This window comes from Ptychodera flava, chromosome 19, assembly GCF_041260155.1.
Source record: "Ptychodera flava strain L36383 chromosome 19, AS_Pfla_20210202, whole genome shotgun sequence".
Taxonomy (NCBI): Eukaryota; Metazoa; Hemichordata; class Enteropneusta; family Ptychoderidae; genus Ptychodera; species Ptychodera flava.
Window position 1 is genome coordinate 6851976 of NC_091946.1, and position 72089 is coordinate 6924064.

At 37.1% G+C, this 72089-nt stretch overlaps 2 protein-coding genes and 2 long non-coding RNA genes across 4 annotated transcripts in view; all 4 read right to left on the bottom strand.

The window, feature by feature from the left end:
- LOC139118464 (uncharacterized) overlaps nucleotides 1–2013 on the bottom strand; it is a 15528-nt gene extending 13515 nt beyond the window's left edge. The window contains exon 1 of the mRNA XM_070681759.1: nucleotides 1847–2013. Coding sequence (XP_070537860.1) covers nucleotides 1847–1907 — 61 coding nt within the window. The 5' untranslated portion in view covers nucleotides 1908–2013. The remainder of the gene's footprint in view (nucleotides 1–1846) is intronic.
- Nucleotides 2014–24187: 22174 nt separating this feature from the next.
- LOC139118465 (glycerophosphoinositol inositolphosphodiesterase GDPD2-like) lies at nucleotides 24188–32277 on the bottom strand. Its single transcript, XM_070681760.1, has 10 exons — nucleotides 32180–32277; nucleotides 31757–31850; nucleotides 31018–31172; nucleotides 28768–28853; nucleotides 28221–28371; nucleotides 27674–27898; nucleotides 26706–26818; nucleotides 26217–26364; nucleotides 25634–25719; nucleotides 24188–25167 (listed from the first exon to the last, which is right to left on the bottom strand). The coding sequence occupies exons 1-10, from the start codon at nucleotides 32183–32185 to the stop codon at nucleotides 25107–25109; spliced, it is 1125 nt and encodes a 374-aa protein (XP_070537861.1). The 5' UTR covers nucleotides 32186–32277; the 3' UTR covers nucleotides 24188–25106.
- Nucleotides 32278–32968: 691 nt separating this feature from the next.
- LOC139118466 (uncharacterized) lies at nucleotides 32969–35983 on the bottom strand. The gene is made up of 4 exons (XR_011548734.1): nucleotides 35878–35983; nucleotides 34793–34886; nucleotides 34091–34150; nucleotides 32969–33027 (listed from the first exon to the last, which is right to left on the bottom strand). It is a non-coding gene; the product is annotated as an uncharacterized lncRNA (long non-coding RNA).
- LOC139118467 (uncharacterized) lies at nucleotides 35972–40091 on the bottom strand. The gene is made up of 3 exons (XR_011548735.1): nucleotides 39940–40091; nucleotides 36485–36617; nucleotides 35972–35982 (listed from the first exon to the last, which is right to left on the bottom strand). It is a non-coding gene; the product is annotated as an uncharacterized lncRNA (long non-coding RNA).
- Between the last annotated feature and the right edge of the window lie 31998 nt (nucleotides 40092–72089).

Sequence of the window (72089 nt, forward strand, 5' to 3'; positions counted from 1 at the left end):
TGCACTGTACATCTTTCAGCCTAGTGAAACATCTACCAATTAATTTACCTTTGGAAAATTCATTGGCCGATTTACTAGTAAGATGTTACGCGCCTTGAAATTGGAAGATTAAACATTTGCTCTAACTTCAGGAAACCTAAAAGAATTTTCTTTCGAAATTTAAGAATTTAAATCAGCTTCATAGCGCAAAATATTGTGAAACAAACCACGCAATATTTACCGATACTTGAAATTCAAAAATGGCTACAATCTTAGTGATGGGGATGGGGTGGGGGTAGTTTCGATTTCTAAATAAGTCCCCACAAGGGGTAAATCGTAAAAACTACTGTATAAGTTTTTGAGTCAGGATATCTGTCACCAAGCACACACCCGAGCTCCAATTGATGCTGTCACAGACAGTGTAACTTCACTGACAATATATTAACTGCCGCATACACAGGATCACTGCACATACTCATACTGCAGGGCGCATATGTCTTTTCCGAAAGATTCGGTCTTGCATGGCTGCGCTTTCATTTTCGACAATAGCCGTAAACAAAAGAATTACAACTTTTGTTTGGGGTATGAGCGCGAGTTTGAGCTCATACCCCTACATGTCCATTTCTCAGCGTACGATAGACAACCGTATCCTTGAAAAACACCCAAACTATTTTGCTGGAGGGTCAGCGAGTACGATGGGTTTATGCCGCACATTCATGTGACTGCGGAGTTCGCGTACCTTCAACAATGAGTAATTGAGACGTATCACAGCATAGGCGGCCAGACGCTATAAATATTATTTAGTTATTCTCACTGTTTTCTCTATCAGTTCTTCTCCTTTTCTTCATACTCTGACTGATCGGAGTAAATAAAATAAATAACTATAATAACCTAACCTAGCTTCTTGGCTCTTTATTCATTTTACACTCCATTACAAGGATGTTTATCTCTCATACACACATCTTGTAATTAATTAGTCAACACGACTAATTGTGCTAATCCCTACGGCGATGTTATCACTTGCAACCGTTTTGGTCCCCATCAAATGAAATAAATGACTATAAATAACCTAACCTAGCTTCTTGGCTCTTTATTCATTTTACACTCCATTACAAGGATGTTTATCTCTCATACACACATCTTGTAATTAATTAGTCAACACTACTAATTATGCTAATCCCTACTGCGATGTTATCACTTGCAACCGTTTTGGTCTCCATCCATGCATGTGGATAGAGTAATACACTGAACTCGATTTGAACGGCTTGTCGACAACTCTAAAAAAGAACGCAGTTTTGTCGAGCCAAAACATCAGCCTTTCACGTAAAGCACCTGATATCTTGTGATAATTTTGGAAATCATCACCAAGGTCTGTGTTGTTCGTAACCCCAACTGGCGAATATGCTGTCGCCGCAAGGTTTATTTTGACCAATGCTCATTAAAAGTACTCAAACTATACGTTAGCGTGTAAATCGTCAAGCAAGTTACCAGTGCGAAATGAAGAGCCGGGTGCTCTATATGACAAATTCAAGTGACATTATAAATGTAGTTCACGTAAATCGCGGAGCGTGATTGTGTTTTACGGTAAAACAGTGAATGAAAATCTGAAAATCCCAGTGACTGCGATGTCTCCCTTGTATGAAGTTTGTGATATGTCCTCAGACGTAGCGAGGTGACTATTGGCTGAGAACAGCGAAGAAGTTGGAAACTTTGCCATTCGCATTTTTTCGTAATAGAATTTGTCCTGACTACACTTTTACACACGGGGCGTGTTATTCAATTGAAAACCATGGCAACATGGCACACCAAATCCGGCACCAAATCAATCATGACAGGTTTACTGTTACGATTGCACCGTTTCACTCACCCTGACTTATGACCACCGCAACAGCGAGTAAAGCTCGGAGGCATATCCACGACGTCTCCATTTCGATGCAGCGCAACTACAACAAGTTGTCGTCTGTACCCGGGCGTCTGTAGCAAGGAATTAAATGTCGGTAATGCCAAGTAAGGCGTGGCTTAATATTCATATTAGTTTACTACTTTCGCTTTTGCATTGTATACGTCACACAAGAATGCCACCGTGGTTGACCCTTCACTGGGTTGGAGAGGGAAACGCGACATCGCAAATTTATACTATATCGAATATATCATCTATCATACCATACAAGTATATTGATGACGTAAATACAGCGATCTGATTGGTCGAGATGTGTAAAGAATTGTGGTGGCACGTGTGGAACCATTCCAACTTTTCCCCACACAGAAACTGGGCAGTTTGGATTATTCATACCTATCTTAATCCTACTGTTCGTAATGTTTATGTCGTAAACACATCTATCGCACACTTTTAACACCTTTTCCGGGTTCTTGAACCCGGTAGGTCAAAATTGGCTGTTCTGGCCTTTTTGATCACCCCTCTTAAAATGCTTGGATAGTTGACTTGGAAAACAATTAAAATTAAAAGTTTCATTAGCAATTAAGCCAAACACCGGAAAAAACAGAAAACATGGCTCATTAGGCGTTCTCAGTAGGTGAAAAAGTTAAGACCCTCGATGACTGTTACTGGTGGACAAAGGGTGCAGTGAATAGCCAAACACACAAAATCAAACACAAACACCAATAGCCAAACACACAAAATCAAACACAAACACAGAGAACGAAAAAATAGTGTAGGTGATGTGTGCAGCCGCTTTCCCTTTATTACATTCCTAATCTTCATTGGAACTGAACACGAACTCCACGAATTCATTACACTAATCAACAAAATGCATCCCACTTTCAAATTTTCATATGAAAGTTCCTCACACGAAATAACATATCTTGACCTAGTCATTTACAAAGGTCAACGATACAACAAGGAAAACATACTAGACACCAGAACACACACAAAACCAACAGATACATTCCAGTTCCTACATAGAAAATCATGTCATCCAAAATCAGCCTTCATGGGCCTAATCAAAGGCGAAACATTAAGGTACATGAGGACATGTAACAATGAAGAAGACTTCAACAACAAAGTCAAAACATTTAATGAAAAGCTATTACTGCGAGAATATCCACAACAAGAAATATCAAACATCAATGCGGAAACAATTACGCTACACGAAGAACACATTTAAATCACAAACAAACGCACAACAACAACACAAATAAATTGATATTTGCTACCAAATATAGTCCACACATCAAAACAAAAGACATCAAACAATCACTCCTTTAGAACTGGCAAGAAATAGAAAAAGACCAAATACTAAATAATTTATTCACGATGAAACCGATCATCGCTTACAAAAGAAATCCAAACATTCATTGGCGACACACTCATAAATGCACAGTACACAATCTTAGAGAAACGACCGAACAAAATGCAACACAACAAACGGACCCAAACATAAGTATTCTAGCCTCCTTGCTAGACGAACAAAACACTGACAATAATTAAACCACGAACAGTGAAACATAAATCTAAGGAGAGCAATCTCCAAAGAAAAGCGATTGAGGAAGAAACCACACACTGGTTTCGAAACGTAATGTCATAACATAAAGGAAAGAAGCTGGAACTGACGACGAGTGCTGATGTACAACTGGAACTTATTTATTGAATACGAACCATAACTGGACCTCTCGGCCCAGCCGCTGATACATGAGTCTGTCTGAGTCCCAGTTCCTAGTTTCGGTCACTCCACTAGAGAGTGACCGTGGTCCAAAGTTCTAGTTTCGGTCAAAGTTCTAGTTTCTGAGTGAATGTCCTGTCTCGGTCACTCCACAGGAGAGTGACCGTGGTTATCGGTCCTCCAGTTCTCCTCTTTTCATCCTCTGAGTTAGTGTGTCTATTTATACAATATCTTGGCTATGTCGGATGCCGACGCCATAAAGAATATAATAAGAAAATGCTTTGATTTACCGACATTAGAAAGGATTACAAAAGTAGAAATTATCACTTGCCCGTGCGTGGCTTGCTACAATTCTTTTGTTTCAAACCCACGCTATGAATAAATCAAATGATAACAACGGCTCAATATTACGATTGGTTGAAACACAATAGAACATGGGGGTAGTAAGCAGAATACCTCCATAAGAAAAATAAGTTACTGGATAATTCTTTCAAATGTCTAAATGAGCGAGATCATGTCGTCGATACTGTGCTGGTATTTCGTGGCGCCAGCATTGTTAGAGTCCAAACAAAGAAACGTCAGCTTCAAGTTGATCACTCGCGTTTTCCTATCCCATGATGCATCAAAACGGAAGTTGCGACATTTTTCTTGTAAGCGCACCCTGAAGTCGTGATCGTGTAGTCTGGTTTCCTGACCATTTTCCCCGGTAGAGGGCGTGGGGAAATATAGGGTCAGGTACCGGCAAATGTAAACATGGACGCTATTGGGTTAAAATAAAACAAGCTGTGATTGGATGAAAGTAACACTTGTAACTTTTTTCATGTTTCTTGGGTTTCGCACTTTCAGACTCACTTGACACCAACTTCTTGTTTGTACCACAAAGCCGTGGAGGTAGAAAGAAAGACTTTTTACCTCCGTGATTTAGCCACTGTGATTTGGCACGCCTCGAGAACGTCGACATGATGCCTGGCATTTTCCATGAAATTCGGACACCATTCTATCCATCGAAATCAATCGTCGTTCACAGTTCCAACAAAGTTTGCTTTCAATTAGCTGTGATATCGCAGCAGTACTTGTGGCGTGTATCGAGCGTGCTCGGGTCATTGGGGTCACGCCACAGTCGGCGATGACCTCAATGACCCTAGCCCGTTCGATGCACGCCACACGTACTGCTGCGATATCACAGCCAGCCTTCAATCACCTCTATTTCCCCGTACTTCTGGATTAATCCTTTCAGTTTATTTTTCCCGTCTTGTGTGCCAATGTTTTTGGTTCGGATACCAGTGTTCGAACATAATTCTGATCCAGTCGAATTTTGACCGGCGTTTTCATGGTAGCAGCCATATTTGTTGTAGCTATGTTCTGTCAGGTGACTAACCTCCGCATCTTGAACAAAATTCTGTTCAAGATGGCTACCCGGTACCTGACCCCATATTTCCCCACGCCCTCTACCGGGGAAATGGGTCAGGAACAGGTAGGGAACCAGACTAGTGATCGTGCGGAAGCAAGGCCAGAAAGGGTAAGTTTCCACTCCAAAATAGTAAAAGGTATTAGATTTTTGAAGCATCTATATTATCGTCCTTTGAAATTAATTGTATGGTACCTTGAAATAGCTTAACTACGTGGAGAAACCTTTTTTTTTCTTTCGTGGCTGCTATACCAACAACTAGCTGTGACTACGCAGTGGTACTTTTGGCCATAGCCTATCGATCGATCTCACTCGGGTCAAGGGTCATCAAAACACAACTGTAGCGATAACCCTTGACCTGAGCTGCGTAATCACAGCTAACACATGTCTTTTAGTAAACACAATCGCATGTAAAACATCAGTTAAACATCGTAGAGTATACAATGTATTGTTTCAGCATATGAGAGTTTGGCTTTTTTATTTTAATCATTTGATGACAAGAAGCATCAAATATTTTGTAACAGTATTGAAGAGAGGCACTGTATATGAAAGTCTCCCCTTTTCCTTAACCTAATCAGCCCCTTGTCTTTCATTTAAAGTTTCATCTCGCCATATTACCAATTGTTGCATTTTTTTCAGGATGTAAAAAGTTGGATCAAACTGAAAATCGAAGAGTTTTTATAGAAGCTGGTGGTACAGATAACGAAGAAGATGAGTGTAAGGTAGCTGTCTGGAAACAAGCTTGAGAACCTCAGTTCATCTCTAATGTAGATTTAAACTTCCAAGGGTCAGTAACTGAATTTTGATAAATTTCTGTATTTTTGTTCTGAAATAATCCAAGCTTTGGTAGCATGCTATGATCAACTAAATGTTGTCGGAGAATAAGCTTTCACAGACGTGTAGTCTCCCTTATTTAAATTAAAGCTGAAAGCGACAGACCATTCAGAGAAAATGTTCACTCTGAATTACTGATTTTCGGAAATTTCACTCTGAATTTTCTGTCACTTTCTGCTTCAATTTTTCATCATCCCCCTTGCATCTGATGAAGGAGACTTCACGTGTTTGAAAGCTTATGCCCTTGTAACATTTAGTGATATAACCTGCTACCGAACTTAAGATTATTTTGTATTGTAGGTCAACACGTCTCTTGTACCTAGCAACTGGTTTTTAGCTTTGCTGGCAGCTAAGTAGGTGGATGTGTAGCATTGTCCTCACATTTTTACATCCAAAGGTGTTTCTTCAAAACAGCCTGTACGAATCCTTTAATATTTGGATTACAGGTCCCAAGGGATTACCCTTTTCAGATATGTTCAAATTATTATGAAATATTCAAATTTATATTTTTGAGGCTAATTTGCTATTCTGTGGCAAAAATCTTCTTCTCTTTTACTGCCGTCTTCATATTTGATAAACATGTCCATAAAAATGACCTTAGTCAAATTTGTGCTAGTTGTAATGAAATATTCACATTTTTATATTTCATGGCAATTTTTGTCATTTTTTGGTCAAAAATCTTTAAAAAATCTATTTCAAAACTGCTAATCGAATAGCTTTGATATTTAGGACATAGATCTCTACTGACTCTCTTTTCAGATTGTTCAAATTATGCAGACATTTGCAACTTTGTATTTTTAGGACATTAAAGACATTTCAGACATTTTTAAGACATTAAGGATTACCAGAATGTGATATATTCAAGTTATGATGAAATATACATTTTTTTCATTTTAAGGGTGATTTTTACCATTTTTGGTAAAACAAATTGTATAAAAATTGATAGCAGGGTACACCAGAATTTGAAAGGTCTTTATGAGTATGTTTTAAATTTCTGAGAAGTATATTTTTGAAATGTCACCCATTTATTTCAGGGTTTATTTAAAGATATTACAAACAAACCTTTTTGTTTATGAAGGACTTTTTGGACAAGGAAATAGGTTTACCCTGCCAAGGACCACTTTCCCCACTTTCTGCATGTTGTGCCTTACTGTGACACTTTGACAACTTGACATGTTGTGTTTACTTTAGTGTGGACAACTATATACCATGTGCACTAGAGAAGCCTTGACTAACTTCTTTTTCTTCAAAATTTACAATTGTCTATACAAGAGGAAATGTCTTTAAGAAACCATCTTACAAAAATGGAGTATGCATTTCATACATATACGTCTTTTCAACACAATAAGTATGCCAAATTTTGAGCTTTTTCAGATGATTTTTGTACATTTTAAACAAGTATGAACATAAAACGTCATCCACAATATGATGATTTTTATTGCTTATGTTTTTGATAGGAAGGTGTTAACACTATTGGTTTTTCCTCTGACAAACTTTACATACAAAGTTGCAATGTTTATTTTCCCATTTCACAGTAAATTATTGTATTTTACTCTAGAAATATTTCGTGTATTTTTAGAATAAAATAATTTTACTGGATATCAATGGTCTGTAATGTTATTTCAAGGCTTGAACACCCCGTGAACGCCCCAAATTAAAGGTGTTCAACAAGCGCGCATCATGTGTTCTAGCCTTTAACACACTTATCGTTGAACGGCGTCCATGCGTTCAAAAAGTGTTACAGCCCTTTGAACGCGTAAAAGCGTTCAATTTTGAACACATTTCCCGTGCAACGTGTGTTCAGATAAGGAACACCATGGTGTTCAATATAATGTCTGATGAACACTTAGCGTTCAAAATCTGCACACGTATGTTCAAAAATTGAACGTTGGTTGAACACGTAGTGTTAAATTTCTGAACGTCCAGAGGCGTTCAAAAAGTGTTACAAAAAGGCGTTTAATTGGTGTTCTATCCTTTAACACTTAACTTTACAGTGTGATTATCGGTACTCCAGTTCTCCTTTTTTTCATCCTCTGAGTTAGTGTGTCTATTTATACATATCTTGGCTATGTCGGATGCCGACGCCATAAAGAATATAATAAGAAAATGCTTTGATTTACCGACATTAGAAAGGATTACAAAAGTAGAAATTATCACTTGCCCGTGCGCACAGTACTGTAGATTACCCATAATTCATGGCGATTTGTATCCTCAGAGATTACCCAGAGAAGTCTACCAGGTCTCCTATGTGTAGACAAATTCATAGACTAGTTGTAAAAATTCTGAAACCGTACTTTTAAGGACACCATTCTTCTCAATTCTCATTTTAAATGGTTTGGAAAATAATGCAAGATCAAGAGAGGAGATAGCATTTTTGTAAAATTTTCCACTGATTGTGTCTTCAGCCATACAGAATAATGTAATGGAAATTAGGGAGACTAGTCGCACCTGTTTTTTGAAACAAAAGGATATTGATTATTTCCAATGGAAATGACAAAAGAAATTTGCATTCAAAGTTTTCTCAGACAATGACCCTTCAGTTCGTCGTAACTTGCTGCCTAAAAAGGATGGCATTTGTAGTACCTACAGAACGTGACTTCCAAGGTTGTTTAATGGTTATTTGGAAACTTTCACTGAAATTTCTAACCGTACTTTTACTTGATATTATTTATCAATTATTCTGATGCTGCACATTATTGCTTGCATACAGAACTGAAAAAGTTATAAGAAAAGAAACCTTCAAGCATACAAATCGAAGAGAATTGTGGGTAATTTATTGTACTGTGGTGCGTGGCTTGCTACAATCTTTTGTTTCAAACCCACGCTATGAATAAATCAAAATGATAACAACGGCTCAATATTACGATTGGTTGAAACACAATAGAACATGGGGGTAGTAAGCAGAATACCTCCATAAGAAAAATAAGTTACTGGATAATTCTTTCAAATGTCTAAATGAGCGAGATCATGTCGTCGATAATGTGCTGGTATTTCGTGTTAGAGTCCAACAAAGAAACGTCAGCTTCAAGTTGATAATGCTGACGGCAAACCAAGAGATGGTCACAAGAAGACGCACATAGTCCGCCATCCGAATGCCTACACGCTCTTTAATATTATTCTTCGAGGCCAGACGAGCCCAATTATTACCCATCAAAGACGCGGAAGATTATTTTTAAGGTTAATAGCGATCATGCATTTATGATTATAAATCACACGTGTTTCAGACTTTCTTTTGAAGAAATGTACTTTCAATTCTCAACTCAGAGGGAAAGGACGTATTGTTTTGAAAATGAGGTCATTTTCTATTCGCAATTGGCCGATGTCATAATCTTCCAAATTGGCGCACAGAATAGTAATTTTTCACGCTCAAAATACATTAGCGTTCTGGGACGCGAGTGATCAAGCTGATGTTTCTTGGTTTGGACTCTAACAATGCTGGCGCCACGAAATACCAGCACAGTATCGACGATATGATCTCGCTCTTTTACACATTTAAAAGAATTACCAAGTAACTTATTTTCTCATGGAGGTATTCTGCGTACTACCCCCATGTTCTATTGTGTTTCAACCAATCGTAATATTGAGCCGTTGTTATCATTTTAATTTATTCATAGCGTGGGTTTGAAACAAAAGAATTGTAGCAAGCCACGCACGGGCAAGTGATAATTTCTACTTTTGTAATCTTTTCTAATGTCGGTAAATCAAAGCATTTTCTTATTATATTCTTTATGGCGTCGGCATCCGACATAGCCAAGATATTGTATAAATAGACACACTAACTCAGAGGATGAAAAGAGGAGAACTGGAGGACCGATAACCACGGTCACTCTCCTGTGGAGTGACCGAGACAGGACATTCACTTAGAAACGAAAGAGAACTCCAGGACCGACAACCACGATCACTCTCTTGTGGAGTGACCGAGACAGGACATTCACTCAGAAATTAGGGATGGTCAGTTTCTTCGGCCCTGGGGGGGGGGGCGGGGATTCATGGGGGGGGGCACCCTTTTTTTGACTTTGGTGATAGGGGGGGTCACCATGTTTTTGAAATGCCCAATAAGGGGGGGGTCAGTGTGGTTTTGAATTTCGACACAGGCTCATCATTGCCTAAAATGCATCGTGTCAGCCACAAATTTCATCAGGTTGCATTTTTCGGCGCGCCCTTCGGGCGCGTAACTTTAATAATCAGACATATTTTTCAGCACGCCCAACTTTAACATATCAGGCATACATATATCAGAGATATATGTATGTTCAATATTTTTCAGCGTGCTCTTCAAGCGCATTACTTTAATATATCAGACATTTTTCAGCACACCCTTCTTGTGCATGACTTTAATATACAAGACATATATATCAGAGATATCAGGATGTTTCATATTTTTCTCCGCGCCCTTCGGGCGCCATACTTTAATAAATCAGAGATATATGCCAGAGATATCTTGATGTTTGCTAAGTGAAAGTGTACCGTTATGAAATCTGCATTTCATATGAAAAGCATGACAAATTCCTGATACCTTTCTGTTCTCTCTATGAGAATTCAGTATGAGAAAGCAACATGCACAAATATCAATGTTACAAGAAAAGGTCATCTCAGACTCTGCACACATCAGATTTGGCTAAAATGCCTCTCTATTGTTCCTCAGGAGATTTAATTGGATGGCTGGCAAGTCTTAACACCCATCAAAGTTTTGATTTACTGCTTTTTCCTGTTTGATATTAATGATTGACATCCATTACTGTACAACAGTTCAGGACATCTGGTTAAGCATAGAAAGTGTGAAATACATTCACAGCTCATTCAAAATGTACTGTATTCAAACTTTTAGATTGACACTTTGAAATTCCTATCTTACAACTGACATGCCAACAATTTCATTGTCATGTAAAACACAGAATGACTTAAAATATAAATGTATGTAAAATATAACATATATATATATAATATTATATATATATATATATATATATATATATATATATATATATATATATATATATATATATATATATATATATATATATATATATATATAAGAAACTGTAGGAATTCAGGTGATCCCAGCGGGGCGTGGAGTGGGGTGAAGATAGAAGAAACTTGGGTTGAAACACACTACCACACCTGGTTGTTAGGTTCCAAACGTATTTATTATACCTCAAACACAACGTTTCGCTCTAAATTTAGAGCTTCTTCAGGTGTTTTCTACAATAAAAAGTACGAACATGAAAATTACAATGGTTGAATTGTGTAGGAAAACGAGCAATGTAGAGTTATAAGTCTTTAAAATCTGGAAATGTACATGAATGACAGGAGAGACTAAAAATTACAATGGTTGAATTGTATAGAAAAACGAGCAATGTGGAGTTACAAGTATCTGAAAATCTGTAAATGTACATAAATGACAGGAGAGAGACTAACCTCAAGGTTGTGAGTACGGTCAAAACTGTCTGGACCTACGAGGAGAGGTGGAAATTGGCGCGCTGAAGTCCAGGGGGGGGGTCCCTTTAAATACTCAAAAGCTGGTATGTGGGGCCGCTGTTAAAGGCTATGTAAATTTTGGGCGAATATTTAGGCCAGCAGGAGCCAGTGTGTCAAGTTTTTTGATCCATTGTGATTCTAAATGTTTGCGTAGTTTGTCATCCTGTTTATTGACTTGTGGAATGAATTGATGCAATTATTGCTGTTTATTACAATATATTATATATAATATATATATATATATATATATATATAATATATATATATATATATATATATATATATATATATATTATATATATTACAGTATTGTATTATTACATATTACAGTTGTCGCGTGCGGGGGGGGGGTCACCCTGTTTTCAAATTTGAATAGGGGGGGTCACCCTGTTTTCAAATTTGGAATAGGGGGGTCAGCCACTTTTTGACGTCGGCAAAAAAATAATCAACAGCCCCCTCACCCCCCCCCCGGCTGAAGAAACTGACCAGTCCCCTAGAACTTTGACCGAAACAAGAACTTTGGACCACGGTCACTCTCTAGTGGAGTGACCGAAACTAGGAACTGGGACTCAGACAGACTCATGTATCAGCGGCTGGGCCGAGAGGTCCAGTCATGGTTCCGTATTCAATAAATAAGTTCCAGTTGTACATCAGCACTCGTCGTCAGTTCCAGCTTCTTTCCTTTATGTTATGACAGTAGCGTCAAAGTATCACCCTGTCATTCGGCAGCCAGATTACGGCTACGTCTCGCCATGGCTTATATCTACACCAATAGCCAAACACACAAAATCAAACACAAACACAGAGAACGAAAAAATAGTGTAGGTGATGTGTGCAGCCACTTTCCCTTTATTACAATTCAGTTTAGGCTACCCTCGGCTTTTCCAGTAACCGCGAGTTACTGGTAGTGGTAGCCTGCGGTAACTTATGCACTCAAATACGATCACGGACGTACCACGCACGTACAAATACCACGATAGTAAGCTTACGATGTTGTGTGGGCCGCTGTGTGCATGTTTCATTCACAGCGTTACCGACGAACATATCACTGCACACGGGCACGAGCTTTAATAGGCGGCTTCAAATTGTCCCTTTCCAATGAACGTTAGTGTTGTATTTGTAGTGACATGTGTGGAACCAACTAATTTGTCATGCTTTGTAAAGAGTAAGTGACATGTGTGGAACCAACAAATTTGTCCGCATGCTTTGTAAAGAGTAATTTTAATTCATTGCTCTTGGGGGGGGGGGTGTGTCAACCTGATGTAATCGCAAATCCTCAGATTTCCATCTGATATAAGTATGTACGTAAACAAGAAAAGTAACTGATGAATTTTAATAGACGTGGTGGCTATGACCAATTTCAGCCAGATTGGTATTTTCACTCTTGAAAATTGTTTTTGTGGTTGTGTATATATTTGTTGTTATGTCGAGGGCCCTGGGGGAGATAAACTCTCTCTAGAGTTTACCAGGCTACCTCATTAAATAAAGCCAAATTAAAAAAAATATAAAATAAATAAATTGGTCACAGCCACCACGTCTGAGTCTGTGTGGGGAAAAGTTGTCATGCGCACGCGAGCTCTCGGGAAAAACAAAAATCCTTTTTTGACGTTCCATGCCAGAATTCCAACATACTCATGGTATACTGTTATGATATGATAGCGATACAACGCACCCAGCGACGGTATCATATACTCTCAATGATTGCATAGAATGCTATCAATAATACGTATCGGATACAATATAATTCTGTAGACAGTGCTATACACAATTAGCGTACACTGTGTTCAAGGATAGAACACCAATTAAATGCCATTTGTAACACTTTTTGAACGCGTCTAGACGTTCAGAAATTTAACACTACGTGTTCAACCAACGTTCAATTTGAACACACGTGCTACGTGTTCATCAGACATTATATTGAACACCATGGTTTTCCATATCTGAATACACGTTGCACATGAAATGTGTTCAAAAAATTGAACGCATTTACGCGTTCAAAGGGCTGTAATACGTTTTGAACGCACGGACGCCGTTCAACGATAAGTGTGTTAAAGGCTAGCACACATGATGCGCGCTTGTTGAACACCTTTAATTTTGGGCGTCAGTGTGTGTTCAAGCCTTGAAATAACATGACAGACCATTGATATCCAGTAAAATTATTTTATTCTAAAAATACACAAAGCACTTCTAGAGTAAAATACAATTACTGTAAAATGGGCAAATAAACATTGCCAATTTGTATGTAAACTTTGTCAGAGGAAAATACCAACGGTGTTAACACCTTTCTATCTAAAAACATAAGCAATAAAAATCCCCCTCAACACTGTAGATCGTTTTAAAAATATGAACAAAGTAATGAAAGCCCAAAATTTGGCTTACTTATTGTGTTGAAAACACGTATATGTATGGAATGCATACTTCATTGTTGTAAGATGGTTTCTTAAAGACATTTCCTCTTGTATAGACAATTGTAAATTTTGAAGAAAAAAAGTTAGTCAAGGCTTCTCTAGTGCACATGGTAAATAGTTGTCCACATTAAAGTAAATACAACATGTCAAGTTGTCAAAGTGTCACAGTAAGGTACAACATGCAGAAAGTGGGGAAAAATGGTCCTTGTTAGGGTAAAACCTATTTCCTTGTCCAACAAAGTCCTTCATGAAAAAAAGCTTTGTTTGTTTGTAATATCTTTAAATAAACAATGAAATAAATCGGTGACATTTCAAAAATCTACTTCTCAGAAATTAAAAACATATTCGTAAAGACCTTTCAAATTCTGGTGTACCTTGCTATTAATTTTTTATACAAATGTTTTTACCAAAAGTGATAAAAATAACCCTTAAAATAAAAAATGTAGATTTCATCATAATGTGAATATATCACATTCTGGTAATCCCTCATATCTTAAAAATGTCTGAAATGTCTTTAATGTTTTAAAAATACAAAGTTTCAAATTTCTGCATAATTTGAACAATCTGAAAAAGGCTATCAGTAGAGATCTATGTCTTAAATATAAAGCTGCTCAATTAGCAGTTTTGAAGAAGATTTTTAAAGAATTTTTGACCAAAAATGACGAAAATTGCCATGAAATATAAAAATTTGAATATTTCATCACAACTAGCACAAATTTTACTAGGGCTATTCTTAGGGACATGTTTACCAAATATTGAAGACGTCAGTAAAAGAGAAGAAGATTTTTGCCAAAAATAGCAAAATTAGCCTCAAAAATATAAATTTGCATAGTTCATCATAATTTGAACATATGTGATTAGGGTAATCCCTGGGGACCTGTAATCCAAATATTAAAGGATTTGTACAGGCTGTTTTAAAGAAAAACCTTGGGATGTACAAATTTGAGGACAATGCTACACATCCACCAATTTAGCTGACGGCAAAGCTAAAAACCAGTTGCTGAGAACAAGAGACGTGTTGAGCTACAATACAAAATTCTCTAAGGTTTGGTAGCATGCTATGATCAACTAAATTTTATAAGGGCATAAGCTTCCAAAGACGTGAAGTCTCCTTTATCAGATGCAAGGGGGAATGAAAAATTGAAGCAGAAAGTGACAGAAAATTCAGAGTGAAAATTTCAGAAAATTCAGTAATTCAGAGTGGACATTTTTACTCTGAATTTTCCGTCGCTTTCAGCTTTAATTTTTCATTCCACCCTTGCATCTGATAAAGGAGACTACACGTCTGTGAAAGCTTATTCTCCGGCAACATTTAGTTGATCATAGCATGCTACCAAAGCTTAGATTAATTCAGAAAAAAAATACAGAAACATATCAAAATTCAGTTACTGACCCTCGAAAGTTTAAATCTATATTAGAGATGAACTGAGGTTCTCAAGCTTGTTTACAGACAGCAACCTGTACACTCATCTAATTCATTATCTGTACCACCAGCTTCTGTATCAACTCTTCGATTTTCAGTTAAATCAAACTTTTTACATCCTGAAAATAATGCAACAATAGGTAATATGGCGAGATGAGAATTTAAATGAAAGACAAGGAGCTGATCAGGTTAAGGAAAAGGGGAGACTTTCATATACAGTGCCTCTTTTCAATACTGTTACAAAATATTAGCTTCTTCTTGTCATCAATTGAATAAAAAAAAAAGCCAAACTCTCATATGCTGAAACAATACATATTATTCTCTACAATGTTTAATTGATGTTTTACATGCGATTGTCTCTACTAAAAGACATGTGTCAGCTGTGATTACGCAGCGGTACTATGCAAGGCGTATCGATCGCGCTCAGGTCAAGGGTTATCGCTACAGTTGTGTTGCGATGACCCTTGACCCGAGTGAGATCGATCGATATGCCATGGCCAAAAGTACCACCGCGTATTCACAGCTTGTTGTTGGTATACTAGCCACTGAAAGAAAAAAGGTTTCTTCACGTAGTTAAGCTATGTCAAAGTACAATACGATTAATTTCGAAGGATATTAATACAGATGCTTCAAAATCTAATACCTTTTACTATTTTGGAGAGAAAACTTACCCTTTCTGGTCATGCTTCCGCACGATCACGACTTCAGGGTGCGCTTAGAAGAAAAATGTCGCAACTTCCGTTTTGATGCATCATGGGATAGGAAAAAGCACCAAACTTGAACACCAAGTGTTTAGAAATAGAACGCCTCTTGCACGCCGATGTTAAAATTAAAACGTTCATGGTGATTTTCTGATTTTCTTTTCAAATTTTCAAACTTTCAACACGTAATAAACGTGTAAAATTATTTTGTATACTTTCTTTTTTAGAAAAAACATGCTTTCAGCAATTGTAGACCGGAAATATTCTCACTTAGTGGGAAATTCGTCACACCAAAATCCGTGTACGTTTGCCGAACAGCGAGGCAGTAGTAAATTTAATATAGCCATTGTAAAGTAAAATAAACAAAAGATTGTTAATTGTTTCACAGTATTGTAAAATTTCTGTGATGCTGAGTTTTTGAACACTTGAAGGAGATGGTTGTTAACACTACGTGTTCAGGTTTAGAACATCATTGTTAATAATATGAATACTAGTGTTAACAATATGAACACTAGCCGTTCAAATTTGAACACCGACACGTACATTTTGAACGCGTAAAGACGCGTCTAGCGTCCGCTATTTTTACAGTGTAGGTTCATGACTATACTTACAAAAATGGTGGCAATAAACGGTATTTTGTAAAAACAAATTCCGAAACAACGCGTTTCTCACGATCGTGAATGTCAATGTCCCTTAATAAACGCTGTCGATAAATGCACTAAACTTCTCACCGATATACTCCAGCGTTAGTACAATTTATTTCCGATGCTTGACATATGATGTCAACTTTTAAATCGTTGGCGGCGTTGTTCTCACGGCTGTAGACTGCAGTGTGCAGACTGGCAAAGCAAAGTACTAGTAAATATCTATATTATTGTTTTTCACCTTTCATCACAGTATGAAACTTTTGAATAGGAATATTGTTCAGAATGCTCCAGATACATCCAGGAGTTGGAGCTTGGACCAGTCCCAATGTGCGTCTTTGGACTACCGGGTGTCTCAAGTTTGCGGTGCCAGTAATGCTATGAGGTTTGAGCTACCCGCACCATGGCCGTAGCACAGCGTACGGTGTATTATCTCCATGCCGAGGCCTGCCATGCCCAGATCAACATATGTTCAAATGTATAATATTCACTCAAAAAACTTAAGTTGTGTTTGATTCGAATCGCAGTAGATATTCTCTATGTACGCTAGCAGCGTCAGAAAAACACTTGGAAAAAGTTTGACGGCGATGTCTCTGTGGCTATATGGTAAAATATTTCCAGGTTACTTTATAAACATTCACTTAGACGATCTCGTTTCATTATCATTGATGGAGACACAACAACATCACATATAAGGCAAATAGTCGATATTGTCACGGTTTTCTACTGTTCCACAAATTATTCTGAGTCTGAGTAGAGAGGTGCAGTTGGAAATTGATGAAAACTTTACTGTTAATCGTTACTATACCAACTTTACGGGAACTACAGCTTGACTCAAACTCTTAATATGGATATGCAGTCTATGGAAAAAGTTTAAAGTCACCAAAACTGATCAAACCCTTTGAGGAAATCAACGGTCTAATACCAAAAGTAAGAAAACAACTTAGTTTTGATAAAAAGTTAATCTGATATACTTTCAAACTTCAGCGTATTATATTATTCATATGAAACTAATAAGCCTACCTATCAAGTGACAGTTACGACTTTTAATTAAATTCCACTGTCATTCTCGTACGTCTATGTTTAAGAATAGAGAAAAGTAATGTGTGAAGAATTAACAAAGATTGCTACAACCGAAATAACAAAAAACAATTTGACGTTTGACTTATCGAAGCCTTAACGAACTGACGGTGAACTTACGGATTACTTTCAACGCAAACGTTGAGTATTAAGTAAACGTGCCTTGGTTTTAAAAAGCGCAATTGTTTTTCATTTTGATGTTGATTACTACCTTCATTGCTTATTACTATTGTTCGACGAATATTAGCACACAACACGGTAACTTCGCCAACCCGAAGGTTGGAATTCATCGAAAAGTTTCTAGACAAACTGATGACGGTACATGCGTGTCACTATGGCGCACTCTCTATAGCATGCCTGAACTACGTCCTTCTCCGAGACTTTTTCTAAGTCGCACTCTCTATAGCATGCCTGAACTACGTCCTTCTCCGAGACTTTTTCTAAGTTGAACAGTTGCTCTAATGTCTTGCATCATCAAATGTGTTTCTGTTCACGCTCAACATGTCTCGTTTTAATTCAGTGAACAGGTACGGCAATTAATGTACAATTAATGTACAATTAATGTACAATTAATGTACACTTCTATTGAAGTCTCAGAAGTAGATTTATCTGTCACATTACCCGATTTTATTTTGCACAAGTACGATATTGGCATATTTCGAAAGTTTCCTATTTCATGTATTTTTATCAAATGTTGCTTCTTTTAAAAATTGTCTAGTTGACGTAATTTTAGTATACTGTGCTTACTTTTAATTATCAAACCAGGATATCCTTCATGGAATGATTTTCCTGCAACTATGGACGAACACTTTCCCACTTAATTATCGATTGCATTTTCAAAAGTATATATAATGAATAGCAAATATAAATAATGCAAGTTCAATATTTAGCTAGTATCACCTACAAAGAATAAAATCAGCATTTTTTTCCACAAAATAATGTTTTTACAATGAAATATAACCGTTATCTCCATTATTTAATAAAAATTACCGGGAATGGTGCTCGCATCCTATGATGTTGGCAACTACAATATGTATGGGCCTGTGCGGGTCTTGAAACTCTGTTTCTTTAGCCCTACTTCTACTGACAATCGGGTCTTGAACTGTGTTCACTTGGCCTCACTTCAACTGACAATGGTTTAAAGGCTCGGGACTGTTCAAGTGCGCCACGATCCGTCGCCCACCTCCACCCTTGTTGGTTCACAATTTAACCAATTTGACAAATTAATATTAACTTTTTATTCCACCATTCCCTTTTCAACTGCATGGGAGCATTAATTGTGAAGAAGTGTTTTGTTTTATTGCAGTTCAAGTTGTTTTCATTGATATATCAGTGAGGTTTAGAGATTCTGAAGCTGTTCTCATTTATAACATGCAGGTACCTCAGAGAACGCAAAAGTCTTACAGCTTTCGTGAATACCCCCGGTGCATCTAAATCAGAGTAGACCCTGTGAGTTTGTAGCAGTAGCGGAATTTGTCTTCAATGGTGAACGTTGTGGAGATATCCTCTTGCTGGTGTGCAGTATAAGTTTTCAAAGCCTAGAAATCCCCTGATTCTGCAGATGCTGCGTTGGAAGCAAAGACTGAATCACAGGACCATGGCCGGAATCGAAGTACAGAAAATTATTCACTGTGAAAACGTGTGTAGACTAGAGAACAAAACGGCGCAGAAGGTGTGAAAAACAATGAAAGTGAGAAAATGAGCAAAAAAAACAACAAGTCAAACTGGCAAACAGAAAGTAAAGTACTCTTGCTTCGATCTCAAAGTTTGAAATGTGCAAAGTAAATGTGTTTTGAATTCCTGGACTAGCAGCAGTTATGTTAATAACTTACTTTTTACATATGCCATTTTGCACTGAGTCTTGTTTCCAACTTTCGAAAACTACACCGTACACTGCAATGTTAGCTTTTGACTTTCACTGCATTAAACATTTCATACATTAAAAGGGGCTTTAGTTATATGGGTATCGTTACTCGGTTAAACTTTATTCGTTAAACCGTAATTTATATTGTAAAAATATAGATTTGAACAGAAATGTGTCATTCTTGTACAATTTTGGAAATTCAATACCAAACTCTACGTAAAGCAAAGTTATAGTACATTATCTTTCCACGTTTCTCGTACGAAAGGGTTGAGCACCACGTTACTGAAATTATTTTTCCTGTAATCTTCTCAAGTTGACAGTAACAAACATTACAAAGTGTCCTCTGCCCGCTCGCTAAATCGCAACATGCAAGGGAAATCGGAGGATAACAAACCTCCAGTTAAGCTAAATTGATGGTGCCTAATTTCACAAGAGTTTTTTAGCCACCGCAAATTCTAATTCATCTGCCATCTAAATGTTATGCACAAATTGTTGATCGAATGCCTTCACATCGGTGGCTTTTATTTACACTTGGAAATGATCTCCGTCAACTTCATTCAATTATCATTGCAAACAAAATATGGTTAAAACTGAACATCGTATGAAAGCAGGCTATGATGTACCTTTATTCCATCGAAGTTTTTCTAAGCTCCAATTTTAATAGCAAGAATTTCAGCAATTGACAGCAAAACTGGAGTGTTATAGATTGGTTGCTGGAAAACCAGGAAAAACAGATATGGCTTTCATGCGGATATAAGATTGTTGCGGATATAAGATCCTTGTTGTTGCTGGTTGTTTTTGTTTTGTTTTGCTTTTTAACGTTTAGAAACGATGTTTTAGAGATCTAAATTTGATAAGACTAAAACGCAGAACTATTATTAGCGATTGTAATCATAATCAAAATGGGCTCAAAGTGTATGACGCATTTGTTTGAGAGAAAACGCTATTGTTATCGAAAATGACAGTACACGTTTTTACTCGATGCATTTCTCGTCAAGTTTACAGCAGGTCAAACGTAGTTTATGAATTTTTTTATACAGTATACATTTACACATACAATACTGTATCAAAAAGCCAATGTATTCAAGATTAAAATCAACATTAGGCAGAGCCTAGACTTTTATCAACCACTTCTGTCGACGTTCCTGAAAATCCTAAGGGGAAAACGTTCAAAAAACTACAACAGAATATATAATATTTGCTGAGCCCTGGAATCGAGTCTGGACTTTCAGTAATGAATGTAACTTGTCAAAATTATGGTTTGACAGAGTAATAGCCGTAACAAAGGAAAGAAAACCGTCAAACTTTTATATTCAGATTTATATACGATACGGTTTAAACTTGCACAGGCCAAAAATAACTCGAACTGACCTTTGCAGTATCTATAAGATGACAAATGATATCTGTCATATGTTCAATAAATGTCAACGGACAAAATTGTTCTGAAGAGAATTTCACTCTTTTATCACATAATTTTCATTTTCATGTGGACATTACGATGAAAACTTTTTTGTTTGACGAGTTTTACTTCAATTTTCTTTTTTAATCAGATAATTTTTATGGATTTCTTACAAAGATTCAAATAATTCTGATAAAATTACTGTATTTGAGCTTTTTCATGACCGAAATGCGGACAAGAAGATAACATGGCAATATTAATTTACATTAAAAATCTTCAAAAATACTATGCATCACTATTTTGGTCTGATGTTACTGAATTCAGATGCGTTTCAATCGACGTAAATGTATTTTACGTTATTTTTGAAATAAAACACCTTCATCAAAATATAAGCCAATGAAATACACATGACTCCCGAAAATCATTGACCTTCATTATCCGACCCCAAACGTGACCTATTATTATTATGACCTAGTGAGACAGGCGATGTTATTGTTAGTCCATGGTTCAGCAGAAGACACGCAAAAAATACGGGCTCAACAAGGGACTGTGAATATGAAAGTGCGTTGTCCTTTCGTGACATGTACAGCGTTGTGTATGAACTGCCTACGTATCAAAGAGAAAACCTGTTGTTTCAGGTCAGGTACAGCAACTGATATTGCAGTAAGAGACGTCAAAGTTTACGTTTCCCTCAATTGTGCTTTGTCTGGTAACTCAGGATTCGACATATGACACGGAAAAGCGTAAGAGCTACCGCTTTGCAGCGTGGCAAACGTTAACCGACGGGGCTATCACCTTTTAACCAATTAGTTTCACAAATAACCCAGAAATTTTTTTGTTTGAACTGTTAATGATTCCAATTTCACAGATAAATTCATTTAACTCGTGTTGCCTATCGTCCAGTTGAATTAGCTGTGGGATTCGAATAATTTCTGTACACGCGAGTATTCGTTAAAACGAATTTTTGCGATGATAAAACAAGAAAATATGGCGTCTAAACAGAACCTGTCTAGCTGGTTTTATATATATATATATATATATATATATATATATATATAATATATATATATATATATATATATATAACCGGTCTGCTTAATGTAATAGATATGTATGGCCCTTTCCCCCGTGAATATGATCATTTGACGGTCATTCTCATCAATGTTTTGACGTCAGTAGTCCATTGTCTTTCGTTGCACATCACTGTATACAGGATGTAAAGTTGTTGTCGAAAATTCCCTGCAGTGGTGGAAACCCAAGGAGTTACTCCCATAGAAAAGGTGTACGGAAATGTCCCGTCCGAACGGGTCATTTTTTCACAAAATTTTCCTAAATAAGGGTCGATTTTTTATCCGAAAACCCTAAACATGGATTGATCACAAGCAAGTGTCCCATACTTAAAAAAAACTTCACATGCAACAAGATAAAGGTGAAAATTCTCCAAAATTTGTCAAGGAAATCCCTAGCTAACAATGGGTTACATTTTTGGAATGCACACGGTGGGTAGATAGTTTCAGCTCGGGAGGCACATCCTCATATAAAAGTATCAAGAGTACCCCGCCCCCGGTAGAGACACATCCAACTTTGCACGGCCATGGTGATTTCCAGAATAAAATGTAATTTTTGTTTGATCCAGTACACAATACCTGCTGCGTAATGGATAATCAGAGACAATATTGCGGTAGTGTCTTTTGTCTGTCGCTAGCTTTATACTGTGTTCTTAATACTAGTAATCTTCTGTCGGCGATGAAGGCGCCGCTACAAGTTTATTGCAGCTAGATCGATCAATCATTCGGTCTTTTGTAACTGTTGACCGAGGAAATAAGATTTAAAAACTTTAAAACTTGTTACTTATCAATTAGCAATTGAAAACATTATTCTAGTGACGAATAGTTATTAGTTGGTCATATCTTTATGCCACAGTGAATGGTGACTACTATAATCAAATACTTTTTCGCAAATGTCTAACGTCAATCGCAAGCGCCCCATGAAACGAAAATGCCTTTGTTTCGGAAACAAGTTCCGTAATTAGTGAGTTCAGATACACCAAACATTAAAGATGAAAAGTCTACACTGTCATGAATATTGTATCTACTTCTTCATCACAGTTCGCAATTGACGTCAATTCAAGAGTCACACAAAATAATCCGTATGAATGTCGTTGAGCGGTTTCTCAAATGAATTGGTTGCGTTTCACTTGAGGTGCTTGGGTAGTGTCTGAGGTCTTTTTGCAAATTGAAAAATTACTCAGAGAAACTTCAGGCTTAACAAATGACGGAGATTGCATCATTGATTGTTAAACAGGCAAACAATACGAATCAAAAGAACATTAAATTATAGTTACCTATCATAGTCTGATAGCGTCTTCGCGTCTCTGTTTTGTATGACTTTTCGGTACGGCGGCCTTCTCTGCCGTCTTTGTGTCGTAACCCATCGCTTGTCGTTTTTATGCATATAAGCGACAGAGATCTCTATTGTTCATCACATCTATAAATTTCTTTGTTTTGAGTCAATATTTTGAGAGATTAGCTTTTCAAAACACACAGTATATTTTACAGAAGCACGTTTGATTTACTTGATTGTTTCCATGTAATGCCAATTCAAGAATCAAAACAGAAGCTAGTTTTTCATTGTCATAATTAACATTATGATAATATGATATTCAGCAAAAACAGAACAAATATCGGGATTCTATGGCTGTAACGGGCATATTATGCGGGGGTACCGCAAAATCACAGCAATGCAGATTCATATGCGTTTTTGTTAATTTTGTCTCATTGTAGGTCATCTACTGAGCTTATTTTATTACATAACCATGTTTATTTGGTACCATTGAAAAGGTAATTTACTAAGTCTTTAAAATGACATATTGTTATATGCCATATCACATGTAGTTTTCATGGAATATGATGAAAACTTACCCCATACCACAAAGTTTATATCGAAAATTACAGTCGTAGCTATCGTCAAATTCTACCAATTTTTTAGCTGGACATAACAAATAAGGCAATGCTTTATGCGAAATCTTTTTATTCGGTACTGGGGAATGTCAAACTATGAAATAGACTTTTAACAGAAAATATATTGGGAATCTACAGCTGTAGCAGTCATTTTCTGAAGGGTCCCACAAAATCACAGTATTGCCAACTCGCATGCCTTTTTGTTAAATCTGTATTCTTCTAAGTCATCTGCTGAGATTGATTTTTGACAATAGGTATCAAAAAAGGTAATTTACTGGTCTTTAAAATGACATATGGTAATATGGAATATCTTGTTTAGGTTTTATGAAATATGACCAAAGCTTACCCATACCCCAAGGTTTACACAGAAAATGACAGCGAATCTGATGTCAATTTTTTAACAAGACAGCTCTTGTATATGTTTATTAGGTAAAGCTTAGAGTACAATATAACTTAAGGTTAAAATTATTTGTACAATGCATAACATTAACAAAATACAATAAAATGATATGAAGTCAACGGAGAATCTGTCGAACCGTGTCTTGATGACAAGGTAGTTTTAGCGCCGAAAATACATCACAAAACATATACGTTATATTATTTCATTGCAGTCCTAATAGAAAGTTTTCATACATACTCGCCTATACTACACTACACCAGTACACTGTGACTGACCGCCTCTGAAATAACGCACATGCAATCACATTATAAAATATCCATTTAGTATTACACATATATATGTCATACACACATGCGCAATGAGATGTTTTCATTTTTACCCACTGACATTCCTTGAATTATTGTTAGTACGAAAATATATAAAAATGCACCAAATTTTATCTTATCATTTATCACCGTTTTTACGATAAAATTTCCCAAAGTGGCGGAAAGTACAATTTTAAGGCTATTTAAAATTCTGTTTTATAAAGTTGCATTGTATAAGTTGAGTAAAATACCGATGAGTGTACGTTGACGAATCTCCATAAAGTTTCGGGAGATCACACACAGAACCAAAGATGTCTTCTGCTGTGAGTGAAGGTGGATGCTCCTGTGTGATTTTGTTAATTCTATGGGGGTACGGGGGTTGGAGGCAATAAAAGAGATGAATGAAGACCCCCTTTCGATACTGTAATGTTCTTATGAAATACACGTTGAGGGCGATGTGCATCTTCCGACAGGTTGAGACCACCGACACTTACTCTTCAAAATTCCTTCCACTGACAAACACTGACTGATGCGCAGCGTTGATCTTTCCCGACAGCTCACAGACAAGCAATCAATCAACATCACGCAACTTTCCCAAAAGTCCTACATAGTTGTCATTTCAGCCTCTCGTTTCTGTGCACCGGAAATCTTATTTCTTCCACGCCTTTTATTAATAAGTGGGAAAAAGAAAGAACTTTCAGAAGTCACTCATAGCGAATAATGCCGATCACAAAGGTAAGGTTGTCCTTTTCACTGGCCTACCAGATGAAAAATGTTCTTACATTACCAGTTTTTTTGCACGTAGTAATCCTATTCGCAGAGGTAATGTGCGTAAACAAAGCATGGGCGTGTGAAAAACAGTGCAGAGGAGTGGGGGAACGATAAAATGCAGTCATTCAATTACGTCACACAAGGATCAAAATATTAAAGACACAAACCCTAATACGCACCTTATTCTAAAAGTCTAATCGGGATAATGTGTGAAAACATGGTTCTGAAGAAGTGAGACGATGCGTTTGCTTTGGGTGTAAACGACAGATTGCTTTAAAACACGTATCAGTGATAGGTGTGCTGTAGCCTAACAGTAAATAGTACAACCCATAAGTCCTATGATTACATCCTTCACTTACCTAAACTGTACGATGAATATAATAATAACCCAAAACGCTGACACGCAGTCGAAGATAAGCCAGATCGTCAAATACTGATTAGGCGTCTGAAAAAAAAACGATCAATTATAATGAGTATCTTTGTTTTACAACTTGCACGTCTTTTCCTCATATATAAATACACATAACACATACATACATACATACATACATACATACATACATACATACATACATACATACATACATACATACACACACACATACACACACACATACATACATACATACATACATACATACATACATACATACATACATACATACACATACATACATACATATTACATACCCTTTTTTAACGATATGATTTTAGAGCTGTATAAGCTCTGTTTTACAGAGCAAAACTAATTGTAAATTCATCAACAATAAGCTGAGAGTGTAATATCGAGTCTGCACGTGTTATAATTTCAAATATAGTTGTTTGGAAAAAAGCGTCCAAAATAAATATATTCGTGTAATCAAGGTAATCTATTGACCATTTTCCAATGCAGCCAACTGGGAATGGAACTCATGAAATACGAGTATCTCATGGCATACATACCAACATCCAGAGTGGCTTCTTCAGTCGTTTGGCGCCGTGGCAGTCATTTGTCGTGATAGAGGGCGCTGATGCACACCAGTACAAAGACAGCATCCAATCCAAGTTCACAGACCAAGTGTTCGTCCAAATGTTTGCGTCAGTGTTGGACCTATTGATAAAATAATTCAAGTTAAAACATCCTAGATTAGATGTGTAAGGGTAGACATGAATATTTGTCCAAAAGGAGGGGTCGTCGGAAATGCGCTCAAACGTCGTATGGGTCTTATACCATGCGACAATTGTCAATGTACATTTGGTAGTTGATGAAAGTTCAAAACATATTTGTCATGATGTACATCGTAACATTTAAATGATGCAGCTACATTGGCATGATGCATCTAGATTGAAAAACATTCCTTGTAAGCAGAAAAGCCGCACTAGCACAGTTCCAATACAATGGATATCGATCCCAACGCACACATAACCACAAACGAGAGTTACATATCTTACTTTATTTTTTTGAAATCATATCCAACGTAATAATTTTCAACTTCCTCATGGGCCCTATGGTCGTTGCGAAGTATTGTTACCACCGCGTCTCCTTCGGGTTTAAATTCATAATACTGGAAGATAAAAGATGAAAACAGTGACGAAAAAAATAGTTCCCAGACACAGGTGAGGTATGTTTCACATCACAAAGAAATCTCAATATTCAGAAATGATACGTCCCAATCGAAGTCAATGTTTATTGTTCAAACAGCTTTTATATCGTCAGCGTTGTAAGATAAAGACACACACAGATAAGATAAAGACACACATACACACACAACTTAAAATCTAATTAAATCAAGTATAGATTATATATATATATATCTAATTAAATCAAGTATAGATTATATATATCTCATTAAATCAAGTATAGGTTGAGTCATGCTGCATATTGTTGTACTTCTTTCAAGATGTTTTCTTTCTGTTTGGTATTAAAGTTCTGGTCAATAAAGTATGGGCGACTTTCAAAAGACAAATAATATTTCAGGGTGAACCCAGAGAAGGGCCGCAAATGCACAACATCATCATAAAAAATCTTAGAATTATATTCCAAGTCAGTAAAATAACACACAGGTTATCTGATAAACCGATCTTTTCTGTCTTCACTTATCGACCAACTGCAATAGCGCTTGTAAGTTTGGCAGCAATCATGTGTGAAAGGTACTGTAGCCATGAGGGCACTGTTAAATGGCAGATGAATTTGCCGAAAGTTTACACGCATTTTATTCCAAGTTTTGCACGGGATCTGATAGGCGCTGACACACGTTCTCTATTTGTGTAAAGTTGTCGTTTTGAAAAAAGAAGAGTAAAATTAGACGGTGTTCATTCTTGTGAACGAAAGCGTTTGATTTGGCAAAGGTTCAAAGCTTTTATAGAAATCGTTTTGATAAAAACCGAACAGACTGAACGTAAATTTAAGAAGTTCTCACAAAGTCGTCGGCGGAAATCCCCGCATCTTCAACAGCATCCCGTATCGATTGAAACCACGTCTGGTCGTAAGGGTGGCCCTCTGGTGGCGGCCTTGCGTCGAACATGAAACTTAAGTTGTACTTGTTTGTCAGCTCTAACACTTCGGCCAGGGTCGGAATGGTCTGGTTGCGATAACTGCGTACCCTCTCTGCTGAAAGTGATGACGTGGTCCCGAACGGGTCGTCCTGAAGGCGATAATGGTGTACATCTTTAGTGGTGAAGAAAATTTTGGCAGTGATCGTAATTTTGCACTACTGGTCTCCTTAAGCACTTCTTGCTCATTTACCTCTCGCGTTTTGGCTTTACTTAGTCAGGTGTAAATATGTGAAAGTATACAAAGTGCCACGCTTTAGTAACGCTTAGGCTGTACAGTTTTCATCCGCTTTTCAGAGCCGATTTCAAAGGTGGTCAGCTAAGTACAATTTTTACGCCAAGATTGGAGGGTAATGTCTAAAAAGACACGACATACTTGCAAACGGGCGTTTTATATAACTGGTCAACACATACCTCCAGAAACCACGACCCAGCGTCGAGTTGTTTGAGTTCTGATATCATGAAGGAACTGCTTTTCTTTCCTTCTTGTTGGGGAAAGACCTCCGCGACGTTCGTCACCCGTGTCAAGATGTCATCGTGTACCATAAAGGGAACACCATCGTAGCTGTAAGACATTCATTTCAATGTTATAGATAATCACAAAGGCTTGGAAAGATTCAATTAGTCTTATAATTTGCAATTTCAAATTCAAAAAGTGATGTATCTATGTCTGTGTATGTATGTATGTATGTATGTATGTATGTACGTATGTATGTCGGTTTGTAGGTATAGGTAGGTATACAATAGATGCTAGTCGATACGTGACCATTATGAAACTCAAAAGAAGGAATACTTGGTCTTGTTTCGTAACCAGTTCATGTCCTATTTCCCTGCACACTTTATCGAGTATCTTCCTTCGCTCCAGGAGCAGATATCGGGGATACACACAGACAAATGCGCACGAAGAAAGAGGTAGCAGGTAAACGCGTCAGATTTCATGTATAATGTCATTGCGCCTTACCTGATTTTGCAATCTGATTCAATAGCAAACACCTGACATTCTTCAATGGCGATGACAAACGACGCGATGGTATTCTCCGGAGCAACCTTTTCAAAAAAACCCAAAAAACATAATAAGCTTATCTTTTTTATTCTCGTCATCGCTCGCGTCACTTTGAACAATGCCCGTGTGTTTTTCCTCTTTGAGATTCGTGCGTTCTGCAAAATCCAAAAAACCGTAGTTTGTCCGTACAATTGGCTAGCATTCAAGCAAAACATTTCATAATATCGTATCAGTGAAGCCAACATAGTCTATGGGTAGAGATGACTTCCGTTCATGCAAATGAAACGCAACACAAGAAAAAATATATCACTTTGAACTAAAAGAGTGTAAAATCAGAACAGTGATGTATCACCGCAGTGGTTATAGGTAAGAGGTTAACCGCATATCACATCATTATTTCCAAATATCAAGGACCAAAGGCAAATTTCGTATTGGCTTTTACTTTGTCGGGGTTTATGACATCCATCGCTAGCTTTCTCTTGTCCATATCTGAAATCAAACTATTTAAAATTTGAAATTTTTTAGAGCTTGCACTTGTAGTAATTAGTCGAGTAGAGTTGTTTTCGGAAACTGATTCTAATGATTAAATCTTTTAGCTCTCGCAAGAACCTTGGCAACTATCGAATCGATGTCTTTGTCTTGAAACATTTCGTTCTTGTTAAATGTTTGTTGAAGCAAAGTTTACTCTCGAATTGTGCATTTCGAGATATTGTCTGCCCCGAAAAAAGTTACTGACTGCGCGGAAATCGCGCACAAAACAGCAAGCACAGACGTCCCATATATGAGTGTCCCACCAACACACAGTGTAGCGACCTGTAACTTTGCTGTTATTTCTAGTCATAATACTCCCTCGGAAAAGACAAAATATAGCCTGTCATTCAGATTTGGTGACGTGCATGACGTGGAGTGTTACGAAAAGTCAAATTTATCATATGCTTTACTTGGGCGATCACAGATGACAAAGTACCACCTTTATACTACATTTGCCGTTTTACCTAGGCAAACATGGTAAAACCGTGGTACTTTTTCTACTTTGCCTGGGTGGGTAAAGTACACTACAAACTTGACTTTTCGTACACAGCGCGCGAGGGGCGCGTACGTACGTGTGCATAACAGCCAACGACCTAGTTGCGGTTCAGTCTCCATGGATACTATAGTGCAACTTGATGTTCATCTTTTGATAGCGATAAACTTTGAAAGCAGAACTTGAAGCACTATATCTTTTGATAGCGATAAACTTTGAAAGCAGAACTTGAAGCACTATATCGATGATGAAATTATGAAAAATTCCAACTTTAGCATTTTGTAGGCACGCTGCAGTGACGATCAATCTTGATCGCAATGAAACACAATCGTTTGATCGGCGCCCGGGAGGGATATTTCTGACATTTGAATTTCATACGGGGGTGTGCCGCCGAATTCGAAAACATTATCCCATGTACATTCCAAAAATATGACCCATTGCTAGGGATTTGATTGACATATTTGGGGAATTTTCAAATTTATTCTGTTGTATGTGAAAGTTTCCTGAAGCATGGGACATTTGCTTTGTTATCGAACCATGCTTGGATGAAAAATCGACCCATGTTTAGGGATTTTTTCGTGAGAAAGTGACCATTCGGCAGCGCATATTATCATGATCTAACCCTCAAATTTGGGCCAAATCGTGTCCACGGTAGGTCAAATTCTGAGTCGGGGAAATCTGTGGGTGACAAATCGACAGAAGATGGAGAGCATCCGAGCTTATCACAAGCTGACAAACATCATGATGTCGATGTAATTACGGGTACTACATGCGACATAGACAAAGCAATTGAACTGGGCTACGACCGTAATGATATCGGGAAGCGCTTCCTAGGAGGGAAAACCAATATCAACAGTGACTACCCCCTAAAATGTCAAGTCTGCCCCCTAATTTTGATGAATGGGGCAGATCGTGCCCCTTTAAATGAACATGCAGAGAAAACACTGTTTATTTCGTGTCACTCAATGTTAGTATTGAGCTGAACGCGGAACCTGTTCGAAGGTGTGAATTACTTCGGCTTAAACCCTGACCTCGACTTGCTTGTTACGGTCCAATCACATCGATGAAAGCACGCCGATTACTCCAAAATACAAAAGTGAAAGGATTTGAGTCACAAATGATTTCAAGGACACACCTGTTTTCAGAAATCGTCTGCGTTTCTTTTAATGCAGAAATTTACTTACCCTTTCGGCTCCACGATGACCAAGTAACAGCGGTTTCCTGGGAGTTGCGTCATGATCAAGAATGCACGGAGAGCTTATAGCAAGAGGGCTAAGATATAGCAACATCAGTAGACCAAAATAGAGTGTAGTGGCGATAATACACGAAACTGTTCTGTCTGAAAAGATTAGAAGACATAGTTATTTCGATATTTATCATCATTAATGCCTACCGCCTGCAACGCGATCGTATTCAGAGTTATTTCAATTACACGCAATTTGCGAAATCCACGCGAGTGAAATATTTAAAAATAATAATTGACGTAGATAAGAAAATGTGCGGGTATGAATGCGTCGAATACCGCTAATCTCGAAGCTTAGATTTGTTATCTCGTAATTCTCAAAGGGCGAGGTAATATCGTTTTTATTACGCTGGTGTAGCATGAACTTCCGACATGGGTTCTGGCAGTCCGTCAAGTTATATGTACATCAGTACAAGGTGTACACATTGCAGAAATAATGTGACCTGCTAATAACTAAAGTCTGCCCTCCCAAGAAATTTTGAACATTTCGGAATACGATGCTTCAGCTAAATCACAGACTTTAGAGCGAGACTCTCTCTAGGGTATATGGCCAAACTTAACACAGTTTGTTTCGAATGGTGAGCGGTGAGAAAAATATGCTTCATGGAAATTCTACTGATTGCCCGTGTCCCGAAATTGTTACAAAAAGTCATTAACACCAAGTGTGGAAAAATCATTACCTTTATACCACAAAAGCGCAAAACATCCAGCCATCAACCAAGTTAAAAATGTGATCACTATCACTGCACAGATTTGAAAGAACGGCGCTAAAAACTGAAATAAAATGGAACAGTAAGGAGAGATGATGTTATTTTGGTATGTTGAAAAATAAATAATAAAGATCATATTATTTTTGAAGACATAAAAATACAAAAGGGAAGTTAGTGTGTACATCTTCCTTGAATGACGGAGGTAAAGCAGTAACGGTGTTATATATTTCAAGGAACGATGCACAAACAAACATACTTCTTGGAAAAGTTTACTCTGTTTTCCGTAATAAGCTTACATATAGACGGTCATATTTTGACCATAGGCTTGAAGTGTTGTAAATGCTGAAATAATGGACAAGGAATGCTCATTGAGAATTTGATTTATGAATTTACCTTCATTGAAAGACTAAGCAACGTCCAAGTTTCCGAATAAAAAAAACTCAATAAGGCCCGTGAGTAGCAACCCGTATAAAAATAAAATGAATATTAGCACTGAAAATAAATCGACATAGACAATTGTAAGACTCAAATATTACAACGACCATACTTATTTATAGGAAACAATGCATGCAAAATGTGTGTGTCGTTCGAGAAACGCGTCGGGGCTTTACAAGGATAGGTTGGGCGATTTCGTTTTAATCAAAGACAATTTATCAGTTGAAATTCTTTCAACATTGTTGATACCTGCCTGTTTAATATAATAAAACTGACATGCTAATTTCCATGAAAACTTAAAAACAAGCAACTTTTCGATGTTGACTAATATATGACTATAACGTCTTCATACCGTTTAGCGTAAACTATGTGTTCATTTGCAATTGTGGATTCTTACGTGAGATGAATGGAAGTTCAGCATTCCAAACTCCTTACGATAACAATAATGAATGCATAATGAAGTATTCATGGCACTGTTCTCAATAAAAGAGCACGTATATTATGTAATCCTGTTTTTAAAAATAGCGTTATTCATCTAAATAATGACATGATTGAATGATAAACCCACATTGTTGCACGTTATAGGTGCTGATGGGGTATGCAATGTTTGCAGGCATGATCTCGATGGCACAAATTTAAAGCAGAAGTAAGACACATTCAACACACAACTTCCATATGTAGCGATCGATGGTTCAGCAACTGGACATTCACAGCTATTTTTTCTGATGGCTATGTCTACAGATGACGATCACTACCTGTTCATTCCTAAAATTGGTCGACCAGGATCTGCTGCGTTTTGGATAATGCTGTGATAGAAAAGGAAGCGAAACCCGCGGTTGTTTGGATTGTAACCACCTGGGATTAAATGACTTCAACAATTTATAGGTTTTGAACACTACAACACTTCTATAATGTACGTCTTGCAGCACTTATTACAAACTTTAGCGAGTAACGAAAAATAGTCAAAATAAACGTACACACTCTGAGTTGTCACACGTTGTTTTTGGCCGATCCCTAACCGACGCCATCTTTGGATGACTCAAACCATTTTGACTATGAATTTCAAAATTTCTTGACATGTATACAGTGCCACGTGGCAAAGATGTTCAAATACCATCATATTAATAATATTTTCTTTCTTGGTCTCAAGTAAGTAGATGTAAGTAAGTAGACGCCAAACTATGACAAATCTCTGTCTTCAATAAACAGGCATCAATAAAGTCTTAGTGACAACATTAATCTATAAATCTACTGTTGGAAAACTATTCTGCTATTTAAAATCAAATAAGCCATAACGCACACACATTACAGATTTATTTTAATAAAAAACCCTCTAAATTTGTTAACAGACGATGTTGCTATGCCCATGGTGCTAGCCCGTCCAAATTACGATAGTACATTAAGCATTCAGTTGTTATCGCTGCGGAGGGGGTGGGTTGTCATCGTGTCATCTTAGGTTGGGGTTTACGTCTCATGGTCAAATACAAATTCGGCGAAATATGCTCAATCTGACAAGACGTTTATGTTTGCAAGACGAAATGTTTCAGAGTAACAGATTTGAAAAGGTGTATACTGGACATACATTTTTATCGTGGTTATGCTACCGTAGAGATGTGGACTGCCGTCGAAATCGGACCAGCATAAACCAAGTATGGCAGTCGGCTTCCTTCATTTAATTCAGCATGGAACATACTTGAAGGTCAAAAGTCAAGTATGTGCCTGATCTTATTCACGCTAGTAAAGTTCACTTTGCGATTGCAACTGTACAATAAAGGCACGTTAAATCCAGCTTATTGCACATTCTACAGCGCACATTGTTGTGAAATGGCAGTCAATGAAGCATATTGTTTGAAACCTGTTCTAACATACCTTATTTGCCCAGTGTATATACAACTGCTGTTTAAAAATGAAATGAATGACGGCCAAAGTCTGTAAATAAATTAAAAACATGTTTACCATGACTTATAGCGGCAGTTACAAAACTTGAGGCTAATGAGAGAGAGAGAGAGAGAGAGAGAGAGAGAGAGAGAGAGAGAGAGAGAGAGAGAGAGAGAGAGAGAGAGAGAGAATTGTCCAACTCAAGACGGTCAATGTCGACCAAAATGTCTACAAATCAGTATCTCCAAATAATTTTTTAAAGTCGAATTTCTTGTTACGGAAAGTATATGGGATGGGAGCAATCGTATAGTTTGTTACCGACATGTGCATTCAATATTTGAAGAATGAAATAGAAGGATATTGTCACTGATTAAACAAGCAGAAAAACCTCAACGAGGGCCCTTTGTCATCGATTATTAAAAATGACAGTATCGTCTTCTGTAAAATCAGAAACCGTCCTTCCGAGGAACAATAGTGGTTCAAGTTTTCTTGCCAAATCTAGAATCAAAAGCAAATGCTTGCACTAAACTCAATAAGTCTGTGTCGGCTTTCAACTTTAGGATGGCTTTGGCTGTTCATATAAGAGAAATTTGCTGAAGGAAAATATCTTGTTAGTGTTGGTGTTCGTTCCATGAGCTTAAGCTTAGGCTATAGACTGTGTTTATCAAGCTGAATTGCATTGAAGTTGCTTACCAAGGCGATCGACGTCAAGACAAAAAATATGATAGAGAGTACCAGTATTATACTGTACATGTCCTCTTCCCTTCCTGTTTTATCCCAATAACCCCTGGGAAAAATGAAGGAATCAGACATCCTAGTAAGTCATTCGAACTCCTGAAAATCGTATATGACAATATCCGCCATGTGCTACCATAGGTGAATACTATTATAATAGGTAAAACCCGGAATTCGAATTGACCACGGTACAAACAAACTCACGTGTGTAAACGCGCATAGACGAATGTGTATTTCCACACGCGTTTGTGCACATGTGGGTTTGTTTGTACCGCGATCACGTGATCTCTCAGACGTACTGAGTCTGCAGAACGCATCGCGTCCTTTTTATTCTGGAGTAGAACCATTAAGACTAAAAAGTTCAATTTCCCCGGGGAGGGGACATGAGGAAAGAAGTGGTAATAACTGTTATTGAAGAAAAACTAAAATAGAAAATACTTTCATCTCACAAGTGCACAGGGCTAAAAGTTCTGAAAGGATAAATGACATGTGATGAAATCAATGTGAAAAATAAAATCCTTAGATCATTTTTGGAAATGTACATTGGTAATAATAAAACTACTCTAAACGAAAATGATATTTTTACTTATCGATGATAATAATAATAAGTATGATATATATATATTATATATACATATATATATATATATATATATATATATATATATATATATATATATATATATATATATATATATATATATATATATATATATATATATATATATATATATATCGTGAAACCCCATGAGCTTCATCTTTATGAAATGCAACTTATGTAAAAATGCTTGTCGATGCCTGTGTTTAACTGCAGACTGTTTATGGCTGCCGTCAATATACGCGTAAGCGAGCCTAATTCGATTAAATCCATGACCGGGTATTGAAATAATGACACTTCAAAGACAACTTATGACTAATAACGGGAGTCCAAAAGGTCTACCCGAAGATTTGATGGTATTTTATGGTGAGTAAAATGCAGTAAAAGATACACTAATAGGGCGTTGATTGATTTGAAGAAATATAAAACAATCTAACTTTCTTACCAATTGAATCTCGCTTCGTCATTTTTTGTAATAATCCAAGAGTACATCACAATCAGATTGAGAATGAAAGCCACGACTAGTAACGTGAAGAAACCACCAATCGATCTAAAGATACAAGTCATCATATGATTGAACATTACAGATTCGTCTTTTTTTAAGTAAAACTGAATGAGTTACGTGATTGTTTCAAACTTCTGAATCTCATCTCACGGATATCTACATTATCCCATCTGTACTTTGTTTCTGGTTTTCTCTCGTCTGGTATTTTAGCCCGTCTGAAGTCTGGCCGTACCAATCTCTATGTATTTAAGTAGTTACGTCAATGAGTTCAACATTGTATGTGTAACCACGGTCCCTCCACAGGGAGGGAGGGACCGTGGTGCATGGTGCCAAACAGACTGTCTATAATGCCAATCTTACTAAAATCATAGGGATGGCAATGTTTCAACCTTTGCTTGTTCTTTGCTGTTAGTCGCCGATCAGCTGACGAGAATAGCAAAAGAACGACACAAGGATGAAGCCATCGGCATCAGATTTGCACGATCGATGCTGAAATAAACTCTCTGCAAAATTTAACGTTTCATCCACTGCTACCTAGGCAACCTACCAGTTTGGTTTTACCGGTCGATCTGGAAGACGCTTTCCATCGACATCCTAGCAGACCAACGGTAACGGATTTACACGGATTACAACACCCCATTCTGGCGTTAACTTGTGGGGCTTCGGTGGTAGAACATCCGCTAGTGGGGAAAGCAAATAAAACAAGGCGGCACGATATTTGAAATGGATATTATAGGGATGTTACGGTAAATGCGACGCTCTCTAATTATGCAATGGACCAGTTAATGGTATAGGCCGAAAGTTCACTTTCCAGTCTTCCGTCTTTGCCCACATCATTTAGCATCGCCGGTCAATGTCATGTCAATGCAACAATGTAATTCATAATATAGTTATATAACAGCGCTTGTAACCCTTTGGAAAATACACTTACACAATTTGCATTTACATCGCTCTAGACTTTTGGCAGATTAGTCGGTGACATTGCAGACGCAAGATCGAATTTACGTTATTAGAAACATGCGATTAATTGTTAAAGTAATGTACACTGGCACAGTAGCCTATACCCTAACAGTAACACTGCATCATTCATGACATAATCTGCTATGTTATGTGCGATATTAGAAGTCACTGGTATCACGTGAAATCTGAGGTCGAGATGCGTGGTAACTGGGTGAAGCTTTTCGGTCATTGACTATAAACGTTGCAAGGTGACGCATGTTGTTCAAGCATTATAATGTGAACCTTTATGGTGTCATTGGTGACCTTAATAAGCAAAGAAGCCATTGTAGTTTTCGGTGTTGTATTATGCAGATTATGTTTGGAAGTTACGAAGTATCCGTCGACGTGTGCGACACGGCATCCGATGACTGCTGCATGCTATTCGTTTAAACCTGATTCAATGTCATGTCTATCTACACAACGTCTGACAAAATTTTAGCCAAAGCAGTACATGTACCGCGCCAGTGTTTCATTGCGAACAAACATGGTGGAAGCATTCGAGCCGAACGCAAGGCACCATTTTACAAGTGGTATAGCCACAAACTGATGACGTCAAAGATCTGCGTACTTATGGAAATGAGGTCAAAGGTTACGTTCTAAAAGGGGCGATAAATTATTTTGGGGTAAGAGTTAGGAATGGGGGCTTGGAAACTTAGGGGAAATGATTGAAAAAGAAGGGTCCCAATTTTTTACTATCTTCACTCCTTTCCCTCATTTTGTAGTATCCTATTACTCTATCCATGTCTTCTTCAGCCAGCCTGATACCTTGGTGGAAGCAATGGTTAATTAATGACATGGGAGAGAAGTGTTATTTTTTTACACAACAACTATTACCGCTGCCATGGGTCGAACCCTGCACCTCAAGCATGTGAAGCACTACCTATAACCTGCACTCCACGAGAACAAGTTGCCAGGGATGCAATGTTTCATATAAACGTTAGGATGATAATGCTAAGCAGGAACTGATTAATTTATAATGTTCACTTGTAATGATTTGAACGTCTTTTACGCATTTCCTTCTTTTATTGAATTTATGCCTCTGCATTGATTGCTTTATTGCCTGTCTTTATATTTTTCTCTGCATTGTCGTGTTTGTTGTATGTGCAGATTTGTTATTGTTTGAATATTTTTCATATTATTTGTTGTATTTGCACAGTTAAAGTATAAAATTGTCACTTGTTTAGGATGTTTTATATGTTGAAAACTTTGTGTTTGACATTTATTTTTGAATTTGTCATTTGCTGCCTTTTTTACAATACGAAAGGTGTGTGTTTCGTTTTTGACAGGATACACTTTTATATAAAAGTGGTTCATCACTCAACATGTATGAAATGCAATATTTCATTGCTATTGTAGATGAAAACGTGAACAATTCGTTGGATATGCCACGGAAATAACATAAAAATTTCACCCATCGAAAGAAGCCTAAAGAAGCGAACGAAATTCGCTGCAAATATAATAATTTAAGGTCCATACACTGTCACTAGCACGAACTTCGTCTGGTTTGTGCATTCCCAGTGTCACACATCAGCGGCAGTGGCCTCCTGAGTTGTAAACTTAGGCGTGATATTAGTTTTTAGACCGTCTCAAAACATTTGGCATAATATGGTGTTATGTGCAGAGTTGCAATGAATCGATGAAGGGGACTGTAAACTTGAAGGACAGAGAATTGAAATACGTTGAACAAGTAAAATCCACGCCTCAGCTTTATCGTCGAAACGCCTCCGCCACATGAACTCATAAAGATAAGTTGGAAATAAGTCTGAAGATGTGAAGCCAATCCAAGTTCGCATGGCATGCATCCACATGCCTTCAAAGGTGTTGGTGTGGGCGAAGGTTTTAGGATCCACAAAATGAAGACAATGATTAGCGGTGAAATGAGAGAACTGAGGAGACTTGGACAACGAAGAATAAGGCCCCTGTCACCTATCAGAATAATACTGTAACCTGGAGGAACAATTCGATAAAGTATTGGCATTACGTACGCCAGTCAAGAGAAATTAAAAAGCAAGTACAAATATCGCGACCAATGACTCTAATCACCAAATGCCTGTCACTTTGTCGACTCAAGCTGTATTTGGACTTCCGGAACTTGAATTCATTATAGAGTTGTTTTTTTTTTACATCCGTGTATTCATAAATTTCCATAATACAGCCTGGCTAAAAATCTATTGGGAGGCATGATCGCAAAGATAAAGGGAAAAAAATTGTGGACAAAAAATTAAACCAATCAATAACAGAGTTTGAACTAATGTACAGGTGTGATTTTTGGTCTGTAGAAGAAGTAATGCAAATGAAAACATACAAAGATTTTTTGGCCGTCATATTGATTATTATTTGCATTTGAATGAACTCTGAATTCTGTTACATAACAGTGTGCCGTCTTTGGCAACGGCTATATTGAAAAGGGGTCAATATGGCCATTGCCGTCGGGGTCAGTTTGTAGATGACAACAAATTGATGAATAAAACGTGAGAGGGGACATATTGTACCCGGAATGAGACGGAATTATTGCCGCGATCACATGAACTAACTAACCCTAACCCTAAAAAGTCTGTGATGGTCTTCATTTGCTTGATTTGTGTCGGGTGAAGCACAGTGGGAGCCAGAAATTGGGGTTAGCTGACCAAATTGTCGGAACTCCGCTCGCTTCGCTCGCTCCGTTCCGACAATTTGGTCAGCTAACCCCAATTCCTGGCCCCCACTGTACTTCACCCGATACAAAAACTAAGCAGTCGGAAATTGTGACAGTGATTTGAAGAAAGTGCAAATTTATATTATTTTAACCTTATTAGTTAGTCAGTGCCGCAATTACGGGGCGTCTGTGTTTTGTGTACGGCGATTTTGACGTCATCAGTTTGTGGCTATACCACTTGTAAAATGGTGCCGAACGCAATATACGAGGTCATGAGCGACAGGCACGATCCTGGGTACATGGGTGTGAGATGAAACTCTGCAACACGTTGAAAATTCACGCTCGAGTTTGAAAGCATATACACAAACCTTGGCTGTAGTCCGTGATATTGACCACAGAAATAGGGAGTACTTATATACAGCGTTCAGACTGCATATGATGTGGAGATCTTACGATGGCCCGTCATGTACATGTACACTATCCGCCATGAGACAGTAAATATACACACTATACGCCGTCAGTGACCTTTCATTTTTTACGACACGCTTTGTTAGGTCACCCTTGTTTTGAATGACAATTGAACTCTGTTCAGTTCGAATGCTTCCACCACGTTTGTACACAATGAAACATTGGCGTGGTACATGTACTGCCTTGGCACAAATTTTATAATTATAAGGCAACGCCTATTATTCTTACGTTACATAGCCTAAATATATATTTAGGAGTCGCATTTATTTTATAAGTTCATGTCAACATAAGCTTAAGCTTAAAATTAGGCACATTTTTAATATCGTTTAGCTACTGTCAATATATGATGAGGTAAAATCTTATATTATACTGTAATTTAAATATGTGACTGGGAAACTTCTGACATATTTATATAATAAGCTTAGTGTCACTATGATTAGGTTATGTGTTTATATTATAAAGTAAAGCCAACTATGATAAGAAACACCTTTACATAATTTGGTAGCGATAATATATGATTTAAAGGGGGAATTTAAAATCCTACGGACGGAAGTGGGCGGCTGCTCCGCCTTTCATTTTAATAGAGCCATAGGCCTAGTGTATTAATGCTGTTGTTATCAACTATGTAAATACAATAACGTTGTTGACCGATAATCCCGATGTCCTTAGCATATTTATTTCCTACTATAAAGCATCATGTGAATAACGGTCTCACTGTAGAGATGGAGATGGAGAGGGAGCTGGAGACGAAAGCTTGATCTGCACAAGTAGTCCATAGCGATTCGGGCCCATCCCACGCCATCCTGTTCGTTTTAGCTTCAATTATTATGAGGGGATGTGTTGGAGGAAATTAAGGGTGATCCATCATGTAAAATGTAACCCTTCCCCTGATGTCCCTTACAAAAATGTTACCCTCTCCCCTCGAAACTCAAAAGTTTGAAATGTGTATAACCTTGATAGAACTGCTGACTTTGTTATATATATATTACGAGTAAAGATATTAAAGGACACTTGCTTTAACTTTGGGTCATTCTTTTATTTACTGAGTTTTCTTTTCTGTTATCAAATGTTGTTTCCCGGCCATCTCCCCATAGCATGTTTGAATCCAAAGTATAAAGTTCTGCTTGACAACAAAGCCCATACGCGGGTAATGACTACTAGCGCTGAAAAATGAATTTTTGTCCGGACTTGAATTCAATTTTCAACTATAACAATTGTTGACTGTGCAAATATACGCTGTGTTCAGAAGCTGAATACTCATGGACATTTCATCATACCTTAACGATTTGAACCAGACACTGAAGTTGATACACAGAACAAAATTGTAATAAAATTGCAAAAATTCACAGCTAATGGAGCTTTAAGGCTGGTTAATACGGCAGTCATACATTTGTGTCATACTTATAGTGCAGGGCTTTCATTAACAGCCGTCAGGCGGCGATTTTTCGCCGCCTGACAACGGAGGATCGCCGGTTGAAAACATATATCGATATCCCTTCTTTCACCCTTATTATCTGCGTTTACATAGAAAACGGAACGATTGCCGGTTGAAATCAAACACCGAGCTTTCTTTTGTAGATAAGCTTCTTACCTTGGTGTCATTTTCAACTGCAGTGGCGATGATAACGATGATATTAAGCGTCAAATTAGGTTGTTTTATGCCAGAGCTAACACGTTAATCCGCGAGTTTTGGAACTGTTCGTACTCGGTCAAAACTAGACTTTTTATAAAACATATTGTACTTCTATGTATTGCTCACATCTTTGGAGTAAGTTTGCAAATCAGTGTATCAATAATGTTCGCGTTGCTTAAAACAACGGTTTTAGAATTTTGTTTGGTATTGACAAAAAATTAAGTATCTCGAACACTTTGTTCAGAGCAACATTTTGACTTTCGAAAGAAAACAGCGCACTTTACGCTCGAAGTTTTCTATGAGGTGGTTGAATAGTGAAAATTCTCTTATTAGTGCTGGTATCGATGGTATCGATATATTATGTGTGGTAGCCTGTTCTGGAAAATACTTTTATTGATTGCTTTTAAAGTTTTCTCTGTCTGATATTTTTCATTTCCATCGTGTGCTAGTTTTTTATAGTTTGTGTCCCCCCTTTTTTTCTGTACATTTTGGTGTATGAGCTGGCTCTCGAAATTAACAAATAAATAAATAAATAAATAAATAAATAAATAAATAAATAAATAAATAAATAAATAAATAAATAAATAAATAAATAAATAAATAAATCCGTTTACCCTTTATGATCGGCTTTTACACAGAATTATAAAAAAGTTACATTTGAAAATCATGATGTCTTCTACGCTTCAATTAAGGGCGAATCTATAACGCGAACTTGCTTCGCTATCTAATTTCCGCATACGAAAGCGTCACTCATAATCAGATAATGCTATGATCTAATTGTCAAATCAAGTCGATCGATATTGATGCGTCGCGTCATCTGATCGTCAAATGTCGGATCCTGTGATTCGTCTATTGTGTTCTACTTGTTCAACTGGTTCACCTTATACCATTTCAAGCGGCTGCCAGGGCTGGCGACGACTTTCTTTGATTTATGGTGGGTCGGGAGGAAAGAAAAGAAGTAATTTTAAATATTTCAAATTCTTGAAAGTCAACAATTTATGCCACGATAAGGATTTACAATGGAATACGGACGTTTACGTAGTTGCAATCTCGGATTTACGAAGTCAACTGAATGAACCGTATAATGCCATGAGGCTAGTAAGATATGGTGGAGAACATATGTAGTCATTTCTGGCGATCAAGCAGCGAGAGAAACGATCAATCACCAAGGGTAAAGCTAATTTGCTAAACGATATTTTATCTTGAATAGTGAGTCGAATGAGTCATAAAATACTCATATTTTTAACGTTCAATACGAGGTTGAAAAAATGTTGGACTTTTTTCCCGTTTATAATTTGTTTTCATGCTTTCAAGCGTGGTCTCAGCGTCTCGACTGTAAGTTCCGGTGTTGTTGTATACTATACTGATCACATGAGATAATTTTTACTGTTCGATTCATATTATTTTTATTAAATGTAATAAAGGGAAAGCGGCTCCACACATCGCCTATACTATTTGTGTCGTTCTCTGTGTTTATGTTTGTTTGTGTGTGTGTGGCTCTTGATGTAGATATAAGCCATGGCGAGACGTAGCCGTAACCTGGCTGTCAAATGACAGCGTGATCCTTTGACGCTACGTTTCGAAACCAGTGTGCGGTCTCTTCCTCAGTCGCTTTTTGGTACTTGCTCTCCTTGGATTTTTGTTTCACTGTTTGTGTTTTAATGATTTTACACAAAAATAGCTATCAAACTTGATAAAATGCTGAATAAATTTAGCTCCTAAAATGCATAGAAAAGCATCTGGAAAGTCACAAAATAGCTGTAAAAAGCCATAAAATCTCAAAATTTTCTAGGGGGAGACCCCCTAAAACCCCCCTTCGAGAGGGGGCACATCCCCCTCTCGAGCTCTCCCCCCTGCCGATGACCTTCGGTCATCGGCCGCGGTCGCTGCCTTAACTAGCCCCCTGATAAATGTTTTCAGCCTGTTGATAAAAAACTTAATGAAAGCCCTGTAGTGGGTGCGAAACTTTTGGAATTCCAATGACACAATTCAAACTTACTTTAATCAATACCCTGATTTCAAATTTTTGCACACTCTACTAAATCGTGTCACTTTGAAAACATGTCACAGCAGTGCCTGTATCACTATCACCGTCACAGTTTGTAGATTCATTACAGTTTGAATCACTGCTACTGTCCAGGACATTTAAAAATATCATAATCATCATCATCATCATCATCATCATCATCATCATCATCATCATCATCATCATCATCATCATCATCATCATCATCATCTTCTTGGTCCATTCACATTTAATTATGTATTGAACTTATTATATAAGCTTATGAAGTTTATTGACGCTATACTATGCGAATTGCAGTGACCGCAATTGCAATTCTCATAATATTCTTGTGAAATTTCACAACTAATTCAGACTTTGCATTAATCATAAACTTAGCAATGTAAAATGTGACCCTCCCCCTCTTGGGCAAGTTTGTAAAATGTAAGCTCAGCCTTTATTCATCCAGCCACTACCTTGTTACAACTGTGTTCTTGTTCTACTCCCTACAGCATGTGGGATGTCTAGTATTCAGCTTGCCAACACAACCTGTTTATGTGTACTTTGCATGATCATTGACAAGTGATTTTCAGTCTTGACTCCCATCCAATTATCACCAATAGTGTTTACACAGGCTTTGTCTACAATTATATCGTGTGTTTCAGCATGTTGTAGGAAGACAGCAAGAAACTGTATTTGATACATTGCATAGAAAGATTGAAACAAATTATCACCAGTCACAGCTTCCGTTCTGTTACAAGGCCTATTTGTTTTTTCTAATGACATTAATTTCAATGGCATTCGTGCATTTTTAGATTCTTTTTCGAAATAAACGTCATGAAATTCGACAAAATGGTTCCAAGCTTTGTTCAATTATCACTAACATTAGAACCATTGAACAACATAAAAATGTTATTCATTATTCAATGCATTACCCAACAAACTATAAAATCAGAAAATATAAAAAAAATAATAGGGAACCAAATAATTTTAGTTCCCCATCATACACAGATCTAAACTTTCAAGTCCCCCTCTCTACTACCCCAAGACTTTTCAAATGCCAAGTGAACTCCCCCAGCCCCGCTCCGACCCGCATCAGTACGTGGTAACCAGGCGGCGGCACTTTTACAAGTAGTCATAATTACGTGTGGTATTCTTTTTAGATTTTCTTTGTGTTTCCATTAATTTATACAGGCTCGTAATGTATCATTGAAAATTAGAAAACGTCTTTGATATTAGAATATTTTGTTGCCTTTGCATCAGTACAAAAGAAGTAGATACTATGATTTCGCTACGCAAACGGAAATCTCATTCCCTTTTTTATCGAACGTTTCGACCAGATTTCTTTACGTGTCATAACTGTATCAAACAAAATCGGCAGATTTTATTCGAGAGTAAAACGTCACGAGGTATAAGAATAATCCTTCCTTAGAGAAATATTTTATCTCAAAAATTATACGAATTGTGAATGTTTCTGTGTAAAAATGCAGCAATTCGTCAGGAACGCACAACTCTACCAAACAAATTAACAGGTATAGCACGGATACGCGTACGACTGACACTCGCCACTCAGCTAGGACTGAGGATGACGAGTATGTTACTCTAGAACACGATGGCAGCTTACACCGTGCCGTATCTACGCCGACGAATACAAAATACACGAGGCATTTTTAATCATTGAAAATTTGTTTCATTCTTGTATAAACAATCCGATGAACAACACAAATCGGCGTTTTTGCTGTTTTGAGTGTGTATACGGTGCTTGACACTGTCAAAGCAGTGCATTAAGGGATAACCGGGGAAAGGTGTATTGAGATTGGTGTCGATGAATAAAACATAATGCTATCCTTGTCCGATGCAACACTCGATTTCTTTGCCAGGTAATCTATTTGTACAACACGCGTGAAAAAAATTGCGAAGAACGAGTCTTGGATCGTTGGATGTCAGAGAAACTTGGGCGACATAATGGTCCAATCTGCAACTCAAGTTATGAAAAAGAAGAGCCATATACGGAACTCATTGGCTTAACGTATCAAAGGCTGCAGTCTTGACAACGTTGGTGACACCAGAGAACTTGCATACTTTTTAAATAAAGTTTTGCAAGTGGATAGAAGCTCATTACATGAATATAATTCTTAACGTTAACGGGCATTTTCAATGATTTCATTACACGAAGAAGTGTTCGACAAGGATATCCCCTTAGACCATATAACATATAGGTTGAACCTTTGGCAGTCGCAAATAGAACATTCCCTACCTAAATACGTTCGAAAATAACGACAAAATTTCTTACTTGGACCAATAAGCGTACGATTTACTTTTACTTCTTGCTGGCTCAACAAAGTCATCACAAGCAGCCTCGACCAGAATTAGATAGTTTTATCAATTACGGGTCTCTGTCCAAACTCGAAGCAATCTGGTTTTCCTGTTCGATAGCTGATTGTATGAAGTATTTGAAAATGTTTTAAATTATACGATGGTGACGTGTACCGGAAATCATTCTACTTACAGATATTTTGATGTTACATTAGAAAGGTATGAAAAGTTAAATTCCGTACATGCTAGCCGCAAACTTGATTAAGGTAGACTAGGCCTCTGGAACAGATAATCGGGCTCTGAAAATCGTAAAACTCTTTTCTGATCTACCGCTTGTTGCGGGCCATTCTAAAGCTTTTGGAATAAGTAATGTTCATACCGTCTTAATTTTTCAAAAATCGAAACTATTATTTTTCCGATAGTGTTAACACAGGGATAGAAACAAGTTGGACCTCTCGTTGTATTAAACCTAGGTAAAGTCGATTCCTATCTATCGGTGTATGGTACTAGGTAAAGTTATTGATAAGAGTATGATTGGACCATACAGATAAATTGATTGGATACCAGAGTGGCACAGATAGCTACATCCAAGAAAACAATTTAATACGCGGTGACCTTTTCAAACGTTACTGAAGATGCCTTTCGGTCAAACGTGTATAGCTCAATGATCTAGAAACTTGTAAAGGGTAATGCACGGTCTCTCCACCTTGGGTAATACGCCAAATGTTGCAGAGGCTTTAACATCAGAAGATGGGGAACTCTCGGAGAAAGGGGTGACGTTGGCCCCCACCTTTAAGAGGTTTTATTCAATGGTGTGTGGCTTAATGTTCGAGGTAAAACAGTAAAACAGACAATATATTTCAATTGTCAGACATTGCGCAGAAAGACACCTTTAATGGTTTAGAATACCTCGAATTAAATGATAAGGAGACCAAGACACGCCACGGTCAGGTCGGAGGAGTTCAACAATTAAATCCGAAGATATTCCCCGCCCAGACAATTCTGAACATAGGAAGAATTTTGGGACCACATCCAAGTCGAGATGTGTGACGCGTCTAGTCCATTCTACCCGACTATGCCCCAGAAAGCAATATTTTGTTCCAAAAGCAACGACGGGCCAGAATAAGCTAGCCAGTGAGTGAAATCGATGGCAGAAAAAGGTAAGTATTTCCGGTAAAAGAGCCAATCGATCACAGTGTTTCGAAGACTGCGATCACTGAACTCCATCACGCGGGGATACCGCTAACACATGTCTAACATAACACACTGTCCCCGTGGATAGAGGGACTGTGCATAACAGTTGTCGGCAATTCTGATCACTATAGCAACAGCTTCATTCGAACGCCAGCAAACAGATGTTGTAGGCCCATTCGGCAATTAAACGCATCAGATAATAGACGCAACACAGCGATAAAACTTCGCATAAGATTGTCAAAGGAAAAATACATGACTCAGTAGTGATGAGGAAAAGAAATCTTTGCAAAACCAGTGCTAACATAAGACCAAGATAGCGACACGTTGATAATATAAATCTTTATAGGCAATGCATATCATAGTGAAACGTATTAGAATAAAATAAAAAATAGCGAAAATAAAACCTGTGCCGAGACCAAGACACCCATACCCCGCCCCTACTCCTGGGAACGGACTTGTAAACTGCCCCTACGGTTCTAGTCTAGCAAAGAAACGTTGACGAATCATCTTTGAGTCGTCCAGTTCAGATAACTCCCAGGACTGATGACTAACTATTGGCAGTCTCCACTGGTTTTATCTATTGCGTTGACTGTTTGAATTTCGAGTCGTTTCTGTTTAATTGCAGCTTCTCGCTAAAACAACATTCATCATGATGTTACTTTGTTTCAGATAACAACGAGAATGGCAGTGGTTCCATGGTCGCATTCGCTTTCAGCTATTTCATTTTTACACGGATACTATCTCTCGTAATTCAAATGTGATAAATGTGACAAAAGTTGGTTCTTTTCAAGTACAATGCTAACGTTACCGATTTTGCCCTTTTAAAATGCATTAAAAATCAATTTATTTCAAAAACATCATAGCATGTCTTGTTTCTTTCTCTAATATTATATAGGGCTCAGCCTTGGTGTCGCGCCAGGGGTTAAGATTGGCAATGTTATTTATATTGATTCATGATAAACTGTAATTGTTACTTCATAAACGTTTATATGACAACTATGCCCAGTTTCCCTCTGATGAAAGCAGTTCACGTACGTAGACGACGTCAAACCCTGCATCAGGGCAGGTATAGATTTTCTGTAGCGTGTAAAAATTTTGGACAAAAATTGGCAATTTGTACAATGATAACAGCCTATTGCGTTAAACAAGGGAGTATTATGCAATCATTATCATTGCAATGGTAACCGCACTGCCCACCTTCCACTTGCAAGCTGAAAACTATAGCGTTCCGTCTAAAAACTGGCAATTTCTGAATCTAATTATTGACACAGGGGGCGCTTTTCTAAAATTCAATCCCAGCATTCTTTGCGTATGCCCCCGTTCATATGCACGACAGTTTTCCCCTTTATCTATATTAACGATATTTTGTATCAGCGACAGGTGCATAATAACATTTACTGGCTAATAAAAGAGGTATATTTTATAAAAGGCATGTTATATAATTGTAATTTGTTTCGTATTTGTTTATTACGAGTACTCAAAAAAAACAAAAAAACATGGCGGCGCCCACGAAAGAAGAGTACACTTCCGGTTACTCGCATAGTATATTATGAATAAGCGCATGCGTAGTCAGTAAGCCGCTGGCGCGACTATTACTTAAAAATATTCAAGTTAAACCCACCAGTATTTCATGACAGCTTTCCCCCCTCAAAGATCTACTAGACGTCGCAAGTTGTCATTATCGCACCCTAGAGAGATAACTGGCACGTCTATTAATATTTATAAGTTGCATTACCGCTCAGCTGTCAAACTAATGACACCTGAAAGGTCAAAGGTTTGCTCTTACTTAGATTGGCAACCCCATACCTTTTAAATGACAACATTTTCTGAATAAATCTGTAAGTCATTGTTGGGTCATTGTTGGGTTAACTATTTAAAAAAGGACTTTCCTTCACCTAGCAAATTAATTGGCATTATTGAATACAACTCAATTTGGTATCGGCTCTTAACGTTATACTGAATTCAGTTCCATTACTATTTCTTACAGCGATTATAAAGTCTTTTTTTTTCATATTTACAACTTTTGAAGACAAGCGATTTTGAGCGTTTTTGTTAGCAATTGGAAATTTATGCTATCCTCGCACCACTTGACAAAATTTCAGAGAATTTTGTGCAATCTGAAGTGATAAACTGTAATAAGTACATTCTACACATTTTGTACTTGTATTTTATAAATGATAAAATGCAAGTAAAGAGGAGGCTAATACAAAGATTTTCGTAAATTTGTATGCTTGAGTTTGAAAGATAGAATAAATGTTGCACTAAGAAAATTTTTACTGAACAATTTTGCCATCAAGCTAAATCACCCCGCCCTCTAGAGATAAAATGACATTTCGGTACGGTACGTACAGTCTGTAGCATGGAAACCGACCATGTACAGTTTACGGCTTTACTCTTCTATGGTCAAAATGTAATTCGAGGGTGACAAATTTTCACACTCTAAAAGTCATACAGTGTCCTGCAAATGTTTGGTATCTGTGGACTAGTTTAAGTGCAAAGGATTCAAATGCAAAATTGTCATTGTAAGGTTTAAATATTTTGCATGACAAAGCTTGTGAACGAGATTTGTCACAAAAATATCATTCTATAGAACATAAATTTCATATATTTCATATATTTGTATATTTAATCCCGTTTGATCACGATTTACGGTATTACAAATTGACATATCACGTTAATTTTCTCTGTCAATTTGCAAGGATCTTTACCCATTCTATGTTTTATTTCAATTTCTTCTATTAGATTAATATGCCAGACTGTTCATCCGACCAGAGTTTTCTTCAGCTACCGCTTTGAAATTCTTTGTAACAAATCGAACATGGGCTATTTGTCGCAGTGGCTTATTCTTTGGTATTGCCGGACTGTCCAACTCACGTGGTAATGGACGCTGCTATCAACCAAAACGCATTAGGAATCTAATTAGTCTGTTTCATCATTTTGTCAACTATTGTTCATTTTTTTCACTTTTAGATACTTGGTCACGCTTGAAGAAATATTCTGTAGTTAGTTGTTATTATTTTTCCTTCCACCGTTACTTTGTTTGATAATTGGTGTGTGAAATGATCAGTTTTGACAACTCGTCAAAATAATTTGTTTGTTTGTTGGCCGGGTCGTAACAATGCTGATATATATCAAACAGTCGTACATCATATTTTGTATAAGTACCTTTTTTCCTTTGCTCGATTCCGTATGAAATCTCTTAATGTTGTTGTTTTTAATTGCATCAATTGCTATTATATCATAACAGTATATTGAAATTCTGTCGCAATACAAAGATTTTCGTAAATTTGTATGAATTCTGGCATGGAATGTCATAAAAGGACTTTTCCTCAAGCCGAGAGCTAGTGCGCATGCCAGCCGTTGTATATCGCCAATATACCACGGTTCTTTTCGCGTCTCGACCAATCAGATCGCTGTTTTGCAGCATCAATATACTGGTATGATATAATTATAAGTATATTGATGAATAAACGTGAATTTCGAACAAGCCAAGGGCACTGAATTCTCTGTTATCGCTTTTTCTGCAGCGAAACTGAAGTCCTAGATTTCATTTTTAGAATTTTTTGTAAATTAATTTTGAGTTTATATATTGGGAAATGCAAATATATGTGCTAAGGTCGAATTATTGGAAAAACCCCATAGAATTTAATACATTTTAAAGTTTTAAAGTGTGATTACAAGTAGGTTATTTGACACATTTCAAGATGTCTCACTATCATACCCATTAGATGAATATATGAATTTGTTCGGAAACATAACTTTTGATAAATAAAAATGATGGAATGTGTTTAATGAATTGGCAAACACAACAAATTTCGCTAAATAGTGCAATTTAGGCTGAAAGATCTAATCAAATTGCACAATGAAAGTTTTTATTGAACAATTTTTTGTGATGGATCCAAATCAACGGCGCCCTCTAGTGGTAGGTAGACCTGTATGGTACAGACTTTCCATAGTAAGTAAATGACATTATTTTGTGCAGCTGATGCCTTTACGTTTACACAATTCGATCAAAGTAAATGTATCGTCAAAAGATAATAATTCACATAGCAAAAGATTAAATCGCAAATTTTCCATATTAGGCTGTTGATATTTTGCATAATGTAGCTGCTGAACTAAGTTTTCACCATAAATATTCACCAGAACACGTCCTTCAACACTTTATCAGACTTGCATTAAAGTAGATCTGTTTACTTTATTTATTCGTGAGAGAAAGTCAGAACTCAAACAGGTTTTTGTTGATAGTTGAAGCCCCGAGAAGTTGAAGAGGATATATGAATATTAGGACTGTAACATCACAAACAGCAATAAACATGGAAGTGGCTGAAAGCCACATATTTTATTTTCATTACATATATGGAAGCTTATGAAAGGAAAATAACATAATTTTAATATGTATATGTATCTTGGTAGAAAGCCATAACATTCACAGATGAACGTTTGAATTATGCTGCATTTGGGTTACGTTAGCTTTAAGAACCTAAATAACAAGCTATAATGGTCAACATCGACCAGAAGCTACTCGGTCGTAGTTCATGGCACGACATACATGTCGTTATCTTTTAACCCTGACTTATTTTACTCAGTCAAGTTAGTAGGTTTGAGAAAACGGTAAAATTGACATATGTAATATAATACCGGTCTTTTTGTCTATCTACATCTATTGTAGACCAATAGGTTTTACCTGCAAGTGAAACTGACCACGGTACAGGCGTGAAACAAACGCACATAGAAATATGAGTATTTCCATATGTGTTCGAGCATGTCAAGTTGTTTGTACCATCAGCAGGTGATTTTTTAACGTACTGGGTCTGACGAACACATTGCGACCCCGTGATTCAAGAAGAAAACAATGATTGTTGTGATTAAAAAAAACATTCTAAAATAGATAAATGTGACCGAGCAGGTGATAATGTAAATGTTGACGTTGAAAGATAGAATGCTGTCTGGCTTGGTTGCCAACATGCCTCGATTGCCATAGCTTTAACTTGAACTGAGTATAGGCAAATAGAAAATTACTGTCTTTTGTGACAAATGTGTACCTCAAGTTGACAAGGAAAATGTTGTTATATTATTTGACTGCGCATTTGAATCCATATTTTACCATTGGTTGGAAAATCCAAAAAGGCAAAGCTAGGAGCTATCACAAAAAGTTATCCGTTACAGTAGTTCGTCGAAGTCTGTAAAATGACCACATGTTGGTATACAGCACCACCAAAGTTTTGAGTTTACTAATACTACTACACCCTGAGAGATGCTGATAAAATGCCAGAAACTGCTGATGTGTTCCAACTAGTGCACGGCGATCTCTTGACCTATGGTAGTCTACGAAATTCAAAATATGTAGGATATTATGTTTTGCCAATATACAGAGCAGTATTATATTCGTAAATAAAGAAGTAACCTGTCTGTTTATCACATTATTGATCTCCAAATTTGGCGATGTATTAATACAACATGGGAATATTAGTGACTTATTTTATAGAACCTGTTCATCAACGAACGCTGTACCTAGTTATCCTACGCTAAAATCGTCAACCGTTCCAGATCGCATGTTAGCTAAACGTTATATTGTGATAATACTTAGGCTGAAAATTACTGTTAATCTATACAGCTGATTTAATAAAGCTCAAATGTCCATTTGTACCAATCAAGGAGACGGTAGGTAACCTACGAGAAGTCGCAAGAACAGCGTGAGTCGGTCATCCTCCACCGGCAGCGATATCGCGTGATTTCCGTCTCTTTCTATGTCACCTTTACCGCGTGTAATGTTACTTGCCGATGATTTGAAATCGCGCTGTTGACAGATTGTTCTTTGGCGACCAGCAATAAGTAAGCCTACATCGGCTAGTCTGTGTATTATAACAATGCTTTACAAGTCGGAACTCAGCTTTTGCATTTCACCTCAGCAATTCTCACTCGTGTCTTCCAGCAGAGGAAGGACTTGTGGTTGTGAATTTTAGTTTCGAAAATTGTCTGTAAGTAATCTAATGTCTTTCACTGCATTATAAAATATATATTTTTTTTAATCTAGGTCTTAACTGTGGTTTCTGTATGCGTGGTTCATTTATTACTAGAGACAGATAGCTAACAACTACGTCGTAAATTGTAAGTGTGTTTTTACTCCAAGGCTTTATGACGGTGGATTTTAATTAGCCTGAAGCTCGAACATGTCGAGAGTGATGTGTTCAATCGGTAGTAGCGACAGGCGGTATTAAAGGGTTGGGAAGTAAGCTTATGATTCGCGCTTATTAGAACTTTCTCGTTCGAGTGAAAAAACGGCAATTCGGGTCGTCCCTCTACGAGGGAAAACAAAGGCCCGGAGGTGCATATATTACACGGAATTATGTAACATATGTTGCAGTATACAAAGATCCGTAGAAATAGATACTGAAAATTCATAATTATTAGTAAAAATTCAACACACACACACTCACATATACAGGCACACATACAAACACACGCACTTTATATATATATATATATATATATATATATATATATATATATATATATATATATATATACATATATATATATAAAAGCTCGTTGACACTGGTTATTCGTCTAGACTTAGATGTATTTCTTGCGTACGACGTATCGCTCTATAGGTAGAGCTTTTTCAGGTACATCTATGGAGAGCGATAAAATATACAAATCTCAGTACATTTTTGAATTACAACTTAGGAGCGGAATTTGTTCAATTAAAACTTTGCATAGAAGTTAGATTAATGTTTAGAAAGCTTAAATTGTACATCGCTATGTAGAAGACTTTAAAAATGACATTGATTGCGTAGAAGACTTTCAAAAAGTAGAAGTGGATTTGACAAAAAAGTTTTTTACACGTTTTACATCTTTTCAACGTGTTTTCATTTATTATCCCTTGCACATTTCATTAGCGTCTCCTTTCCTGCAACGCACAGCGTACAAATCACCCGTCTCCCATGTTTGTTCCTTATTAATGTGTTAATTTGCTAATATAGGGCTCAGCCCTTGGTGTCGCGCCAGGGGTTAAGATTGGCAATGTTATTTGTATTGATTCATGATGAACTGTAATTGTTACTTCATAAACGTTTATATGACAACTATGCCCAGTTTCCCTCTGATGAAAGCAGTTCACGTACGTACACGACGTCAAACCCTGCAGCAGGGCACTGGCAGGTATAGATTTTCTGTAGCGTGTAAAAATTTTGGACAAAAATTGGCAATTTTTACAATGATAACAGCCTATTGCGTTAAACAAGGGACGTATTATGCAATCATTATCATTGCAATGGTGACCGCACTGCCCAACTTCCACTTGCAAGCTGAAAACTATAGCGTTCCGTCTAAAAACTGGCAATTTCTGAATCTAATTATTTACACAGGGGGCGCTCTTCTATAATTCAATCCCAGCATTCTTTGCGTATGCCCCGTTCATATGCACGACAGTTTTCTCCCTTTATCTATATTAACGATATTTGTAACAGCGACAAGGTGCATAATAACATTTACTGTCTAATAAAAGAGGTATATTTTATAAAATGAATGTTATATAATAGTAATTTGTTTCGTTTTTGTTTATTTACGAGTACTCAAAAAAAAACATGGCGGCGCCCATGAAAGAAGGGTCACGTGAAGAAGGGTACACTTCCGGTTACTCGCATAGTATATTATGAATAAGCGCATGCGTAGTCAGTAAGCCGCTGGCGCGACTATTAAAAAGAATGATATGTCATAATTTTATTATTAATACATATCATTTGCTTCAATATCATATAATCCAATTAGAGATCTAATGAGATGTTGAAATGCCTACGACTTGAAGGATTTTAGAAATAATACTTTAATCATTGTTTTTTTCTCTCAGATATTGTGAACCTTGTGTATAATTTAGCACAGCTTGTCTTCAATCATCTTACGAAATATTTCGCTGTCTGTTTGGATAATTTGCTGCAACGGAAGACCGATCTCAGCGTCGTGTTGGTTTGAGAGCGCTTCGTCAAATTTCTCACTGGAAATTGCTGATCCATAGATGCTGGACTCGTAGATGTTGACGATCTTCACGATGTCTGGCCAGTGTTCGATGTTTCCAGGCTTCCATTTCAGCATGCTCTCGTGAAATGTAAGCCCTGTCACTCCACATAGCTTATTCAGTATGCCTCGCGGATTTCTGACCAGATCCTTTGAATCAATGACGATTGGCTTCTCCCCCTCTCATTCACAAGGTGGTCGTAGAGGTTCTTTGCTGGTTCGAGGCTGCCCAATCTGAATACTAAATCCTGAGAATGAAAACTTGCAAAACCTCTCCCTTCAAGTGATTTCATGACTTCCCACATCGATATTATGGTTTCTCTTGGCTCTCTAATAAGGAAAACATGCTTAAAACCCTCTGGTATGTATTGGTATTGACCTTTTAATGCCACCGCAGTATCCTTTGCAATGACAGCTTCTTTCCCTGGATAAGTTGCTTTGTAAGAGGCCTTTACTCCTTCGTAGCTATATCCCAAAGTTCCAGGTATTTGTCCGAAGAAGTTAACTTCTTCGATAGCCCCAGAAGAGATCCCTGCAAGGAAGAAATGGTCGTGGAAAATCTTGAAAGTCGGTACAGACGCCAACGAGAGCTCTAATGCAGTCGATCGGCTCCGGCATTGGTACCATATCATCACTCCTGGAATACTCCGTGAGGAAGTCATAGTCGGCATTAAAACGTACCACTGTGAAAAAACGACATTTAATATTTAATTGGACGTATATCTAACAACAACAAAAACCTGTATATATGATAATATACCACATACATACCTTTCTGACTAGTCTCCCCTCGACGTTGTTAACGTTGTCACTGTTTTATCAATATCACCATTACCGCATGTCGCATCGTATTTAGAAGAACGCCTAATACTTTACGCATGCGCGTTACCGTGAGGTCCAGCGACTCCCAGAAATTAGATAGGGGGAGTACGGATAGGGGGAGTACTCGCGTCAGAGTGTCCTGTCACCTGGATGCAAAATGTGTCATGTGGTTGCTAGTTACGACACACCCACATTTGGTTATGTATTACGATGTCAAAGATCAGAGTGGAAAGTCCGCGCAGGGCAATTCCTAATACAGTGTGCTCGTGCTCACATGGCGTGCCTCGTCTCTGGTTATCAAAATATAAAAAAAAAACCACGTTTTCATTTGTGCCATTTCGAAGCAAGTGAGTACAATATAGTGATCTGTTCGATTCTTGATCGTAGGCTGTAACACAACGCAAGGCTACGATTTCTCATATATGTGAGAAATTAACCTTCAATGGGAAGATAGAGGACCATGGGCGTACAATGAGGGAGTACTGACGAAGCAGTCATTTGCATACACTGGGAGGGAGTTGTGAATTTTCATGTAAAAGACGGTTTATCTGGGGTAAACACTATCAGTTACACACAAGGGGATAGTTGAGCATTTAATTGTTACCTTCTGTTTGAATATCACGCCGGTTACAGCTAACAAGGATTTTGTAAACATGAATAGAATCGCGGTCACCGCTTAACACGATCATTCCGCGGCCGAGAGAATTACAGTAAGGGGTGGACCATTTAATATGCTTAGGGGATGGGGTGGTAGGTCAGTAAGGTAGCATTAATTTTTTACCTGCTCCATTGTTGATTGTTTTTCCACTCTATGATTTCTGGAAAATTGTTTTCACTCCTTATTTTGGTAGTTTTTTTTTCAAACAACAAATGAACAGAGTCCTTTCTACGCCTGGATTAAAATGTTGTATATTAGATAATTATAATCAGTTGGGGCATAATACCTATAGGCTGTACCTATGTTCAAATGTTTATGCCTCGGGAACTGCAGCTGAGTATAACTCGGGTGAGAAAATAAATGCACATGATCTAAGGAAAGATTATATATCTACATCAAAGGTGTCTGTACCTATTGAACATCTCAAAACAACAATTTCAAAGATCATCAGCTGAATTTACTATAGAATAATTTCAAATATACCCTCTTTATAAGCCATCTTAGGCATTGTTTCAGGATGGCCTAATTACAGTACACTTTAAAATTGAAAGCAGTATTATATAATTTCTTAGTCTGGTTTAAAGTGAAGTATGTTAACTATGCCGATTAGAGGTAAATACTAAAATGAAAATTTAATCTGTGAAGCAATGTAGCCTGTTTCTTGTCCATAAGATGTACCCCTGTTCATGTGGAAACTCTTTGGAAATGTCAAGAAATGTAAAACTGTTGCCAACGTAATGTCTGTTGATCAGTGGTTTACCTCACTCAGTTTCCCAGAATATAAAGGAGGTGACTGATGGGATACCCTTCTACGCTTATCTGGCGGCGAACATTCGGAGCTACTCGATGGTACTTCGACACTGTGCTAAAGGAAAAGTCAGATACGTATTGGACACTTATCGGTAATCACTTGTAATATTTGTCATGAATCAACTGACTGTGATCGTCGCCAACAAACAAAAAGGCTAATGTAGTGAGGGAGCTCAGCGACGTAGCAATGCCCATGGTCTGAAATATACGAAAATCCGCTTGGTAAAACGAAATGCAGCACTGAAACATAGTCAAACATTGACATATTCCGAAGGGATCATTCCTAGGGCAGAACCTAAGACTCAATCGATGACTCGTTCACTGGCCGACATTGATCCGTCGACGTCGGCATGGCCATGGGTATATAGCTTATGCGTATTTCCGCCGAAATTGCAAAGTCATTTTTGGCCCACGCGGTGGGCATACCAGCCTAAGTGGGTCTATGTCATAGGGTGGCGTGTGTTCTTCTGTATTTGTGTCTTAATATGTGTGTGTGTGTGTGTGTGTGTGTGTGTGTGTGTGTGTGTGTGTGTGTGTGTGTGTGTGTGTGTGTTATGGATTTGGGTCGTCAATATCTTTCAAACTCATTCATCAAATGTCATGAAATTAGGTACACAGAATCTTTAGGAAGGAAACTAGATCTGATTAGGTTTGGGGTTTGTTGGTTGCATAGTTCAGCAGAAATTAATTTTTGAAGTAATATTTTGACTTATTTTTGCTTATTTTTGCTCATTTACATAGCAAGGGATGATGCACTAAATTATGAGGAGTGGGGCATGCAGGACTTGGATAAATAGTAAGCTTATTAACTGTGACTACGATTTTTAGCTCGTGTGTTCATTCGAATGAGCAATTGTGGTACTGATGTTTTTAATTCTTTTTTTTTTTTTTATTTAAATGTATATTTATTTCGTCTTTCATAAGTCTTGACATTTCATAATGACAAATTACATTCTTTGAATAATACTAAGTAGAATATCAATTTTTTGAGCTTGTGCTCTCAGATACAGCTCATTTCTTAACATCATTATTGAAGAAAAGGTTCTGTGAATATTACTGACATGATACTTATAAATAGACCATTTTGCCACCAAAATAATAAGATTTACAATTTTTTCAATTTTCTTTGTTTTCAAAGTTATTCCTCCTATAACAGTTTCAAACTTTAGAGTAACCTTACTTTCTACAATATCACTTACTATATTTTCTGTCATCTCCCAAATATTTCTGGCCACAATACAATCCCAAAATCTGTGTCTTAGTGTATCTACTTCACGACAATGCATGCACAGTGGAGCTTCAATTTTTTTCCATTGAAATAATCTGAGATTTGTTGGTACTCGTCGTATGGTAAATTTCCAGTGAAAACTATGTAACTTTGTCTCTGGTGTGACTTTTTTCGCTAATAGCCATACATTTCTTTCATTAAATATACATTTACACTCTCTGTTCCACATTTGAATTGCATTTGTATTCGTTAAGAAGTCTTCTAACAACAATTTATAGACAATTTTTGTTGAAAGTTTTGAAATGTCGATTTCTTCACTTCCCTTACTAAAAATAAAAGTGTGCAATATGTGATCTACTACTGGTACAAAAAGTCTGTATAAGGAATTCCACAACAATGTTTTTTGTTTTTATCTCTTTTGCATTTCGATCTCATGTTAAACCATACTTTCAGGCAATCGGTATAAAACCCAGACAACATGTTAGTGATCTCATGAGGCAAATTATTTGGATCAATATATGCTCTCAATATACTCTCATTGCAATTTGGTTGTAAAAAGAAGGAAAACAATATTTTCCATGCTGCTTTGTTGTCATCAAAAATTTTCTAAACCACGTAAATTTTAGAAGCAAGTGTAAGCTCGTAGAAGCTTGGAATATTTAACCCTCCCTTTCTATAGGTGACAATAAAACGCCCTTTTATTTTATATTTGGAACAATCTATGAAATCAAAAACTAATTGGTCAACTTTTTTGACAACTTTTGGAGGAACCTCTAATACTGCTGCTAAGTATAAAAGATTAGATAAACCAAGACTCTTCGTAATTAAAACTTTACCATGTGGAGTTAAGTTTCTCATTTTCCAGGTATTCAAAGTGCTCTCTAATTTTCGAGCTTTGGCTGCCAATTTAACTCATCGCATTTCTGTTTATTGTACCCAACATATACCCCAAGTACTTTTACAGGTTCAGTTGTCCACTTTAACTTCCCACATACTTTCTTTGAATCTTTCAAACTCCCCAGCCAAACAGCCTCAGTTTTGTCTTTATTGATTTTTAAACCAGATACTTTCTGAAATTGATTCATGATATCCAAAACTCTATTAATAGATTTCTCGTTTCTGACAAAAACGGTAGTGTCATCTGCTAATTGAGCAATACGAGCTTGTTTTTCTTCTACTTCACTCGGTAATTGAACACCATCGATCTCTTTACATTGTCTAATTCTACACGCTAATATTTCTACACATAAAATGAACAACTGGGCACTCAGTGGACATCCTTGTCGCACTCCCTTTTTAAATTTACAAATTCTGTCATCCAACCATTATTGTTAACGCTACTATAAATGTCGCTGTACATTACATTAAACCACTTGATAAATTTTTCGCCAAAATTGAAAATATTTAACACTTCTTCTATATATTTCCAGTTAACAGAATCAAAAGCTTTTTCAAAGTCAATAAAAGGACTGCACCTGGTATTTTGTATCTGGAAGTGTAATCAAACATATCTTGTATCAATCTCAAAACTTCTCCAGCTTGTCTACCTTTAATGTAGCCAACTTGATCACAGCTGATCACTGTTGGTAGCACTGTTTTTAATCTATTTGCCAAAACTTGTGCCAATATTTTATAATCAGTGCACAGAAGACTAATGGGTCTCCAATTTTTTAAAAGCTCAGGCTTGCTTTTCTTGTGTAATAATGTGATAATGCCTCTTTTCTGTGAAACTGAAAGCATACCCTCTCTAAAACACTCATTATAACATTGAAGCAATAATGGACTTATAAGAGGCCAGCATTTGTTATAAAATTCTATTGTCAATCCATCGTACCCGGGTGATTTATTTTTCTTCATATTCTTTAAAGCATCAAAACACTCTCCATTTGTTACTGGTCTATCACAGAACTTTTTCTGGTTTTCGTCTAACGTAGGAACGACTGTGTCTTGTAAAAAGTCCCTAAGAGTAATGTCGCGTTTTTTTTTCCCGTACAATTCTGCATAAAAACTTTTAATTTCTCTTGAATTTCCCGCTGACTGGTAATATAATTTCCATTTGCTTTTTGTAATTTTCTAATGGTTTTATTTCTTCCGTTCCTTTTTCCAAACTTAAAAAATACTTTGTGTTTTTTTCTCCATGCTCAATCCATCTTGCTCTCGAGCGGATTTGTTTACCCTTCACATCGGCCATGTGTAACTCCTCAAATTTCTGTTTTAAGGTATTTAACTTATCATATAAAGTTTTAGATGGTGAACTACATAAAAATTTTTCCGTTTCTACCAGCTCATCATATATTTCGTTTAGGGTATTTCTGCTTCTTTTCGCTTTTTCAATACTGTACTTTATGGTCATTCGTTTAATATCAAGTTTCCATAGATCCCATTTCATTCTCTCTGATTCACACTTATATTTATCTTTCAAATTATCAATCAAAATAGCCAGCTTGTTTAAATACAAGTTATCCTCTAATAGACTATTGTTAAATTTCCAGAAACCCCTTCCCCTAATCGAGGAATTCAAATTTAATTTCATGACAACTGCGTGATGGTCAGACCTAATTGACGGAACAATTTCGACATCCTGTATATTTTGTATAATCGAGTTACTTATAAGGTGATAATCTAATCTACATTGTACAAATGGTATTGCTCGACGCCATGTAAAACCTTTTTCGCGTGGATGCAAACTCCTCCAAACATCAATCAAATTAATTCGAATTATAAATTGGTTGACATATTTTCTTACGTTACAATTTTCCTCATTTCCAACAACTCCTTCACTCCCCTTATCTTTATCAAGCTTTAAGTCCAAGGGGATATTGAAATCTCCTGAAATAATAATATCTTCACCAAAAACCTTATTATTACAACATACATCATTTACTGACTTAAAAAAGATCTGTTTTGCTGTTGGTGTATTTGGTGCATAAATATCAGCCAAAATGTCTCTTCTTCTATATTTACCATGGCGGCTGCAATGCGCCCATTGCCATCTATGTACGTATCATTTATCGCTATATCAAACTTTTTTCCAAATAATATGGCTACACCACAGCTATGATTCGTCCCATGACTCCAAACAATTTTCCCACCCCATTCTTTTTCCCATTGCTTTTCATCTGATTTTAAGCTATATGTTTCTTGTAAAAGTACAATATCGAAAGCATTTCTCTTACACCAGTTAAATACCAATTTTCGTTTGAGTTGGCCACGAAGACCTCTTACATTTAGTGTTATAATTGATAGCGCAGACATATAGTTGTAACAAAAAAAATTGAAATAATTTCTTATTTTCTCTATACATTTATATCTAGAAGGACTTATTTGCTGAACTATGTACAGTCAATGGTGGTGATACCACTTCACATCGTCTCTTTTCTCGGCCATGTTCCATAGGCGATGGCGGTGACCTCAACTTTGCGGTCTTATCCTTCTGTCTTAGTATGCCACTAACGCTAAAGTATTTTCTCAGTCCCTTCTTTTTTCCTTCCGTTTCTTTCTCTACATCTTGCTGGTTTATGTCTCTTACCTCTTTACGTTGAGTGTTCGTATTTGTTGCTTGTGATACCGATTCCGTTGCCTGTTGCGATTCTCGAACCGAGTGTACTTCAGCTTGCGTCGTGATAACCCTCTGCGGTGATGGAGACATACTTCTATTCATGGCCTTCTCAATCATGTCTTGCGCTTCTCTTGCTTTCATTGAAAAAGATTCAACGAAGCGGTCGACTAACTCAATGTCAACTTGAGGGCAAACTCTGGCTATATGGCCGGTTTGGTTACACTTGTAGCAAAGCTTCTGCTTCTTGCACTCTTGACTTCGGTGACCGACTTCCTTACAGATGAAACACGTCAGCGGTGGCTTTTTCGGACAATCTACTGGTTTGTGACCGCATTCTCGGCATATAGAGCACTCTCTGTCTTGTCCCGAGTAGAAAATTCTGAAATTATAGATTCGTTGCTGTCCATTTTCCATGTACTTTAGTTGAGCAAAGTTCGGGATAGGTACTTTGACACTGGCCACAAGACAATATCTGTTTCCGTTGAAATATGACCCGCCGTCTTCAGGGTCTGTGACCGTACACTTGACGACTGGCTGCACTCTGTCACAATAAGCATCTGTACCTGCGATGTCGATGCCTGACACTAGCAGTTTTCTTTTACAAGCAGCATTCTTTGCATATATTAACCATTGTCTACCTTTTGGAAGGAATTGGACTCCACGATACCATTTTTTCCAACCACCTGTTTCGCGCTTCTTATTACGTCCAAATCTCTCAAACCTTGAAAATTTTGACCAAAGGCTTTGAAATTTACCCTTAGATCTTCATCTTTTTCTTCTAATTCTGCACTTTTTACTTGACCTGATCCATCTTCTTCACTCATCCTTCTAGAGGTCTTGTCCTCGCTCTCGTTCTTGGCGCTTTCTCGTCCGTCCTTTGACTGATTCTTCGATCTACGTTGCTTTCGGTTCGGCATTTCCACTACTCAATCACCATCTCCAAAAATTGGCAAAAACGACACCTTTACAGCTGAAAACTTGTAAAGGTAGTGCTCCCTTGATCGAGGTGTTACTGGAACACCACACAATGACGACAAAGGAGTAAAAATCTCTTTTGGCAAGAGGAAAAAGAAGAAAATTGCGAGAGCGAAATGACTGTGCTGTGTCCTCAACACTGTCATGCGCAGAAGTAAGCAAAGAAGCTCTCTGTGTATTCTCTGTGTATGTCTGTATTTGTGTTTGTCTGTTGATTGTCTGTTTAAGAATTATGACAATGTTACTGTTTGTTTGTATATATGTAATGAACTTTCTTCATTACAGATATACACCTTGATTGACGGACTAAAGTTGAAAAAACTTGCTATATAAATTGAAAATACTCTGATATAACATAAGTGAAATCATTTAGAACTTTTACAAACCTAATAAAACACGATTGGAACTAATTTGGGATATTTGGATTTTCATATTTTTCAAATTTCTCAAAAGTATTAGATGCCTACAGCTGTTGCAATATTGCAAATTACTCATAAAAACAAGTGTGTAACGTAAAAAGAAAAGCAGATAAGATTACATTTGTAGATTAAATCGGCATTACTGTACTATCTTATTATCCCAAATTAGTTCCAATCGTTTATAAGTAACTAAGGTATTTAAGATACTTTTCTAATTTGGAATATGTATCTGTATAGATGACCAAGGCGACAAAATGCCATGTATATTGACTAATCTATCATATGACACTAATGTGGTCATGTAGCAGTTTTAAATCTGCATTTTGGTAGTTTGCACATTAAATACCTTTACCAATTAGGGACAAGAAGGAATAAAGGAAGAATATGACAAAAGTTTATAAGAATTTTGCTATTTTGATGATATGATTACATACCGTGGTGACAGACATTAGCATTTTGATATCACCTATATATGCCGATTTGCACATATAATTACCTTAACTGAAAGGACTTATGGTTGAAGTGAAATAAATTAGTTAGTAAAGGGAAAGCAACTCCACACATCGTTCATATATTGGTAGTTTGCATTTAATGTATAGTAGTGCGTATTTTTTGTTTCACTGTCTTGTGTATAGAACCAATAAGGTACGGCAATTTCACATCTAATTTGTATTTCACATATTTTCCAACCTTTCACAATTTAGATATTAAATTTAAGCTATACACAATGGATATTGCTAGTGATGTTAAATATAACCATTTCAATCAAGTTACCAGATAGGAACTGAATGTGCTCACGTGTTTTACAAGAGGTTCATTAACAGTAGTACGCTTAAAGCAGATTGCATCTCGGGGACAGACATTCGGACTCTCAAACTTTTACAATTCTCTTCTGATATACTGCATGTAGGGGTTCATTTAAAGGTCTTGGTGAAAGAAAACTTTTCACCAGCTTAGTTTTTCGAAATTCGAAATTTTTTATTTTTCTCGAAAGATTTAACACAGGGATGCGATGGCGGCCATTTTGAATTTCTAATATCGATAAATCTTGGGTAATTTGTATCACTAGTACCAACATTTGCACAGTGACCCCCTATTTTTATTCTTGATTTTGAAAGAGAATGATCGATTGAAAGATTCATTGAGGAAAGATAGAGCAAAAGTTTAAGTCTTCACTTTCGAGGCGCATACTACCTTAACAGAATGTTTGATATCTAGTAAACAGACTAGAAAATTTTAGCATTTACTCAACACAACAACTTGACCTGCTAATGTGACCTCTGAATGGAAGGAATGACGTGTACAGATTTTGAGTTTGACAAAATTACAAACTTAGTTATCAAGCATTGAAATTGACTGCTGATGACTCGACATGTATTGACATTTATCAGACACTACTGGACGCATGAAATAATACAGTATGACATGAATTACTGCATACTTTTTGACTGTTATGAAGTTGTGTAAAACATTTGTACCTTTGACCTGTCTCATTTTAAAGTGAAAAAACAACGAGCAAGGAGATGTTACGCAACATTTGCAGACCTCAGGATAATCACTAACCAAAACACAAGAACAAAGACAGACATTGTATATTCTGACAGCAGTTCAATTGAGCACACGACGCGGAGTGGCAGACAGACTACTGATAGTTAAGACTAGACTTGTATACGGTCTACTATTTCTGACGAGGATTTATTGTATTATGTTTTTCAATATTACTGTCAATAAACCCAATTCAATATAATCGGCAACCATGTGAGGCGTGTAATAAGAACAATCATATATCTGTTATATGTAGCAGTTTTCATAAACTTTCGCACAGTACTCTAAGAGTTAAATCACTAATTACAAAACTTTATTTAATATGTAAATGAGCTAATTATCAACTTGACACGCCCAATGCTTCTTAGTAAGATTAAATATTTATCAGATCAATATCTGTAGCAAGTTTCATCAAACGTAATGCTGTAATTTTGGAGTAATATCATCAAATTACAAAGTTGATTTAATATAAAAATGAACCCTTAATTAACTCCACACAACTAAATGCTTTACACCTCAATTAGATATATGTCACATCAGTATCTGCAGTAGATTTCATCACATTTGTTGCAGTTATTTGGGAGTTATATGACTAATTACAAAACTTCATAAAATATGCAAATGAGCTACTTGTTAACTTGACACTGTCAAATGCTTGTCAGTTCAATTAGATATTTTTCAGATCAATATCTGTACCAGATTCCACTGACTTGGGCGCCGTAATTTCTGAGTTATATACCTAATTACAAAGTTCATTAAAGATGCAAATGAACCCTTAGCTAACTTGACACTGCTAAGTGCTTTACACCACAGTTAGATATCGGTCAGATTAGTATCTGCAGCAGAATTCATCAAATTTGGTGTAGTTATGTCGGAGTTATATAACTAATTATAAAACTTCATAAAATATGCAAATGAGCTATTTGTTAACTTGGCAGTGCCCAATGCTTCTAAGTATAATTATATATATATATATATATATATATATATATATAATATATATATATATATATATATATATATATATATATATTATATATCAGATCAATATTTGTTGAACGTATCGCAACAAAAGTTCATTAAATATTCAAATGAGCAGGTGATTGACATGACAATCACAGTATCATCATAATGTTTTGAGATTGTCATCTGTGAACAGTTTCATGAGATTTTGTGCAGTATTTCTTGATATATGTCTACACTGTCATTACCGTCACCATAGGGAAACCATTGTATGGCAAAAAGATATTGCTTAACTTCATTAATATTCAAGCAATACTAACCAAAACGTAATCAGTTCTTGCAAGTAGCATATGATACCTGTGTACTAAATCTTACTTGAATCTGTTCAGGCGTTTTGAGTTATTGTGTAAAACAGACAGACAGACAGACACACACACTCACACAACAGACAGACAGACAGACATCGCTATGGCGTTAGCCCACGTGTGAAACACGTGAGCTAAAAATCTAATGGCATAACCTTGGAGAAAAGTGTCAAATTACAGACAACAGCAACATATACAATAACACAGGAGCGTTTTAATTTTATATCTAATGTAAATACCATAAATATAATACCGTGAATATGTCAGGCAAAATTACCCATGGTCAAAACCTTCACAAAATTCAGCAATTTTTCTAATGTAAGTATCTTATATTGCTCATAATAGCGTGTTGTGTTCACGTCTATTTTGCGATAGCAAACCCAAATCATAAAAAGAGTAATTGCCTAAAAGTAGGAGGCCGTGGATAATTAAAGCTTGTGCCCGGTAAACATAACTAATTGTGTTGCCCTCAACCCCTCCTAAACGAAAGTTTGGAATTGCGAAAATCTAACCAAGTCTCATCCTCATTCTGCATCAGCATACCTTCAATCAGCAATTACGTCTCTATGAAATCAAACATATACTCCCGCCACCCTGGTATACCTCGTTTAAAATCAATCTCTGTTCAGCGCAAACTTAACTATGACGCAACCAATAGAATGAAATTAATTGTAATGGTGTTTCCAAAATGATTGATACGTTATTTTAAATATGCACTGAACCACATATATGTCTAAAGAATGGTGTAGCGCCAGTCCATGCCACTCTGGCCTGGTACACGCAAAACAAAAGAGCGATATTTTGTAAAACATAAAAACGTGTAGCGAGATGTTGCGATAAAAAAATGTAGTGCAATTTTTGCACACGATAATCGAAATATAGCCAAAGCCAATACACGAGATGACTTTAGATAGTCTGTTCGATAAAACATGAGTAAGAATCTTATAATCAACGCAAAGCAAAGAAACAGGGCGCCAATTTCAGCAGCTTTATTTCATTTTTCTTGTGCATGAGAGTCAAAATAACTCCTTGTTGTGAAACTGAAAGACTTCCTTTCTGAAATGCATCATAGAAAGAATTACAAGACTACCAATCAACTGCCAGCAGACATTATAAAAACTCCACACTAAAACGCCATATCCTGGTGATTTATTCTTTTCCATCTTGTGCAATGCTTGGATACATTCTGTGTTGGGTATTTCCCTTCACAAATATCCTTTTGGACATCTGAGAGGTTGGGTAAATTAACATTACTCGTGGACTCATTAAAATGCAGCTTTTGCCTTTCATTTCTGTACTGTATGTGCCTACACAGAATACTTTTTCGATCTGTAACAACAGACCCCTCCTTTGCCTTCAATTTTACAATATTTTTTTTACGTAAACGTTGTTTCCTTTCTGGACTCAGAAAGTACTTTGTACTTTTTCTCCTATTTAAACTCAGCGCGCTAGCGCTATTCATTGTATTCCTTATGCCTCTTTAAGGGAGCATTCGTTATTTACGGGGAGGGGGGGCGGTGGAAATCAGGGGGGTTGACTTTTACAAAACCGCTTTTTAGGGGGGGGGTCAAATTTTACAATCAATGATTGAAGGGGGGGGGGTCAAATTTTACAAAGGTTTGTATTGAGTTATGGAAAACAAAATTGACTTTGGAATTTCACCGAAATGTTGCTTGTGTAACCGATGTTTCGAGACGGCAGAATAATAACCGACCGAAGTTCAGCCAAATTTATTTCTCTAGCAGGGCCAACAAGTCCGAGACTGGCGTTAACCTCTCTAGAGCAGCAACAGAGCATGTAGCCCTGAGTACAGGTCTGTGTGTTCCTGGCGTATACGGCCTCCACCACAGCCCTGCAACGGTCTGTGGAGATAACTGGGGTCTCTGCAGCGAGATTCAAAATGGGGATCTCCATGGGTAAACAACTTGTCGAGTATGTTATGTTTCAGAAAATGAGCGGTTTTGAACGTTAGGAGAAGTCAATCGCATCCTTTCTGGGATTGGTTAGGAGGTAAAGGTAAGCAGGGAAAGAATATTTCCCCAATAGAGCTGAATTTCGGCCAAAAAACCGTTTAATCTTCATTGCGGTCCAGATCCAGGCCGCAGAGACCTCAAGTCTGTTCAAAGACCATTGCAGGGCTGTGGTAGAGGCCATATAATAATGGGAACACACAGGCACACACCTGCACGCAGGTCTACACAGCATGGGGCATGAAATGAGTTACCAGCACACAGTCATATAATGTAACAAACAACTTATCTATATTACTATATTGTGTCAAATATCGGGGTCTACGTATAAAATAGTAAAACCGTACTTCAAAACTATAAATATTACTCTATTTTAACAATAACCGTATGATTCGACCTCCCGACGGCAGGAGTCGAACACACTTTCAGAACAAAAACTCTGTTCAAACCATTCTAAATGCTTAACAATTTCTATGGAAAACTTAACGTTACCACAGAAGTACCTCAGACTTGACCACGCGGCTGGGAAATACAAATAGTTCACACGCGACTTTAACTAATGTTCGATGATGAACACAATTGTAAGTCCCGTGTAATGTCTGCACATGAAAGTCGGCGACAACACACGCAATTCACTGTTAAGCAGCGTCCAGTTCAGCTACCACGGGAGCAGGCATCTTAGACCTTTGTTTACTTCCCCGGTCGGGACATGCCGAACTAATCTGAAGTCTTCCTCTGCTAACTCCGCGCACCGACAAAAGTTCAGTGGAACAATCATAAATAATGTTCTCATGACAATCTCAGACATCTGACTGAACTCATAAACGGAATAAAGTTCATAGGTAACACACTATGTGCTGCAGAAAGATCAGCTTTCAACTTGTGGTGATACTATCATCTTAGCATGCAGTACGTACGTATATTGCAAATATATGGCACGGCCTTCACTTGTGTGAGCAATGCTCGTTCCATCGACTAAAGTAGAGGATGGCGTAGGGTTTAAATAAACAGTCCGATCCGCATAAAGTTCGATCTCTGCCACTCACCGGTTTGTTTACATATCTGCTGACTTGAGTAAGACCCAAAATAGAGAAATATCTGACTTAAAAAGCACACGCTGACACTCAAACCTTCCAGTGCAAGTGCAGCATGCAACATAAAACACTCTCTGGAAAGTTCCCGTCTTGGACTCTCTAGGCTAGGTATACAGTGATAACACACAAGAACTCCCAGGCGAAATAAAAAATACACAGGTCCTCCATACATAATCTATGAGAAGCTATGAATAATTACTTTTAAATACAAAACTAGCTAAATCTGTGTATTTATAGACTCTTGATTATTGATATTAATGTACTTGATAACACTAGGGTAGTTACCAGTGCATGTGTGAGCAACAAATTTGATTTTGGAATTTCACCGAATTATTAATTCACTATCTTGTCAGAGGAAACTATGAATAATTTTTTTCCATTACAAAACTAGTAAAATCTGTGTATTTATGTACGCTTGATTATTGATATTAATTTACTTGATTAGACTAGAGTGGTAACAAGTGGATGTTTGTGCAAGAAATTCATTTTGGAATGTCACCGAAATGTTGATTCACTATCTTGTCTATATGGAACTATGAATAATTTTTTCCAACATAAAACTAGGTAAATCTGTGTATTTATGTACTCTTGATTATTGATATTAGTGTACTTGATCAGACTAGAGCGATTACAAGTTCATGTGTGTGTAAAAATTTTGATTTTGGCATTTCACCAAAAATGTTGATTCTCTAGTATGTGAGGAAACTTTTTCAGCCCGGGGCCACAGGGTGCGAAGGGTTAATGAATCAAATCTGATGAATTTTTTTTTCATGGTGGGGGGGGGGGGGGTGGTCACATTTTACAATAGATGAATTGAGGGGGGGGGGTCAAATTTTAGAAATTTGATTTGGAGGGGGGTCGCTTTTTACGTTTCATTTGTCGCTCAAATTCCACCACCCCCTCCCCGTAAATAACGAATGCTCCCTACGCAAAGTCTCCTCCAACTCTTTATACAGAGTTCCAAGACATGTAATTTTAATCTGAAGGGTTTTTACTGAGAGTAATTCACTCTCTTTTACTAATTCCTCGATGTCATGTTTTCTACTACGTTCTTTTCTTCTATATTTGATACAGTACGTAATAGTGAAATATTTCAAATCTTTCTTTACTGACTCCCATTTCGTTTGATTGCATTCTATTGGTCTTCATTAGCTATACTGCTTTCCATCGCAATCACAAGTTTGTTCAAATAACTTAAATCTTTTAATAGTGCATTTCGTGTGAAAGAATAACTGAAATGTAGTTCTACGGCCAAATGGTCAGTTCTACATGCTGGTAAAATCCCACCCTTTAAAGCATTTCTCTGTATGTCGTTCGACACGAGGAAATAATCTAGCTGACACTGCGTAAGGGGTTTTCTTCGCCTTTATTGTTGCCTGCTCAAATGTATGTGACGCCAAGCCAGCTGGCCAAGCGCCACATGATCAAAAAGACTTGACAATATTTGCAAAGGCGACATTGCATTGTTTTCATGTGCACACTTTACACCGCTAATACTTGAAAATTTGTCAAGCAATGGATCAAGACTTAAGTTAAAATACCCACAAACAACAAAACGGTCGATAACAAAATAACCTAAACGGCAATTAACGTCTTTGTAAAAAGTACAGTCAGCAACGATATTTTTTGGAGCGTAAATATTACAAATACAAACATCAAAGCCTTCGAAACTGACTTTAGTGATAATGAAACGTCTGTTAGCATCTCTGTTAATATCATCGACTTCAAAAAGTAGCTTGTTGGACGATAAAATGACGAAACCGCAGTTATGGCCTGTATCGTAGCTGCACAATACCTTACCTCCCCATTTATCGCTCCAAGTATCCTCATCACTGAATTTACCACAATTTCTTAAAGGCAAGCTACATGAATCTTTTTTTCGCGAAACCAATTAAAGATAACAGTGAATTTACTCTTTCCCGCAAGCCTATGACATTAAGTGTAACCACGGTCCCTCCATCACAGAGGGACCGTGGTGTAACAATTTTGAAAATCATCCGATGAGAGGAAACGCTACTATTTCGTCAAAACCTTTACATGGACTTTGCACCGCTTTCTGAAAGTCATCAACAAAAGATGCATTTGATGACGTACGATCAGAATTCTTTCTCGCAGTCAATGGTGGTTATGTATTTTCTTTCGTTTTCTTCTGCAGATTTTCAATTGGCGTTGGTGGAGATCTTTCGTGAATCACACCAAAGCGTGCTCTTAATTTCAAACAATAGTACATGTATCTCTAAAAACTAAAACACATGTAGCTAAAAAGTTACTGATGCAAGGTAGAGCTTGGCCTAAAACTTTATAGGGGAGTGGCTTATGCAAGAGAGGAAACTTTTGTTGATCAACAAAAAGTGGAATGAGAAATAATATTGTCAAATAGTTAGGTTCAAGATTGACTACATCAGTAGAACAATGTAAGATATTGTGGTAATATCCAGCAGTGTTTTTGTTAAGGGCGGTACCTAGGTAAATGTTACCGGGGTT

Bases quoted from the DNA above. Each gene is read 5' to 3' on its own strand.
- LOC139118465 (XM_070681760.1), bottom strand. The intron at 28,854-31,017 runs GTAAGTAAATTT...TTTTTTGAAAAG, and splicing joins GTCATCGTGGAGCCGAAAGG to GTTGCTCCGGAGAATACCAT. The intron at 27,899-28,220 runs GTATGTGTTGAC...TATCGCCTTCAG, and splicing joins CTGGGTCGTGGTTTCTGGAG to GACGACCCGTTCGGGACCAC.